Raw genomic sequence first — 72,089 nt, 5'->3', positions numbered from 1 at the left:
GGATGGTTCCTATGTAGAACATCTAACCAATCTAATTGGACTTTGAAGAGTAATTCTTTTATTTAAATTTTTTTAAAATTTATTTTTACAAGCATTTATTATCACTTCCTCCCAGTGGCACCCCCTTCCCCACAACAACAATGACAACGACAAAACCCTCACAATAAAAATGTATATTCTAGCAAAACCAATTCTCATCTTGACCAAGTCCAAATAGTCAGGTGTCATTCTGCATTTTCAGTGCATCACCCCTCTGGCGGGAGGTGAAGAGCATGATTCATCCACAGTCCTCTGGACTGCATCAATTTGAATTCTAAAAGCTTTTACATTTTTTTTTCTCTATATAATGTTTTGTCATTGTGTAAGTTGTTCTAGTCCCGCTTACTTCAGTCTGTATCAGATCTTAAAAGTTCTTCCCAGTTTCCCCTGAAACTGTCCATTTCTTATAGTACAATAAAATATTATGCTGCCATTACAATGATAGACCACAATTTATTTAGTTAATCACCATAGGTGGGAACCCCTTTACTTTCCAGCTTTTGGCTACTTTAAAAAGTGCTTCTATAAATATTTTTGTATGTATGGATCTTTTTCCTTTTTCTTTGCTCCCCATGTGATCTAAGCCCAGTGGTGGTACAGTTGGGCCACAATTTAGTAACTTTTGGGGCAGTTATAATTTGTTCCCAGTATGTCTGGATCAGGGTTGGGGAACCCGTGGCCTCCAGGCCACATATGGCCTTCTAGGTCCTTGGGTGTGGACTTTTGACTGAGTCCAAGTTTTACAGAACAAATCCTTTTATTAAGGGAATTTGTTCTGTGAACTTTGGTTTCAGTCAAGGGGAAGCACCCAAAGACCTAGAGGGCAGCATGTGGCCTAGAGGCTGAAGGTTCCCCACCTCTGGTCTGGGCCAATTTGCATCTCTGCTAGCAATGATTTCAGTGTACCTCTTTTCCTGCATCCTCTACAACATTTGTCATTTTTTTCATTAATAGTCAATAAACCTTTATTAGGTACCTACTATGTGCCAGCCACTGTGGTAAGCACTGGGGATATAAAGACCATCCCTGTCTCATAGACTTTGCAATCTACCAGAGGAAGATAACACAAAAAAGAAAGCTAAAAATTGTGTGTGTGTGTTTTCATTTTTCATCCTTGCCAACCAGTTTGATGGGTGGGAGAGAACCTCAAAGTTGCTTTAATTTGCATTTCTCTAATTATTAGTAACTTTGAGCATTTTATCATGTGATTGTTGATTGCTGGGATTTCTTCCTTTGAAGCCTACCTCTTCATAGTCTTTGACCATTTAGCTACTGGTGAATGGCTCTTAGTCTGATAAAGTTGAGTCAATTCCATATATATTATATAAAATCTTTAATAGAGAAATTTGCTCCAAATTCCCCCCCCATTAACCTGTTTCCCTTCTAATTTTAATGGCATTAGATTTGCGTGTGTAAGTTTTTTTCAATTTTATACAATCAAAATTGTTCATTTTATTTTTTGTGATCATCTATATAGCTTGTTTGCTCACAACCTCTTCTGTTATCTGTAGTTGTGAAAGGTAATTTTTCCCCCTTGTTTTTCTTTCTTTTTTTCCCCTAGTGAGGCAATCGAGGTTAAGTGACTTGCCCAGGGTCACACAGCCAGTAAGTGTTAAGTGTCTGAGGTTCAGATTTGAACTCAGATCCTGCTGACTCTAAGGCTGGAACTTTATCCACTGCACTACCTAGCTGCCCCTTCCCTTGCTTTTCTAATTTCTCCATAACTTATAATGTGTGCTCTTGGCCATAATGGATGACACTTCAGTTTCTTTTTTAAAGATGCTACACAATGTGAACAATGCTACCACATGGACAGGGCTGTATCTTTTTTTTTTTTTTTTTTTGGGTAGGCAATGGGGTTAAGTGACTTGCCCAGGGTCACACAGCTAGTAAGTGTTATGTGTTTAAGGCCGGATTTGAACTCAGGTCCTCCTGAATCCAGGGCCAGTGCTCTATCCACTGCACCACCTAGCTGCTCCCTGACAAGACTGTATCTTAATGGGACAAAATGTATAAATTTATTGATTGCCAAGAAAAAAGTACTGCCCATTAAGTTCCAGGATTAAAAATCTCAAGGTTTCTGTAATGAGAGGAGGACACTTACCTTGACCTCAGAATCTCTAGGGGGTTCCACATCATTAATTCATCCCATGATGGTATACTCATTATAGCATCAGATTTGTGCCTAGTGGACAGGGTGAAACTAGCATTCTGGTAGAAATTAGATGAAGTGAATGCTTCTCTACTGTATGTAATGAATCCCTGTATCACTTTTGGTTTTAAGAATGATGTAGTCCCCAAGAATACCCTCATCCTCTTGCATGGAACAGTTGAAAATAATGGTAAAGGATAGTTGTTACCTCGTTCCCTATACTGATTCCTATTTCTTTTTCTTCTCATATTGCTATTGCTAGGATTTCCAATACAATATCAAATAATATTGGTGACAGCAGAGATCTTTGTTTCACATCTGATCTTACTGGAAAGGCTTCTAGTTTATCCCCATTACAAATAAAGCCAGTTGATGTTTTTAGATAAGTGCTTTTTTATCAATTTAAGGAAAAATCCATTTATGTCAATACTTTCAAGTGTTTTTAATAAAAATGAGTGTTGAACTTTATCAACAACTTTTTCTGCTTCTATTGATATAATATGATTTTAAATTTTTTATTATTGATGTAATCAAGTATATTAATATTTCCCTTATATCAAACCATCCCTGTGTTCCTGGTATAAATCCCACTTGATCATAACGTATAATCTTTGTAATATATTGTTGTAGTCTTTGAGCTAGCATTTTATTTAGGATTTTTGCATCCATATTCATTAATGAAATTGGTCTATAATTTTCTGTTTTTACTCTTCCTGGTTTAAGTATCAGTATCATATTTGTTTCATAAAAGGAATTTGGTAGGATCCCTTCTTTACATATTATTCTAAATAATTTATTTAATATTGGAATTAGTTGATCTTTAAATGTTTGATAGCATTCACTTGTAAATCCATCTGGTCCTGGTGAGTTTCTCTTAGAAGCTCATTTATGGCCTGTTCATTTTCTTTTTCTAAAATAGGTCTATTTAGATATTTTATTTCATCAAATTTATATTTTTGTTAATATTCTTCTAATTTTTATAGATAGTTTATCAGATAAAGGTCTCATATCTAAAATATATAAAGAACTTTACCAAATCTGTAAGAATGAGTCATTCCCCAATTGATAAATGGTCAAAGGATAGCAACGGGTAGTTTTCCAAAGAAGAAATCAAAACAATTTAGTCATATAAAAAAATGCTCTAAATCATTATTGATGAGATAAATGCAAATTAAAACAACTTTGAGATATCACTTTATACCTACTAGATTGGCTAAACTTATAGAACGGAAAGTGTCAAATGTTGAAGGGGATGTGGAAAAATTGGGACATTAATTCATTGTTGATGGAATTGTGAACTGATCCAACTGTTTTGGAGAGCAATCTGGAATTAAACTGCCTATACCCTTTGACCCAGCAATACCACTACTTGTTCTGTTTTTTAATATATTTAGGGAAAAAGGACAAGAACCTATGATATATGTTCAAAAATATTTATAACAGCTCTTTTTGTAGAGACAAAGAACTGGAAATTGCAGGGATGCAAATAGGGAATGGCTGAGCAAGTTGTGGTGTATGATTGTGATGGAATACTACTGTGCTATAAGAAATGATGTGCTCAATAATTTAAGGAAAACATGGAAAGACTTGCAAGAAATAATGAAGAGTGAAATGAGTAGAACCAAGAAAACATTGTATACAATAACAGCAATATTGTTTTAAGAACAACTTTGAGTGAATAAGTTATTTTGACTATTATGAGTACTCATATTAACTATAAAGGACATATGAAGAAAGATCCAGAGAAAGAATTGATACATAGAAGTATATATCAAATAATTTTACACATGTATACCCATTTGTGTGTAACACTAGCCATCTTTGGGAGGGAGAAGAAATTTACACGATAATTTTGTTGTATATTTGAAAGGAATAGCAAGTTGTGCATAGTAGATTTACAGCTTCAAATGCAATCATCTTTTTTTATAATACTGTGTTATGGAAATGCTTGTTTTATTCTGTAAATTGAAAAAAAGATACTTGTAAATCCCTCAAAGAGCCAGCCCACCTGATGGATTATTGGTAATATACAGAAATGCTAAATATTTTTCTGGGTTTATTTTCACTACTTAAGTTGTTCGTTGTTTTGATTAGTTTTTCAGTTGATTTCTTAAATAAACCATCATATCATCCATGTAAAGTGATAACTTGTTTCTTTCTTTGCCAATGTTTATTTCTTCAAAATGTTTTTTTTTACTGTCTTATTTCTATGCTTTTAATTTGTAGTAAAATATCAAATAGCAATGGTAATAGTGGGCATCCTTGTTTCACACCTGATATATTAGAAAGTCTTTTAGCTAATCCCCATTAAAGATTTGCTTGCTCTTAGTTTTAGATATACTTTTTATCATTTTAAGGGAATATCAAATTATTCCTATGCGTTTTTTAGAACAGGAATCGGTATTGTGTTTTATAAAAACCTTTTCCTACATCTATAGAAGTAATCATATGATTTTGTGAGTTTTGTTATGAATATGGTCAATTATGTTTATAGTTTTGCTTATATTGAACTAGACCAATATTCCTGACATAAATGCAGCCTAATCATAGTATGTATTACTGTAGCCTCCTTGCTAATATTTTATTGAAAGTTTTGTTATCAATAATCATTATCAAAATTGGTCTATAGCGTTCTTTCTCTTTTTGACTCCCTATATTTAGTTACCAAGACCATATTTGTGTCATAGAAGGGATTTTGTAAGATCTCATCTTTGCTTCTTTTTTCAAACAGTTTATTAGTATTGGAATTAATTGTTGTTTAAATATTTGAAAGAATTCAGAGTTTTTTTTTTGCTGAATTTAAAAAATTAGCATTTACTTTTTATTTATTTTGAGTTCCAAATACTTTCGCTCCCTATGTCCCCTCCCCATTCATTGAGAAAGCAAATGATATGATATCCGTTATACGTAACATATTTCCATATTAGCCATGTCGCAAAATAAAAAGAAAGAAAATGAAAAAAATATGCTTTAATCTTCACTCAGTTGATTAGTTCTCTCTCTGGAAGTGATCAAGAGTGATTTAGAGCATTTTTTTTTCATATGCCTATTGTTAGCTTTGATTTCTTCTTCTGAATACTACTTGTTCATATCAATTGGGGAATGGTTTTCATTTTTATCAGTTTGGCCCAATTTCCTTATTCATAGATCTGACAGTTAAATTTTTCCATGCTCCTGTAATTTGTCTAAATCATTTATCCACTTTGATCTTATCTTGGTATATAGTGTGAAATGTTGGTCTCAGCCTAGTTTCTGTCAAACTGCTTTCCAGTTTTCCCAGTAATTTTTGTCAAATACTGAGTTTTTGTCCCCAAAGTTTATATTTTGGGGTTTATCAAACAAGATTACTGTGGTCATTTACTACTGTGTATTGTGTACCTAATCTACTCCACTGATCCACCACTCTATTTTTTAGCCATTACCAGATTATTTTGATGATTACTGCTTTGTAATACAGTTTGAAATCTGGCACTGCTCTGCAGCTTCCTTCACATTTTTTTTTCATTGTTTTCCTCAGTATTCTTGTCCTCTTCTTCCAGATGAATTTTGTTAATATTTTTTCTACATCTATAAAATAATTCTTTGGTAGTTTGATTGGTATGGCTGTGAATAAGTAAATTAATTTATGTAGAATTGCATTTTTATTATATTTGCTCAGCCTATCCATGAGCAATTAATATTTCTCCAGTTGTTTAGATCTGTTTTTATATATACGAAAAAAAGATTTTGTAGTTGTGTTCATATAGTTTCTGGGTTTGTCTCGCAGATAGACTCCCAAATATTTTATAATAAATTATTATTTTAAATGGAAGTTCTCTTTCTAGCCCTTCCTGCTGATTTTTTGGGATAAAATATAGAAATGCTGATGATTTAATGGGGTTTGTTCTAAAACCTTGCTAAAGTTGTTCATTATTTCAGCTAGTTTTTGAGTTGATTCTCTAGGGTTCTCTAAGTACACCATCATATCTTCTACAAAGAATGATAGTTTTGTTTTCTCATTGCCTACACCTATTCCATTTCTTTTTCCTGACTTAATGCTGTAGCTAGCATTTCTAGTACAGTATTGAATGATGGTGGTGATAATGGATATCCTTGCTTCATCCTTGATCTTATTAGGAAGGTCCTTCATTTTCCCCATTAGAGATAATGTTTGTTTTAAATTTTAGGTAAATAACTCATTTTAAGAAAGGTTGCACTTATTTTATACTTTCTAGTGTTTTTAATAAAAATGGTGTTGTATTTTGTCAAAAGCTTTTTTCTCTACCTATTGATATAATCATAGGATTTTTATTGTTTTTGTTATTGATATGGTCAATTATGTTTATAGTTTTCCCAATATTGAATCAGCCCTTCATTCCTGGTATAAATAATACTCGATCAAAGTGTGTGATCTTTGCAATATATTACTATAATCTCCTTGGTAATCTTTTGTTTAAAATTTTATGCATCAGTATTCATTACAGAAATTAGTCTATAGTTTTATTTCTCTACTTTTGCTCTCCCTGGTTTAGGTATCAACACCACATTTGTGTTATAGAAGGAATTTCATAGAACTCCTTTATCTGTTTTGTCAAATGGATAAATGTTTGGTAGAATTCACATGTAAATCCCTCTGGTCCTCAAGATTTTTCTTGGGGAGCTAATTTGTTGCTCGTTCCATTTCTTTTCTAAAATAGGATTATTCAAAGATTCAATTAACTCTTCTGTTAGTCTGGGCAATTTACATTTTTGTAAATTTTCAATGATTTTGCTTAGATTGTTGGTTTTGTTGGCATATTATTGGCAAAATAGCTCCTAATAATTGCTTTAATTTCATCTTCATTGGTAGTACATTCACCTTTTTCATTTTTGGTACTGGTAATTAGGTTTCTTTTCTTTTTAATCAAATTAACCAATGATTTATTTTTATAGGTTTTTTACATAAAACCAGCTTCTAGTTTTATTTATTAGTTCATTGTGTTTTCTTAGCTTCCATTTTTTTTTAAAATCTCTTCTTTGATTTTTAGGATTTTTATTTTTGTGTTTAATTGGAGATTGTTCAGTTTGGGGGATTTTTTTAGTTGCATGCCCAGTTCATTGATCTGCTTTTTCTCTTGTTTATGGATGTAAATTTTTAGAGAGAGAAAATTTCCCCTAAGAACTGCTTCGGCTATATCTCACAAATTATGATGTGTTGTCTTATTGTTGTCATTATCTTTTCTCCTCATGCCACACAATTTGCAACATTTATTGGGCCGGAGAAAGCCTGTTGTAAACTGCAAACCTTTACCCTTTATACTATTTGGATGCCAGCCTCTTATCTCTTTCACAATGGTGAGATTGCTGCAAAATAAAAAAAGAAAATAATGAGCATAACTGATCAATACCTTGAAAAAGTTTAAAAATATGTGCAGTATGCAACACCTCTGAACCTCCCACCTCTGGTAAAGGTTGGATTATGAACATATTCTAATACCTCTTCTTTCAACGCATTTCTTCTTTATTTTATATATGTAAAATCTTTGCATGTCTGGTTGCTCTTTCCATTTACATTGTTGAAATCTTTGGGTATATTGCTTTCCTGGCTCTCCTTACTTGACTCTGCTTCAATTCATATAGATCTTTCCATAGTTTTCTGCATTCATGTTCATCATTTCTTATAGTACATTAATATTCCATTATATTCATGCACCACAATTTGCTTAGGCCGTTCCCCAATTGGTGGAAATCTACTTTGTTTCTTTTTTTTTTTTTTTTGCTAACCCCACAGGAGATGCTATAAATATTTTTTTCTACATGGACTTCTTGCCATTGGCCTCCTTGAGGAATAAACCTAGTAATAGACTTTCTGGGTCAAAGGTTATAGACATTTTAGTCACTTTTCTTTGCATAATTCCAATTTTTTTCTTTTACAAAATGGTTGTACAAATTCACAGCTCTACCAGCAATTCATTAGTGTGTCTAACTTTCTACAACCTCTCCAACACTGATTATTCCCATCTTTTGTCATTTTGCCAATTCCTGAGGTGTGAGGTGGAACCTTAGGGTTGTTTTGATTTGCATTTCTCTTAGACGTGATTTGAAGCATTTTTTTCATGTGATTGTAAGTATTTTGTAATTTTTCCTTTCAGAATTGTCTGTTCATATTCTTTTGCTACTTATTTAAGGGTGAATCTCTTTTGTTCTCTTATGTATCTGTTAATTGTTTATACATTTTGGATACTAATACCTTGTAAGAGCAATTTGATACAAAGATTTTTTTTTTCATTTGACCACTTCCTTGCTTATCCAAAGTGCATTCATTTTGTCTATGTGGAAACTTTTCTGTTTTATATAATCTAAGATATTTATTTTATCTTTTTTAATTGCCGCTTTATACATTGTTTAGTTAAGAATACATCTCCTACCTGTAACTGTGAAAAGTATATCATCTGCGTCTCTTCTAATATTTTTATTGTATAATCTTTATTAATTAGGTCACATATCATTTAAAATATATTCTAGAATATGGTTTAGTCTTAGTCTAATTTCTACAAGACCATTTTCCAGTTTCCCAGTATTTTTTTTTAAATCAAATTGGGAGTTCTTTCCTAAGTAACATATGTTTGTGCAATGATCTTCTTTCCTTCCTTCCTTCTCTCCCTCTGTCCACAAGAGAATCATACCCTTACATATGAGTGCTCTGCCCAAAGGAATATAAATTGTGATCACTTAAACATTACAAGATATCTTGGGGTTTGGAGGCTAGATTTTTTTTTCTCTTCCCTACTTATTTTATCATTAAAAAAATAACTGGGACAGTTAACTCTTTTGTCCCATGTAGTTTCATTTATGATTTCTTGAAATAGGGCTCTGGACAACCAAGTTCTGATAAAGCCCATTGGGATTCAAATGGAACTACTTTACCATGCCATAAACCCAAATCACTTTGGCTCTGACTCATTGGCTAATAATAGGGCCCAAGCCTCACTTGGTCATTGTTTGAGTTTTGATGGCTCAGAGTGAGTGTAAATAGCAATTTTTTTTTCTGTTCTGGCCAGAAACTTCCCCTCCCAGTTTGATTTTTTTTTTAGTGGGCAAACTAGGCCATCTTTTGCCTCATTTCTTACCTAGCCTTGAGTTGTTGAGTGGGTGTTGTCTCAGACAAACTGAGACCTGGGAAAGACCTTAGCTAAAAAGCCCAATGTCTCCCATTGCATTCTGGGGTCATCTCTAGTCGTCCTGATTTATGTCTTGACACTGGACTCAGATGACCCTAGAGAAGAGAGTGAGGCTGATGAATTTGCACAGCTCTGAGTCACTTCAATTCAATTCATTTTCAAGTCAAGACATCAACCTCCTGATGTCATTGGTCCTCTTCAAGAACAAAGGACTAGCAACAAAAACAATACCATTTAAAAAATAGATACAGATGCAATTGAATTTATTCTGATTTTATTTTAAGTGAAATGTGACTCTCCTAGTAAGATGTTTATGATACATCAGAATTTATTATACTATTTGGCATTCAGACAAAAGGGGGAAAATGCATGGATCTTAAATTTTGTTAAATGGGTTACATTAAGCAAGTTACCTCACATCTATTTACCTCACTTTACTAATCTGTAAGGGGATAATAATAACCCCCACCTCCCAAGGTAATTGTGAGGATCACATGATTGTAAAGAACTTAATACAATGCCTGGCATAGGGCAAACACTATATGAATATTAACTGTTATTATTATTTATTTAATTAAATTTAATTGCTTCAGACATGATGACTTTATACAGGTTTTAGATGTGATCAGCATACAATTCCAGTGGTGATAAAAATAATTTTCTATGTAAAGTAATTTGGAAATGCATTCAGCTGAATTGAGGTTAACTAATTGTTAATGAGTTTGTTTCAAGTCTCAAATACATACTATTGTTTATGGCATTGTTATTTTTCTAAATTGTCTTATATTGTAAAATTTATAACACATTGTATCAATTACGTTATTAGAAGAACAACTTTTCATAACTTGAATATTATTATAGAGTATGAACTGAACAACTAAAATAAGGCAAAAAAAATTGTTTGAAACTGTTATATTATTTTATCAACCCTGGTAACCCTGTTTTATAATGTTTGGTAACTTCAAGTTAGGAAACTGGAAATTTCCATTTTTGCCTATAGTTAAGAGGAAGTTACAGCTAAAACTATTTGGCTATCACTTATGAAGGTTGTAAGATTGTTAACTAAGTTATTTGAGATTATTGTCATAATGTTAAAGCCTATCAAGTATTTACATGGGCATTTTGAAAGGGAAAATTGGTAATTGATTACTGTGTGAGGAAAGGTATAAAGAAAAAACTTGTAGACTCCCCTTATTTTTGTAAATTTGCCAGGTTCCTGGAAACCATCTGTGTGGGCAAGGCCATCAGCCCTGGGAAAAGAGCTTGTTATGGGGTATGATATTCCTAAACAATGAAATTAGCTTACTGAGAATTTACAAGTTTGTATTTAATATAGAAGTGATTTCTAATGATTGATACTTATACCAGGATGAGTCTTAGCTGAAGGAGAGGAAAAGAAAAACAAGTGAAGAATGTTAAGTGAAATATCTCACGTGTGTGAGTTTTGGTTTTTGCAACTCCATGAGAGTAAAAACTATCTAGCCCTAATCTGTGATTAGTGAAATTTGCCATTTGAGGTATAAATTCTTGGGACTGTAACTGATACTGTTTTGAGTTTTGCATTCAGGTATAATTGTCTGATGGATCATTAAATCAATAAGCCACCATTTGAGAGAAATGCCAGAAGCTACTCAGAGGAAATATGATCTTGAACTCTTACAGGTGGAGGCCTGTATCTGGGAAAAAGCCACGAGGATAAATTTGGCCTAAGGTAGGAGCCTTCTGGCTCAGTTTCCCATTGTGTTACTTCCATTTGAACAGGAATATTTCCCACTTGGCTATTCCTGAGTCTGGCTATGAGGTGGAATTGTTATTGCATGATCAGTTATCAACTATGACTCTTACCTGAAGTCAAACAGAGCTTAGAATGCTTTATCCTGTCATATATGTGTTGAGTCATTAAGGACCAGTTTTAATGCCATTAGACTCATGTCCCTGCTTTTTCCTTTTATAGCAAATTTCTAGAATCAGAGCAAGTGGTCAGTGGATGGTATGAGCACAATGCAAGTATGTAAGATCTTACTGTTTTCAGTCTAAATGTGTAGTCATTCCATATCTCAAACAATTAAGTAACTTAGTTTTTGGGCTTATCATCTGCCTGCTAATACTTACATAGTCTTGTATAAGATTAAGTCCCTGGAATAGCTCATACTTTTTGAATACTATGGGAATAATTAGACAAAGGGAAAAGAAACTTATGAAACAAAGTTACAAACACAATGTTAAATCATTATCCCATAGACAAGACTGGAACACATCTAAGCTACTATAAGAAAATGCATGTATATAAGATCTGAGTTTTCAGTCTAGAATTATAGTCCTTTTTATATCCTAAACAACTTATTAAGTGAGTATTTGGCCTAATCATCTGCCTGTTACTATCTATATCTATATTTATATCTATCTATATCAATATATAGATATATATCTAGATATATATGTATATATGAATATATAAAATAAGGTTCTTAAATGTTTTGAAATTATGTCAGAATAATTATGTGTTGATGCAACAGTTTATGGGACCAAGCTGTTATTCTATTAATAATTAAAATGGAATCAGAAACATCTTCAGTTTGGTTTGTAGAAATAAAATTTAGTGCAATCGGTTCTCTTAGAGGAGAGTAACATAGGATAATTTGTGTTACATCAATGGAAAAGTCAATTTTATTTAAGATTCTTATTTAATGTGGAAATAACACTTGATGTTTCCTGTGGTACAAACATATTTTATTATAAACAAAATTATTTGATATGCACTGTTTTGAAATTGATTACTTCAGTGTATCTCCATATCCCATTCCAAGTATTTGCTACAATTGAAGTTAACTTGGTAATTTTATGTAAATTCATTTGTGTATCATAGGTCATCTTCTTATAAGAAGTATTCTGTAATATATGTTTTTATGTGAGGAATATGTCTCTGTTTCTCCTAAGAGGGGAATTAAATAATTGAATTGAATTGAATTGTAATTAAATTAAGTGGTATTTAAATTTGGAGTTCTAAAATAATTAGCAGTTAAAAATTCTAAAGTAAAATAATTGAGTAAAAAATTTGAGAAAACAACAAGATCAAACAAGTGTGTGTGTGTGTGTGTGTGTGTGTGTGTGTGTGTAATTTGGAAGGTTTTAAGAGTTCTGCCTTCTGTGGTATTTAAACTATTTAATTTGTATTTGAATGTCTTACATATATTAATGTAACGGTAACCCTTTAGCTTGTTGTTAACAATGTTTATGTCAGGTACAGAGTTTAGATAAAATAGAAACAGCATGGGGTATTTATAACCTAAATTCTCTGAAGTTTCAGGTGAACTGTGGGCTTCTAATTTGATGTTCCCTTTATAGCTCTGTTATTGATTACATCAGAACCATGAGGTTCAAGCTGGTTTCTACCACACGTACTGGTTGTTAGAGAAGTACACTTTATGACTAGTATGGAAATCTTGTATTGAGATCTGTTTTGTGGTAGATTTTAGCAGAAATGTCTAAGGAGTCTTTACAAGTAACTTGGAGCCAGAAAGGAAGTCCACTGAAGTGGTCCCTTTGAGGACACAATATTTTGCAGACTGCCTCAAGAAGAGATATCCAAGGGATTGTACAACTATATGGGACATCTGAGATCCAAGATGAAATGTGTTGATTGAATGGATATTGGGAAGGGTTACTAAATTGCAAGGAGACTTAATGTTTGTTAATATTGATGTCCATTATTACACCCCTTTGGCTTTTATTTTCTATATCTATTTTCCTTCTCTTGGTTTTCTGGATGTTGTATGATTTTCCCATCTGCATGAACCCTAATTTTGAACATTCTTATTATATGCTTTGTTTATGGTTCGGTTCTGATCTCTCTTTGTAATGGGAACTATCCTCTATCAGCTGCAAGAAGTAAAAGTACCCAAGGTCTCTTGTTAGCTTTCTATCTGTTGACCTTTGTCTTTGTGAAGTATTTCTTTCTCTTGCCTTCAGAAACCCTTTCTGGGTAGTATCCATGAGAATGTTTTACAAAGTGCACTCTCTGTGGTCATCAGCATGCCCAGGGGTCGCTTTTGACCAATGGGGGTGCAGAGATGTTAAGGTGTCCCCTGAACTTCTCTTTTTGAGTTGCCATATTTTGCAGAAACACTGGACCTGTAGTATGCAAGAGGACCTGAATGTGTCAAGGATGAAGCCTCCTGAGCTGATGACACAATTTGTTTTCTGCACCCCAAGCTAGATTCCCTTTGTGTCCTTGGGGTCAAGACAGGAATCAGTCAGTCTGCACCAGACTGAGAAACTCTTTCTGCAGCTGGGACCCTTGTAGATGATCAGACCATCATATCTTCATAGTCTAGCAGTTTCCAAGGGAAAAGAATGCTGCTTTTGTCATTTTATTTATTCATGCTTTCTTCTCCCTGTTGGGAGGAGATTGGTACTTTTTCCTTCCCCTGTGACTTCTCCTTTTTCCCTATAACTTAAATACCAAGGCGTTCCCCACACTGCTGGGCTCCTTTGTATAGGGAGTTCCCACATGGTTGTAATAAATTCAGTTGCGACATGTCTCATGGATTTGTGATATTGTTTTTGGTTAACACTATACATAATATGCTGATTATTTTTTCTTCTGGTTCTGTTGATCATGTACTTTGCTCATTTGCTATTTCATTGATTTAATTTTCTCCTCTCTTCTTTTCAGTCAGATTAGCTAAAGGTTTATCAAGTTCATTATTCTTTTCAAGGAACCAGCCTTTAGTTTTAGATATCATTTCTTTGGAATATATTTGTTTTCAATTTATCTGTTTATCTTCTATTTTCTTTAATATTTTTGTCCTTATTTTAAGCTTGTTTATTTGTTGGCTTTCTAATTTTTCAATTAATATTCGGTTCATTCCTCTTATCTTCTTTGTTGTTAATATATGTTTGTAGGGATATGTTTTTTCCTCCTGAGGTCTGCTTTATCTGCATCCTGGAAATTGTTGGATATTGTTTCATCATCATCATCATCCTCATCATCCTCATCCTCATCATTTTTTTTCAAATACTTGCATTTTAAAAAATTTATTCTTTGAACTTGTCATTATTTAGCAGTTCATTGTTAAGTTGCCATTTGGTTTTCTGTCTTATGTTTGTGCTGTCTAAACCAATTACTATTTTTATTAAGTTATGGTCTGGGTAGTGAGGTGGGGGTTGGGAGCTGACAGCACGTTTTCGTTTCTCCTCTTTGCTCCTTAGTTTCCCCCTCCAGAGCCCAGTGAGCAAACGTTGCAGCCCCGGCTCTTTGACTCACGAGTCCCTACCCTGCCCTGATGGCCACTAGCAGCCTTGCCCACAGCCCGCTGTACCGGGTCCTGGTCCGGGTGTCTGAGAGCTGCTCTGGAATGGAAAGGAAGCTGCAAAAGTATTTCCAGAACCCATGGAGGTCCGGGGGAGGCAAGTGCAGGGTCAAAGTCGGTCCCCATGAAGGCACATTTTGGATAGAGTTTTATAAAAGACAAGCCAAGGAAGGTGTGATAGCAAAGAAAGATCACTCGTTGGTGGTCAGTGCTACATCACATGTGAACATCTTCATAGAAACAAATGAAAACCCAGGAGAGAACAACATTTTGGAGATAAGCCAGCTTTCCTCTCTGACACAGCCACTCTCAGAGGAATTTCCAGATGAAGAAGGTGCTCTTGGCTCCTCTAATTCCTCCATTCAAAAGATATTTCTCGATGTGGAGGTCCAGCTGAACTTCATGCTTTCCAAAGAGCAAAGGGAGAAAATTATTAACCTCTGGCCAAATCTCAAAATAGAGAGAGGCCATGATGGAACTGAGACAGTGATTGGTGACTATGAAGATATTGAAAAAATGTATGAATTCTTAAATGAGAGGATGCAGGGAAATGACCAAAAAGATGATTTTCCCCCCTCAGCCTCAGCAAGAGAAATTGAGCACAATGTATCAAATGACTGTGATAGTTCTAATCTTCACTCAAACCCAAAACGCAAAACAGAAGGGGAGTCAGACTTTATTTCGGTTCCTTCACATTTGTATGAATATTTCAAATATTTCTTTGCTGAAACTCTGGACAGAATAGAAAGTGAGCATCAAGTACATATCAGAAGTATTGTGTCACATCCTATGGGCAACGTGTGTTTAGACTTTGAGCCATCTAAGTCAGGGGACAGGAAAGCGGCTCAAGAAGCTTTTAACACAGCATTTCAGAGGGAAATACAGAATGTGACTCGCCAGGATATTCATTTCACTGATTATAAACTGGCCCTTGATGTTAAAAAAATACTGACTAACTCGTTTAAAAGTCTCCGTATTAAAGGTGAAGGAAAATTCTTAATCCTCTGGGGAAACCCACAGGATATCTTAGGAGCTCAACATTTCATTGAATCAAACTTCTCCCGCAAACAATCTATGGAAATGATGGTTACCCAAAACACAATGAAGAATGAAATTGAGGTCGATACTGTTTATTTGCGTCTTCTGTACCAAGAAATCAGAGAGATAGAGAAAAAATATGACACTGTAATGGAATTGGTGAAAAAACCCCGAACTCGGAAAACCCTTATTATGTTTAAACCAAAACACAAAGACTTAGACCTCTCTGAACTTGCTTATGAAGATTTCCTTGATGACTTTCAGATGCTCTTACCTCAGATTGCCAAAGAGGTAGTTATCCTGAAACCATTACACAAAGAGAGAAAGCGTTGGCCTGAAAAGACATTCTTGGAAGAGTTTGAAATAAAGTACCCCCATGTAAACTTGGAGTGGTGTGAACAAGAACTGACATTGACTGGTTTGCCCAAGTACCTTGCTGAAGCAGTGAAATATGTTAAGAGATATTTTAATATTAATCGTGCCCAGCAGAGACTTAGAGGGAATTGGAATAGAAACTCTAAATCCTCTTTGGACAAAAATGGTGCTCTCTCCAAGGGATTGCCTGGCTGTGGGGACTTAGGAAAAGAGGAGGAGGAAGAGGAGGAGGAGGAGGAGGAAGAGGAGTGTATCATCTGTCTGGAAATCATTCAACAGAAAGAAGTCCTCCCAAAGTGCAAGCATGAGTTCTGTGGCCCTTGTATCAGAGAAGCCATGAAACGTAAGCCAGTATGCCCTATATGCCAGACTTCCTATCATGTTGTGAAAGGGAATCAGCCAGATGGGACAATGACAACCTCTTACAGGACTTCTTCACTTCCCGGTTACAATTCATGTGGCACTATTGTGATTCATTATGACATGCGTGGAGGCATACAGACAGAAGGTCATCCCAACCCAGGAAAACGCTATGAAGGAACAAGACGGGTGGCATACTTACCAAATAATGAAGAAGGACAGCAGGTTTTGAATCTCCTCAGGAGAGCTTTTGACCAAAGGTTGATTTTCACAGTAGGACAGTCTCAGACAGTAGGAGTCAATGATGTGATCACTTGGAATGATATTCATCACAAAACTCTCCAATTCGGTGGGCCAGAAAACTTTGGTTACCCTGACCCCAACTATCTGCAACGAGTCAAACAGGAACTGAAGGCTAAAGGAATTGAGTAAGAGTGCTGACTTCAAGGATTCCTTGAGAGCTGGGCTTGCTGTAGCTGTGGCAAGGAATCAAAGCAATCATTAAAATATATATGTGTGTGTAGGCATCATTTAGAGAAAAATAAAAGAATTTGAGAAGAAATTAGTTTGTTTAGGGGTGAGTGGGATGAACTACTATCTGCTAACCTGTCTAATTTCTTGGAGTTTTTTTACTTCTTATTAGACAAACTGAGAGCCTTGAAGGAATAAAAAGTTGATCTAGTGAGAGCCCAAAGCATATCTCTCAGTGCTTTCCTGCCTGTCTCCATTTTTGCTGTCATCAAGGATGCTGGAGTTAAGGCATCTTACATTGTACCACTTGCACAAGGTGATGACTAAACCTCAGGTCCATTCACATTATTTGTTGTAAGCTATTGGTAGCCTCAAAACTCACCAGAGCTTGCTCCCTTCTAACTGGAATTGTAGCCAGGAACATTAAAAAGATTGGAAGACATCTTGAAGAATATTAGTCTCCAAGTACTTACATGAGTTCTTCACTTCAGAAAGCTATCCTTGGGGCTATGGCAAATTTAATGTAAACTGAGGAGTGGGGAAAGATATTTCTGTCTTCAATCAAGTCCAGTGACTTCCATTCACTTTCATGAACAAATAGAGAAGCCTCTGTTTGGCATTCAAAGCCCTTCATAACCTTGCCCCTGCCTTTACTCCACTGCTATGTACTCTGTGATCCAGTAATAATGGCCTCTTTGACATTTCCTGCACAAGAAACTCCATTTCTCTGGATTGTACAATTTCACTGGTATCCACCATACCTGGAATTCTTTACCTCCTTATTTCCACCTATTGGCTTCCCTGACTTCTTTCAAGTCCTACCTAAAATCTCACCTTCTAAATGAAGCGTTTCCCAAACCCCCTTAATACTAGTGCTTTTCCTGTGTGGGTTATCTCCAATTTGTCCTGTATGCAGCTTGTTTGTACATAGTTGTTTGCATATTGTCTTCCCCATTAGACTATGAGCTACTTAACAGCAGAGACTGTCTTTTGCTTTCTTTTGTATCCCCAAGCACTTAGCATAATGCCTAGAATATAGTAGGCACTTAATAATTACTTGTTGACTGACTGATCATGGGCAGGCTCATTGACCTGGGAATCAGAGTTTCCAGATTAATGGGCAACTGGTGTTCTCTTGTTTGCTGCCCTGGTTCTCTGCATCCTTAGCTCACCTTTTGGGGTATACCTTGTGGCAATTGCTCTGTTTGTCTAGTCTTAGTGAGACCACATTCATACCTAAATATTTTCTGACTTTTAACCTCCATAAAATTGTCTACTCAATTTGCCATTATTCAAGGTATGCCCTCAAAAGTGTAGTTGTCGGGCAACAGATGAAATGCCCCTTCATCTCTGAATGAGTCCACCTTTTGTGTTTGCTACAAAAACTAAGCAGAAATACTCATTAGGTGCTGAAATACTGGAACCCATTGCATTGCTTGGAGAATGAAAGAGAACCTGTCATACTGAGAGCTTCCTTTGCCGGTTACAAATAGCTTATTAGTGATAATGTCAAACCCTATTGCCCCAGTGCAGAAGGTTAAGTGTTGTAGCTCAAATGATATCTAGTTGGTTCTTCTCTAAATAATTAAATCATTGGGATCTGCCTCTATGCTTCTGTTAGAGGAGACATGATTTAATGTCTGTGTCAGATACTTCTAATAAAGCTGTGTAATAATCAGAAAAAAGTTATGGTCTGTAAAGAATTTATTAACTATTTCTATGTTTTGACATTTGTTTGCAATATCTCTGTGCCCTAAATTGACATGGTCGTATATTGTAGATGTTTCATGCGCTACCATGAAATGTGTATATTCTATTGCAGTCCCATTTAGAAGATGCCAGATGTCTTTCTGATCTTGTTTCTTCTGCAATTTGTTCAGTTCCTCTTTTTCCTTTTTGTTTGTATTTCTATTAAAATAATTCCAAACTGAGAGAGAGATATTGATGATTTAGTATGTAAACAAATTCATCTATACTCTTATCTTTTTATGAAGCACAAATCAGCAGTTTCCTCATGTGAACCAAGAGGGTGCCTGAGTCTCAAGTGTGGAGAATGCAGGAGCCAAAATTATTGGGTACCCAAGCACAGGCTGAAGGCTGGGAAGGCATAATGAATTAAGGTGGACCCTTTGGTGGAATAAACAACTTTAAATTTCCAGCAAATGTCTGTAAAAGTTAGTAGGTGAATCACAGGAATGCTTAAATTTGGAGAAAGCCAATACACAGCTTAACTTTAATTTTCCACTGCCTTTTTAAAAATTCTTTATTTCTCTAAATCTTAAATTACTAAAAGTATTCCTCTAATTTGAACTTTTGACAAAGGGAATTATATCCTTGGAATCACTGATTATAATGGGTTCAATTCTTTTTATAAAGTTAGAATTATTCCTAGACTGGGCCTATAATATAGACTAAGTTTCCTTCGTTTCAGAGTGCTTTTCCAGGCTGGGGTGAAACTACCATTTTCCTTTGTCCTCTTTCTGAACCTGAAGCCACATAGTACCTAAATCAGCTTTTTTCTTACTGAAGTTTGAAAAACACTCCCTCTGGGGTACTACAGAATATACAGGGTGTGTGTGTGTGTGTGTGTGTGTGTGTGTGTGTGTGTGTGTGTGTGTGTATAATATAAATTTGAATAGATGGTCTCTTCCCACCAGAGCAACAGGCAAATTAAGTGATAGCAAAAAAGCATGATTTTCAATTAAAGGTCCTATTTGAACAGAGGGTTTGGAGAGAGTGAGAGAGCTTTTAACTGTCTTACCTCTTCTTCCATTTTTTTTCTTTTGACTATCCAAATCCTTCTTAAGTTTACTGGAAGCATAATACCCACTTCAAAGATATCAGTAATCCATTTGCTTTGGATACAGTGTTTCTCAAAATCCCATTGGGTATGCTAACTTGTCTACTTCAAATGAACCTTCATCTAGGCACTGCAAATCTGACTTTTCATAAATAGAAAAATGACACACAAGATAGAACTATATTAACCTCTTGAGATAGAGACCTGCCAGCAATGAACAAAGCTTCCCATATTTCTCCACCATTTTAGCCAGTGGAGATCTAGACAGGATCTTTTCAGAGCATGCATTACCCATTTTCTTGTATGCAGTCTCTAGTTTCTTCACAGCTCTTTACTTCCCAAGGCATTGGTTGGTGGAGTCCTGGAATGGAGACTTATTAGAAGTCAGAATCACTTACCTGCTAGAAAGTGGTCATGAATACCCACAGGGAGTTCAATCACCACTCCTCCAGTGCCTGAGAATCCTGCCCTGTCAGCCAAATTTTCAGGTTGAAATGAACTTATGTGGATACAATCCTTGGAAGTAAATAAAATGTTTGAAAAAAGAAAAAAATATCCAAGGTATATACATATAGGCAGTATGCTATCAGTCAATCAACATTATGCACCTACTGTGTGCCAAGCACTGTGCTTCTGCACTGGAGATACAAGAAGACACAAAAGACAATCCTTGCCCTCAAGGAGCTTACAATTTAGTGGGGGAGACAACATGCAAAATAAATATAAACTAGTTATATACAGAATAAACAGTAAATAATTAAGACTTAGGGAACTAAAATCCAATGAGGCTGGGAAAGTCTTCTTTTAAAAGATGGGATTTTAGTTGAGAAGTAAAGGAAGTCAGGGAAGTCAGTTGGTGGAGGTGAGGAAGTCCTGGCATGAGGAGCAGTCAGAAAAAAATGCTCACATATGGTGTGGCCCATTTGTGGAACATTTAGGTGACCAGAGTCACTGGATTGAAGAGTGTAGTAGGGAGTGATGTGTGAGAAGACTGGAAAGGTAGAAGGTGGGTAGGATATGAAGAGTTTTGAATGCCAAACAGAGAATTTGTATTTGCTCTTGGAGGCAGTAGGGAGCCACTGGGAGTTATTGGTGCAGTTGGGGCTCAGGCAGTGACATAATAGGACTTGCTCTTTAGGAAAATCACTTGAATGGAGGATGGACTAGAGTGGGGAGAGACTTGAAATAGCAGACCCGTTAGCAGGCTACTGCAGTAGTCCAGGTAGGGGTTATGAGGGCCTTCACCAGAGTGGTGGCAGTGTCAGAGAAGAGGATTGGATATGAGGAGTGAGAGATAGTGAGTGGTCAAGAATGTCTCCTAGGTTGGAAGCCCAAGGGACTGGGAGGATGGTGTTGCCTCATATAGTAATAAGGAAGGAAGGAGGGAAGCAGGACAGTTTAAGAGGAAAGATAATGAGTTCTGTTTTGGATGTGTTAAATTTCAGATATCTACAGGATGTCCAGTTCAAGACGTCTGAAAGGCAGTTGGAGACACAAGATTAGAGGTCAGCAGAGTTTGGGGCAGGAAAGGTAGATTTTAAAATCATGAACATAGAGATGGTAATTATATCCATGGGAACTGATGAGATTATAGTATAGAGTGAGAAGAGAAGAGGGTCCAAGATAGAACCCTGAGGGACCCCTATGGTTAGAGGTTGTGATCTGGAGGAGGATCCAGGAAAGGATACTAAGAAGGAGTGGTCAAATTGATAGGAAGGGAATCAGGAGAGAATGGTGTCTGAAAAACCTAGAGACAAGAGAGTATCAAGAAGAGGGAGATCACCAGTGTCAAGGACTGCAGAGAAGAGAAGGGGAATAAGAATTGAGAAAAGGCCATTGAATCTTACATTAAGAGATCATTGGTAACTTTGGAGAGAGTAGTTTCAGTGGAATGATAAATTTGGAAGCCAGAATGTAAGAGGTTAAGAAGAGAATGAGAGGAGAGAAAACAGAAGCATTTATAGTAAAGGGCCTTTTTGAGGAGTTTAGCTACAAAATCCAGAAGAGATATAGACAATAATGTAGATGAAAAAGTCAATTAAGAGTTTTTGAGGATGGGGGAGACATGGGCCTATTTGTAGGCAGTAAACAGGGAGATATTGAAAATAAGATAGAGCAGGAATGTCAGGGCAGTCTATTGGAGGACATGGGATGAATGGCATTGCTAGAACACATAAAGGGTCATTAAACTTGGTAAGGAGTAAAGCCACCTAATCCTGTGAGAACAGTGAAGGAGGAGGTAGTGGCAGAAGGAATCTGAGTGATCACAGATGAAGAAGAGGGATCTCAGCTTAAGAGGCTGGTGGAAGGGGGTGCTGTGAGACGTATGAGGACAGATGAAAAGATTGGGAAGACCTGCCCTGGAGGGTGGGATAGCGAGTTGATAAGAGCCATGATGGGATTGCCTAGCAGCAGAGAAGGCCCAGTTGAGGTTAGGTAACTTCATGACTGAGTCAGAATAGTTGTATGATTTTTCTCCACCTTTATTCAGTAGCACATGTGGAGGAGGTAAGGCAATCCTTTGTGTGAGTATTCCAAGGCTGAGACTTGGATAGGACATATTCAGCAATATGAGAGGTCTAGGGATTCAAGAGTGGAAGACAGTATAGAGTTGAATTGTTTTAACAAGGGGTCAAGATGGGGGGGGAGAAAGTGTCTAGTTTAGAAGTAATGGCCTGAAAGATAACTGAGGGGTCAAAGGATTGGAGATAATGGCGTGGACAAAGAGTAGGAGTAAGCAAAGGCAGAGGGAGAGGTGAAAAACCAATAGATTGTGGTTGAACAAGGAATTTTTAATCATGGAAGTGGTACATTTATGAGTGATAAGAAGATGAAGGATATGACCATGTTTGTATGTGGCTGAGGTGTGGTAGAGTGGAAAATGAGTAGGTTGAGGAACTGAGTAGTTAGGGTGATAGAAGGAGAGTCAGTATGTGTGTTGAAGTCCCTTAGTATGAGGGGAGGAGTTGAAGAGGAAAAAATAATTGTGAGTCATGTACCAACCTGAATGAGGATGGAAAGAGAGTGACCTGGGAGTCTGTAGACAACAGCTACCAGGATTTTGATTAGGTGGCAGATATGAATAGCATGAACCTCAAGGGAAGAGAGGTTGCTGAGTGACAGAGGTAGGGGGAGAATCTAGAAGTGGCAATGGGGAGCAAGGGGCATTTTTAACTGTTCCTCAACCAGTGAGCTGAGGAGAATGGGAGAAGGTGCAGCCAGTACTAGAAAGGGTGACCAGGGAGGGTATCATTTAGGGGTAGCCAGGTTTCAGTAATACTTATATATTGAAGGAATGGAAAAAGTAATGATATAGGATAAAGGGAAATTTGTTGCCTAAGGAACAGGTATTCCACAAGGCACAGTGGAAGGGTTGGGTGTATGAGAGTTACTTAGGGGTGAGAGGGTTGAGGGGGATGGGTAAAAGTAATTGACTTGTAGGGGGTGTGGAATGTGGTTTGGATGATTATCTTCAGGGGTTCAGAATCACTGAGATTAAAAGGGTATGACCAGATATGAGAATATTCATCATTGAGGGGGGCTCCACTCCTCTTCCCAATGGAGGATGGAGATAAGGCTGGAAAAATTGCAGTGTGAGATGGGAAGCATACATTCAGATGGTCAGATGGGAAACCCTGCTTCCCTTTTGTCTCTGAAGGGTGGAGAGTAGGCAGGAAAAGGGTACAGCAGGAGAGGAAAGTCAAACCTATGCTATAAGAGATAGAGTCAGAAGTTGCATGACCCACCAACTTTCCTCTTCCCTCAAGAGACAGGCACAGCAGAAGATGGAAAGCCTGAGGTGAAAAGGTAGGTTGCTCCTCTTACACCAGAGATTCTCCAGATCTTAGTTGGGAGATCGGGCTGGCAACAGGAGATAGAAGTTGCCTTTTGCTTGTACAAACAGAAGTTGTTGGTTTGGGGCAGATGGAAGACTCCTGACCTGGCCCCTTGCCATCTTCCTGCAGGGACCATGCTGTGCCCAGAAGGGGATGGAAGGCACAAGGTATGGGGTTAGAGGAACATCAGGCTTCTCTTCTCAACTGAAGAAGCTGGTGAAGAGTGGGTAGCAGGAATGGTAGATTCCCATGGAGAGGGAAGTCCTTTGGGACAGATGGAAGATGCCTGGTATCTTGCCACCTTCCCTCAAAGTGTACTCTGTGCGTGGCAGGAGATGGAAGGCACAAGGTACAAGGTCAGTAAAACATTGGGCTCCTCAGGTGTAGATGCTAGTGAAGATGTGGTAGCAAGAAGTGGTAGAGACTACAAAGACTGCTTCTACCAGTTCTCCATTTGTACAGGCAATAGAGTAGCATCAGACAGCTCACAGAACAGTTTCCCATGTTTCCTTAATGACAGAATACTTTGGCAATCAAAGCTGATGTGGATTATTATTTCATGTCATTAGTTCAGATAGGGCAGTCTGAGGTTTGGAAAAATAATCCCTTTTGCCCTGTCTTGAATTTAATTACATTCATTATATCTTGTCAAGAACTTTGGAATGTTAAGCAACTATGGCCTCCGTGTATTTCATTTAACCTATTCACTTTCCATCCCCCTTTTTAACCATTTGTTCACTGGTTGAAGGGGTGGAGGGTGGCAGCTCATCATTTTATACCCTGTGGATCATGAGAATAAAAGTCCTATCTATGAACAGTACAATGCTATGGTCCTTTAGATCTTGCTCAGGGACCATCTGGGGCTGGTGTGAAACACTTCTGAGACTTTGCTGTGACTGAGTTCATCCAGAGGGTGAGTGCAAAGGATTGTTATGCCAAGCTCAAGGCACTGCTTGCTCGCTGGGCTCTGGAAAAAAAGGGTGTCTCCTAAAAGTAAAAATAGAGTAGTGAAAAGAGAAGAGTGGTCACAGCATCAGGATCCTGACAGCATATTATACTGACAGGGCCACCCCCCCCCATAATAATGTATCTAATCTGAGGGGCAATTATCCTTTTTTATCCAAAATCCTGTTTATATGTAAGCCTTCTCATTTTTCCCCTTCAGCTTGTTCCACAGGGACCAAATCATAATGATCTTCAATCTGATGTCCAATCTAAAAGAGTTTAGGGAAATCACCATAAGGGGTATGGCATGTTGTGCTACCTCCTTCATTTGTTTTAATGCATGTTTTTATTTTGGTCCCCATATGAAATTTTTAGATTGGCTTGTAACATTGGCCCAGTGGAGAACATTGTACCTAAATGTGGAATATGGTTTTTCCAGAAAGCAGAGTCTAACTAGTTTCTGTTCCTCCCTTTTTATCCTTTGGGGCTTTAAAGCTAAACTCTTTTCTACTACTGGTTGAGCAATGAATACTCCCTCCAATGTCCAGATTATCCCTAAGAATGCCATTGGACAACTAGCCATCTTCTGTTAGTTAATCTGATGGATTAAATTATGAGTCCTGTCTGCATAGATTATGGCACAATACTAAGCTATTAATATATCCCTGTGACATCCACACAATGTATACTGTACCCCCTGCCATATGAAGGCAAACTGTTCTTGGCTTTCTTTGGCAACTGGAAGGGCAAAGAACATATTACTTATGTAGATAACTGAAAACCACAATCCATGATATCCTTTCATTTCATCACTCATTTCTGAAATATTTGAGGGGGCAGCTAGGTGGCGTAGTGGATAGAGCACCAGCCCTGAAGTCAGGAGGACCTGAGTTCAAATTCGGCCTCAGACCAAGCACTTGACACTTACTATCCGCGTGACCCTGGGCAAGTCACTTAACCCCAATTGCCTAAAAATTAAAAAAATTTAAAAAATTTTAAAAAAAGAAATGTTTGGGAAGGCTTCCTTGACAGGTTTAGTCTTAGCATTAAGTTTACTTTAGTTTATTATAAATCTCCACTCACCACTTCCCTTTTTTACTGGCCAAACAGAAGAGTTATATAGGCTAATTCCAGGGTGGGGAACCTGTGGCCTTGAGGCCACCTGTGGCCCTCTTGGTCCTCAGTGCAACCCTTTGACTTCAGTCAAAGTCCAAGTTTTACAGAACAAATCCTTTTATTAAGGGGATTTGTTCTGTGAAGTTTGGGTTCAGTCAAAGGGCCGCACTTGACCTAGAGAGCCACATGTGGCCTCAAGGCTGCAGGTTCCCCACCCCTGGTATAAGAAGTACTATGACATGTTCTACAGTCTCTCTTCCTCCTAAGAGGTGTTGCCATTCTTTGGCCTTGTCCTAATTGATATCTGATTCGTTTGTTCAGTACGGTCTATTAATTAGTCCTAGTCTTTATCCTTATTCAAATTCCAAATATATCCATTCTACCATGGCCATTTTTAATGGCAACTGTGTTTCTTCAGATATAGATTTCCATGGCTTAAACTGTGCTTTTATATGTAAGGGGAGTAGGGCACTGCTTCCTTCAAGCATGAAAAATCCAATATAGAAGACTATCTTCTGTTATTGGAGGAATAATGATATAACATTAATAATTTTAATACTATTTAAACAAATATTTCATTAATTATTAATTAATTGTATATATATTAATATTACTAATAATAATGTGCTGCTATTGCCTTTCATGTGGGCTAACCTTTCATCTTTACAATTCATCCCCAGAATTTTAACCTCATCTCTGTCTCAACTAACAGATTCATTATCCATTTGGCAGACTCTTAACAACCAGGCCTCATCTGTTTCCTCTGGTTTTTTAATGAAGTCTTTGTGCTAAAAAAAGCATTGAGTATCAATGCTACCATTGAGAAGTGTTCATCTAATTATTGTTTCCGACCTAATATAAGCTTTGTTTTCTAAGCTGTTTAGCAACCCTTTCCTCTCCTTCACTTAAGATTTTATGGCTAGATATGGTACACAAGATTCACAAGGGTAATCCATGTCATTGCCTTGGCAATGAGTCACTTAACCTATCATCTAACAAGTCACTAGCCCTCCATTTCTCTTCCTTTTGCTTTCCTACTGTTATATTTCAGAACTTGGTTTAGAAGTTCTAGCAAAACCCCAGTCATCTGTTTCATTTTCTCAATCTGTTCTCTGTATCTATAGAGAGAGATACATTTTCTCCTTCAGTATCAATCCTTTTCCTTTCCCATAACTTCTTAAGCAACAATTTCTCTAAACCTTGCAAGAATGTATTTTTAATTTTGTACTGTGGTGGGTCTGGCTTCAAAAATGTCAGAAATCCTCTAATCATTGGCTTAGTATCCTTATCTTCACCACATATGGTTCTTGGAATATGTCCCATATCTGTATTAAAATACCAGCGCAGTGATTTCTGAAGTTCTTCCTTATGTCTATGGTTCCCAGGAAGATAAGTATCATGAGACATTTTTGTTTTGAACCAAAATTCCCCTTAACAATTGACCATATTATTTCAAGCTCAGTAAAAGAGTTGGTTTCCCCTCTGGGCATTCTTTTAACAGAATGCCATCTCTAGATGAGGTAGGGGGGAGGGAGGGGAGAGGAAAGGGGGAAGGGGAGAGGGGGAAGGAGGAGGAGAGGGGGATGAAGGGGGAGGGGGAGAGAGAGGGAGGGGGAGAGAGGGAGAGAGAGATGCCAAAAGGCAGACAAGACATCTCCCTTCTATTGCAGCATGGGGTTTAAATTTTGGTCCTTGCCCTCTTTGGTGGAGGCAGTAGGTGAACAGCCAGGTTGTATGACCTAACCCTACCAAAGAAGATGCAACTACCAAGAGTTCTAGATCCAGTCACAGTCAGCAGCTCATGAATCTAATAAAGGAAGTAGAATTTCCTGTTTCTTGTTCAGATTTTTCAGCCCTGGTCAGTGACTTGTGGACCTACGAGCAAAGACGTTCCCTACTGCTGAAATGTGAGGTTCAGTGACCTAGCTGTGACTTTCTCCAGAGCAGACAGAGCAGTGACAGCTGAGCTTTCTGTACCGTTCTGTCTGCAGAAGTAAAACAGCCAGGAGACTTAGTCTCAGTGTTTGCTATTGGCTTATGGAATACAGCAAGTTCCAGAGCTGATTCTCAGGCTTGTCTCTCTCTACTTCTTCCTGATCATATTCCAATGGGACATTTTTAACAGATATTCATAAGCATTGTCAGTTTGTAATGCATAATACATCCACGAAACCAATTTGCTGTTACATGTGCTAAGTAACACAACCAAAACACTAATTAGACTTATACTTCCCAATTATAGCAATAAAACTTGATTATTCAAGAGTGTGAAAACATTAGTTTCAACTTTCTATTACAATAGTAGCATTAATCCCAGTAGGAACAAACCACTAATCTAATTTCCTCTAGTTTCCCAATAAGTATGTCTTGCAGTGCTACTCAAAGACAAGGTTCCCTCTCTGCCCAGCCAGAGACCATGTATCTCCCTGCAAGGTGTTTGCCAGGTAAGTGAGCAAATTTCTGCTGTAAATTCACAGTGCTGTCATTGAATCCAGAGGATGCTTAAGTCTTAAGAACTGGGAATACAGGAATCAAACTGAGTGGGGATCCAAGGGTATGCTGAAGGGTGGGGGCATTGGTGGCCTTCTTAGAGTTGTAGCTATGGGCATTAGCTGGTTACACCAAAATCTGCTTGGTGGCCAGTGACCTAATTTGGCTACCAGTTAATTTGATTGATACCTGGCAAAATAAGCTCATGACAAGGTTATTTTAAAAATGTCCATTAATGGCCTGTCCTGCCGAGGGTGGGGGAGGAGAGGAGGATCCCATATTTTTAACTGTAGCTAATGAACACAGGCATGTTCTTTGCCAACTCATACCACATATATGTTTATATTACTATAATAAAAAACCCACTGAACACTCCATCATAAAATGATGGCCTAATACAAAATGAAATCATTTATGTCAAGGCAAAAAAAAATTTATTCTGACTATAGTCCCTGACTTCATCTCTATACAGTCCTTCAATGATAGATGTAGTTGGGGTTTCATGATGCATACAACTAAAGTTCCAAGAGTTTTTAGTATGAAATAAGTAGACAGGATCTGAGGTCTGAATGAGACCTCCAGGTCTGCTGAGAACAAAATCAGAGATGTGACCACTGTATTTAATTTTCCTCCAACTTGTTTTTCTTGTTCTTTGTGCCTTTTCATTTCCCTCATTCCTGCATGTGTTAAATGTAAGGAGGAAAAATAGACATTGCAAGTAGCAAAGGATATCCTAGGTCAGGGTTGGAGTCAAGGGTCAACCAGGGATCAATTTCTCTACTTATTTGTCTGTGAATCCCTTAAGGTTAACTTGATTTTTCCATTTATGGGTCTTAGGATTATTCCAGTGAAGAGTTCAACAATCTACCTCTTCTAGACACATTTCATTTTGAAAAGCTCACTGTTGTTTCAGAAAAGTGAGTTTCCAGAATTTCATTTGCTTAAGAAATTTATAGAGGTTGGGAGTAGGGGCATCAGTCAGGGCAACCCCGGTCTAGTGCCTCCTGATGGGCCAAAGAAATGGTTCCACTGCACTCCTGAGGCATCTTTCTTTGCAAGTGCTCCTATGCATCTGTATCAGTAAAAAGAATAACTTGCTTCTATAAAGAAAGCTGTACATTTTGGGTCACTTTGGAGATTCTGAACAAACTGTGAGATTAGTAATTTTCTTATCCCAGTGCTGCAGGAGAGAGACCAGAGGATAACACAGGATAAGTAACTTTGTTACCTTGACAGGTATGGTAAGTAGATGAGTTGGGAGGTAAAGTCCAGGCTTCCTGACCCTACAGGTCAGGTTGTGACCACCAAACTATTTGGAACACTGCCTGTCAAGCATCGTTTTCCCTCCCCTGCCACATATGCATTTATTCTTGCCTTGCTTGACTTACCTAAAAATTCAAGGTCCACATAGCCTAGAATTATAGGCCTTTTCAAAGCCTCTCTATTTGGAAGCCCCTTATCAGACAACTGAGAAAACTGAGGCCTTCAGGTTTTCCAAGGCCTAATCAAAAGAATGTGTCTGATGTATGCATTAGGTCCCCTGCTTAGCTGACTCCAGATGCTGGCCACTGGACACTGCCATAAGTATGTCTCTACCTCAGTCTGATTTGATTCTCCCTTGTCATTTCCCTTCTCTTGACTCCATCAAATGGAATCAGCAGGACAAAAAATTTCAAGTAGTTGGAATGCCAGACACCTGGAACAATGTATAGAGTGACTCATGCTGTCAGTCTTACTATTTCTTTTCCTCGAAGTCCCCGAGGCTTCACCTCATTTCAGCTTTTCTCATTCCTAGGATGGAGATACCCTGGAAGATTTTGGAAGTGGCCCTCTGGTTCACAGATGTCCTTATATAACCATTCCTCTTCCCTTCTAAATGTAAGTCTCTTCAATTCCTCTTTCTTTTGGGAAAAATGGATGATGGTTTCCCTTGGGGGAGGCATTTGGCCTTGCCTGTGAGGTCTGCCATAATGTGATGGACAGATTCCACTCTTGTGTTCTCTCCGTGTGCCAGGCCTTTTCCTTTCTGTTCAGGATTAATCACAATAAGAAGGGCAACAAAAACCACCCTAATAAGAATTTCAACTACCAAATCAAAAGCAAGCACAGCAAATATCATAGTGTGTGTAGACTCTCTCCTTTGACCCAGCAGTAGACCTCTGATTCCAATGCTTTTTGTAGTCCAATCGGCAGAGGAATTAAATGATGCTAAGACCTGAGAAGTTACTCAAGTCAGGGAGGACACACCTGATATGTGGCCGAGGTGGGATCACTAGTCAGGCCTTCCTAGCTGCAAATCCAAGGCTCTAAGATGTTTGGCCATCTGCCATCACTTTTGTTCCTGTGCTTAATTTCTTTTCACCATGCCATCATCCTTGACTTACTTGGGTGTTCATCTTCCCCAAGACCCTAGGTCTTGATCTGTTGATACCAAAGTGATGGACTTGTATGTGTGTGTGTGTGTGTGTGTGTATGGAGAGAGAGAGAGAGAGAATTTATTTATTTACTTATTTTCCCCTCCTTTTTGTATTTCTATGATACCATTTCATTTTCCTTCATCCAATGTGTATTAAAGGGTGGCAGAAATATGTGCACATTTCCAGGAGCAAAAGTTCTTGCACAAGGCCAGTTTCTTATTTTGGCCTATCAATGAATTAAGGTTAACCTGTTGATTGGTTGATTGATTGTTGGACTGTTTATTGGTTCAAGGATTATTCCCAGGAAGAGCTGAGCAATCTTCCCATTGTGGATAAATTTTGTTTTGACAATCTCATTGTTTCTTTTCAAAGGTGAGTTTCCAGATTTGCATTTGTTTCAGAAATTTGAATATGTTAGGTCTGGGGTCATAAGTCATGGAAAGCCAGGAAGTTTACCTCCCGATGGACATTTGAAATAGTTCCCCTGCACTCCTAACATATCTTCCCTTGGAAGTGCTCATGTACTTATTTCAATCTGCTTAACTAGACCTATTGGCCTTTTCAGGGACCCTTTCTTTGTAAGTCCTTTATCAGACAAGTGAGGGAAGTGAGCCCTATGGGGTTTTCAAAGGCCCAATTGATAGAATGTGTCTGGTGTATGTATTAGGTCCCCTGCTTGGGAGATCCTAGATTCAGGCCACAGGACACTGTCTTAAGTGTGCCTCTACCTCAGTCATATTTGGTTATTCTTTATAAATTCCATTATCTTGACTCCATCAAGTGGAGACAGCAGAAAAACAAATTGCAAATAGTTGGGATGGCAGCTAGAAGATGTGCAAGGCCACCCACACAGTCAGTCTTTCCAACTTTTTTTCTTTTAGTCCCAGTCAGTCTTGCCATATCTTTTCCTCTAACTCACAGTGGCATCACATCCTTCTGCACTTCTTATTCCTAGGATTGTAATGTTCTGGAAGACTTAAGGAGTCACCCTCTTGTTTACAAATTTCTTCATGTAACTATCCCTCTTCCTTTTGAAAGGTAATTCTCTTCATTTTCTTTATTTTTTTGGGGGGGGGAAGGATGAAGGTTGCTATTGGGGGTGTTGTTTGGCCTTGCCTAAGAGCTCTTCCATAATGTAATGGACAGATTCCATTCTTGTGCTCCAGGTGTGCCAGAACTTTTCCTTTCTGTTCAGGATTAATCACAAGAACAACAGCCACAAAACCACAATAATATCTTCAGCTACAAAAATAGAAACAACTACAGCAAATATCATTTATGGAGTACAGTGTGTGCATGTTATCTCCTTTGACCCAGCAGTAGACTTCTGATTTTGATGCTCTTTGTAGTCCAATTGGCAGAAGAATTAAGTGATACTAAGATATGAAATGGGACTTTGCCAGGGTAATACATCTTATAATGGCATAGGTGGGACTCCTGATTGGACTTTGATATTTCCACATCCAAATCTCTAAGACTTTTTACTGTTGACCATCATTTTTCTTCTTGTAATTCATGTCATTCTTGTTTTTCTTTTTTCATTTATTATTTATTTAATTTAGACTTTTTTTTAAAGTTTGAGTTCTGAATTCTCTCCTTGCCACTTTTACCCCATCCATTGTGATCTCAATAAATATGATGCCAATTATACAAGTGAAATCATACAAAACATATTTCTATATTAGTCATGTTGCAAAAATAAAATAATAAAAAATGTCAAAATATTATGATTCCATCTGCATTCAGATGGCCATCAATTCTTTTTCTGGAAGTGGATAACATTTTTCATCAAAAGTCCTTCAGAATTTCCTTGGATTATTGTATTAATCAAACTAGCTAAATCATTCACAGTTGATCATATTAGAGCATGTCTGTTACTCTGCAGAATATTCTTTTGGTTTTACATACTTCACTTTGTATCCATTCATTGAAATCTTTCAGGTTTTTCTGGAATCATTTTGCTCATCATTTCTCCTTTTTAAAAAATAATAATTTATTTGTTTTCCTAATTGCATGTAAAAATAATTTTTAAGATTAATTTTTTTAAAAAAATTGAATTCTTAATTCTCTTTCGGGCTCCCCCCCCACTTTCCTTTAGGTGGCAGGGAATTTGACATAAGTAATACACGTGCAATCATGCAAAACATTTCCATACCAGTCATTGTGAAAGAAAACACAGACCAAAAAAATAAAACCCAGGAAAAAAATAAAGTGAAAAATAGTATGCTTAGATTTGCAGTCAGACTCCATCAGTTCTTTCTCTGGAGGTGGATACCATTTTTCATCATGAGTCCTTTGGAATTGTCTTGCATCATTGTATTGCTCAGAATAGCTAAGTCATTCACAATTGATCACCATATGGTATTGCCATTACTATATACAAGGTTCTCTTGGTTTTGCTCATTTCACCACTTTGTATCAGTTTATGTAAGTCTTTCCAGGTTTTTTCTGAAAGCATCCTATTTTAGATTTCTTATAGCATAGTAGTATTCAATTGCAATCATGTACCACAACTTGTTTAGTCTTCCTCAGTTGATGAACATCCCCTTATTTTCCAACTTTTTGCCACCCCAAAAAGAGCTGCTATAAATACTTTTGTACAAATAGATCCTTTTCCCTTAAAAAAAATTTCTTTGAGATACAGACCTAGTAGTGGTATTGCTATGTCAAAGGGTATGCATGGTTTTATATCCCTTTGCTCATAGTTCCTAATTGTTTGCCAGAACGGACGGACCAGTTCATAACTCTGCCAGTAGTGCTTTAGTGTCCCTATTTTCCCACATCCCTTCCAACAGTTGTCATTTTCCTTTTCTGTCATATTAGCCAATCTGATAGGTGTGAGTTGGTACCTCAGAATTGCTTTAATTTGAATTTCCTTAATCAATAGTGATTTGGAGTATTTTTTTCACATGACTTATAGTCCTCCTTGTTAGTCACTGTTGGGGAGGCTCTGTTAAGGGAGACTGTGAGTCTGTAGGTTTTACATTTCCTGCTTTCCCTAAGTACTAGGTCACCTACTGCCTGCTAGCTAGCACCTACTGGCAATTGGGGAGGCACTGAGATGCAATGTCCCACTCTCTTTTGCTGATATGGATGTTTTGGAATTGTCTTTTGTTATGAAAGTTATCTATAAAACCTGGCTCCATCTCTAGTGATCAGCCTGTCAATGTGTTGCTACCTTGATGTACTTTTAATAAGATTCTTTTAATTGTTTTTCCCCTGAATTTTGCCTCCTTAACCAGGGCAAAAGTCTAAACAAAGAGTTTTCCTTTTAAGAAATGGAGAATCACCTGGAATTTTTGAGGTTTTTCACTCCTGGCTATTGCTGTGGGTGGGCCTACTCCACCCCTGGAATGAGCAATCAGGTACTGCCTGATAGCTGGCCCACCCCAGCAGTTAGTTAAGCTGTGAAGTAGCAGAGAGTTTAGCTCCCCAAAATTCAGGACAGAAAATGGAGACATATTTGATTCCCAAATCCAAATTCTGATTTTTTGTTTCATTTGTGCAACAAAAATGAAAGGAAGAAGGAAAGGTAAAAGGTTCACTAGGAAGAGGCAGGTGAGTAAATGGCCTTGCCTGCACTTGCAGGGTTATACCAGTATTCATAAAGGGAATGAGAGGAGTGAGCTTTCAGGGGATTCCAGGGTAGACAAGTTGGAATAGCTTGGGGAACATCCTGTCGGATATGTACACAACTGAGCAATGAGGATAGGTAGGGGCTGGGGAAACTATTGGGGGAAAAGGGAAAAAAAACATATTTTGGCCAGATAAAGGATGGGACCTTAGGTATTGAACTCAATCAGATGGGCATTCTAAACGTGATTAGAAGATCTCTAGGCTAGGCAGACCAGGGATTTTCAGTGCTGTTGAGAGAGGCCTTGAAAATTGGAGGAGGTGACTAGGTATTAGGTATACCTTTTGGGAATGTTAAAGTAGAACTTTCAAGGCTTTCAAACATAAACATACAACAGGACAATCTCTCTCTCCCTTTCTGACTATGGCCAAGTTGGAGGGGCAGACGAGATAAAGAGAAGAGAAAAACATTCAGCAAAGGGAAGATTACTTCTCTAGATAGTCTGGGATATGATTGGTAAGGAAAGTGTTTGGTCAGAATATGAAAGAAACAAGACAGGTGCGGTTGTGAAGGGCTTTAATCTCAGCTTGAAAGAAAGGAGGAGATGAATTTTAACCAAATTAGGGATAAGAGGAAATGGGTTAAGAAAAGTTGTAATCTATTCTGCAGTGATAGTATGAATAGAGGTCTTAAAAGTAAAGAGTTGTGGAAATTTGGAAAGAGAAGTGAGGAAGGCCGTGCACATGCGCACGAGTGTGCACATACACACACACAACAAACGTGCATACATGTACCTTGGACATACTATAATAATGGGTTCTAAAAATTAGATTCAGGACTTTACATATAAAATGCATTGATAATTGTAAAGAAGAAAGAAACAGCAACTGTTATATAATAACTGAACATTTTCTGAAGTTTCAAGTGAATTATGGGTTCCTAATTTGATGTTCTCATAGCTCTATTATTTATAATGCCAGAATCATAAGACTTGAGCAAATTTTTTCTCCACATGAACTAATTATTGCAAAAAGCATATTTAAGGGGAATCTAGGTGGTGCAGTGGATAGAGCAACAGCCCTGGAGTCAGGAGGACCTGAGTTCATAATCCAGACTCAGACACTTCACACTTACTAGCTGTGTGACCCTGGCCAAGTCACTTAACCCCAATTGCCTTGCATAAAAAAAGTTTTTTTAAAAAAAGCATATTTAAGAGGTTATGCTAAATTGTATCGAGCCTGGTTACTGACAAATTTGAGTTAAATTCCCTAGGAATCTCTGCAAGTGCCTTGGAACCACAGAAGCAAATCCGCTGGAAAGAGGCCTCTTCAGAGCTGCCCTGGGAATGAGGCCTATTCCTGAATGTCCAAGGGAAGATGTTGCCAGGGACCAGACAACTACATGGGACATCTGGGACTCAAGATGAAATGTGCTGATTAACTGAACGTTGGGAGTGGGTTATAAGGAGAACTGATGTTATTTAATATTGATGATCATTATTTATTACTTCGGTCTTTTGTTTCATGGTATTTATGTTTACTGAGTTTTCTTTTGCTTATATGTAAATCTCCCCTCTAAAATTAGTGCATGGTTAATCTCTAAATGGCTTGATGTATAACCTGACTTAGTTTACATATACAGCTTATTTAACAAGATTTGTCTCCTTGGGGAATATATGAAATTATGATTGTGTACCTAAGTTTATTTGACTTTATAACATTGATGGAAACATGGGATTGTGATTTGTGATGATCATGGCCCAGTACACTTGTTTCCAGTTGTAAGTTTAAGTACCCTAGCTTATAGCCACTGATACTTGCTCAGATTGATTTGGCATGACCAGCAGAGTGTAGGATGATGTAGTTAAGGATAAAACAGTGAGATGGAACCAGTTGGGGTTCTGTGCTAGATAAATAGATAGATAGATAGATAAATGCACACACACACACACACACACACACACACACACGTAGAGAGAGAGAGAGAAAGTTAGCTAGCACCAAATGAAGGAATTATTGGAAGTTTTGCTGACTAAGTGATCCATTGTTCCTAGTCCTCCTTGTCAATCACTGTTGGGGGAAGCATCACCCAATCTGTAGCTTTTGTATTGTCTTCTATTCCTCATGTACCAGGTCACCTACTACCTGTTAGCCTGCATGTACTGGCGACTGGGGAGGAATTGAGATCCAATGTCCCATCTCCTTTTGTTGATATGGACCCATCCAAATTGTCTTTGCCTAATCATGAATGATATCAATAATACCTGGCTTCATCTTTAATCCCTGGCTGATCTCTAGTGATCATGTTGCTACCTCTATGTACTTTTAATAAACTACTTTTCATTGTCTTTTTCCTGAATTTTTGCTTGTTAATTCAAAGCAAAAGCCCAAACAAAGAATTTTCCTTTTGATAGGACACTGTCTTTTCTGTCACCTGCAGGAATTGGTATTTTTCTAAAAGTGAGTCAAAATGGAAAAGGAGAATCCTCAGGGCAAGCTCTACAAGGCAGTGACAGAAACTTCCTAGGGGGAGAACCCTGAATGGATGCCTCAGAAGTTTTCATTCCATGAGGAATACAGAGAATAGAGAGAGACTAGATAGTTATAGGTTTCATGAAGCAGAGAATGAAAGACTAGAGTAGAGAATAGGTAAGAGAGTGAGAGAGATCCTCTTTGGAAATGGATGCAAAATAATGAAATTTTTTAAAAAAATTATGAAAAAGACTAGTTGAAGGAGAAAAGAGGAAAGGGAAATTGACTTGACTGATAGAGAGGAAAGATTGAAGAATTAGATAATTAGATAAAATGGGAAAGAAAATGGAATTTATAAGCAAAAAAAAAAAAGGAAAACTATAGCAAATGAGAGAGGGAAGGAGGGGAAGATTGCCAGTGGGGACAGAGCCACCTTAAAAAAGATTAAGCTAAAGTAACTGAAGAGACATAGAATTGTATTTACAGCAGAAGTTGGGGGGGAAAGCTTAACTTGAAAATAGAAGAAAATATAAATCTGACTTTCATAGCTTAGATGTGAGTGGATTAAACAATCAACCCCCCCCCAAAACAAAAAAGAATAGATTGGATAAGAAAACAAAACCCTTTCATATGTGGCTTACAAGAATCATGTTAAAAAGCAAAGACATACACAAAATGAAACTGAAGGGATGGGAAAAAATTTATTATGCATCAAGTGCAGAAGTTGCAATCATGCTATCTGAGGAAAATAAAACATTCAAAATTAAAAAGAGATAAAGAAGCACACTTTATTATGTTGAAAGGAGCCATACACAACAAATTTATATCAGTAATAAAATTGTATATTTTAGATACCTTAGCATATAAATTCATAAAGCAAATAATAACTGAGCTGCAAGAACACATAGATGGTAATACAGTAGTGACAGGAGACTTCAATATCCCTCTCTCAATTATGGATAACTCTTAACAGAATGACAAAGAAAATGGAAAATACAGAAGTGAAAAAATTACTACAAATTTTAGAGTTAAAAGACTTATGATCTTTTTTAAAATGAAAATATAAAGATTATACATATTTTCCAGCACCTCATAGTACTTTTAGAAAAACTGACCATGTATTAGGCCACAGAAATATTGGAAAGAAATGGAAAAAGGAGAAATAGTAAATATCCTTAATAGAATTTACATAATGCAATAAAAACAATCAATTGATCAGGGACTACACAAAAAAGGCAGAGACTGAAATGAAAAGTTGACAGTGAAACCCTAAATAATGAGTGGGTCAAAGAAGAAATCATAGAAATAATTAACTATATGAAAGAAAACATTCTGAGTTAGCATCTGCTTGAGCCTCCCATCTACATAGCAATATTGTAAGAATAGGAAATCTAGGAAGAATACTTTGATGATGGCCTTCCTTCTCAAGTTAATAACTGAGGGATAAATTAGGCATTGAAAACAGTAACTGTTTCAATTATTTTTACTGACACCCTTTAGAATAATTTTCTCTGTGTGTGTGTGTGTGTGTGTGTGTATCTGTGTCTCTTTCTTTCTCTGTCAAAGCAAAACAAAAAAACAAAAACAGCTACTGCTCTTAAGGAGCTTAAAATCTAATAGTAGAGACATGTAACAATAAGTATATGTATGATAACATAGGGAAGAGAAGAAAGGAGAAGGCTCAGTTAGATGGAAATAGAAGGGATCTGTAGAAGGTGAAATTGATCTGAGGCTTGAAGAAAGCCAGGGAAGTAAAGATGCAGAATTGATAAGGACATTCCAGGCACATTGATAGCATATGTGCTATTTGCCATAATATTAAAAACAAGCATCTTTCCTATCTCTTTCTATGATACAAAAATGTGTTGCAAAAACATTTATCGCCAAGCTAGGGGAAGACAATCTAGAGAAAAAAAACAATAGAACAATATTCCTAATAAACATGGACATGGAATTTTAAAATAAAATATTAGTAAGTAGGTTACAACAACATATTAAAAAGATTATGATGACAAGGTTGGGTTTATGCCAGGAATGTAGGGTTAGTTCAATATCAGGAAAACTATAAGTATAATAAATCGCGCTAATAATATGAATAATGAAAGTCATATGACTGTGTCAATAGATGACAAAAAGTTTTTTTTTTAAGCCAATTGAGGTTAAGTGACTTGCCCAGGGTCACACAGCTAGTAAGTGTCAATGTTTGGTCTGAGGCCAGATTTGAACTCAGGTCCTCCTAACCAGGGCCAGTGCTCTATTCACTGTGCCACCTAGCTGCCCCAACAAAAAGCTTTTGACAAGATTCAATGTTCATTTTTATTAAATACTCTAGAAAACATAATAATTGACTTTTCTTCAACGTAGTCAACAATATCCACCTGAATCCAAAAGCAAAAATTATATACAGTAAAAAGTGTTATAGACCTTTCCAAAAAATTATGTATAAACTAAGGATGCTCATTATCATCATTTCTATTTAACATAGTGCTTAAAAAGTTAGCTGTTGCAACAAGATAAGAAAGAAAAAGAAAGAAAATAAGCATCGGCAAAGAGGAAATAAAAGAATAAAAAGAATTTTTTGTAGATATTATGATGATTTACTTAGAAAACTCTAAAGAATCAAACAAAAAATTAATTGAAACAATTAACAAATTTAGCAGACTTGTGAGATATAAAATAAATTCACCTAAGTCATCAGCATCCCTATATGTCACCAACAAAACCTAGTAGGAAGAGCTAGAAAGAGAAATTGCATTCAAAATAATTTCAGAAGATATAAAATATTTGGGAATGTAGCTTCCAAGATACAATCAGGAACTCTATGAATCTAAGTATAAGACCCTCTTTGCAGAAATAAGCAGAAATATTAATTGCTATGGGGTAGGTCGATCCAATAGAATAAAAAAGGCAATATTACCTAAATTAATGTATTTCTTCAGTGCTAAACCAAACTACCAAAAATATTGTATAGAGCAAGAAAAATAACAACCAATTTCATATGAAAGAACAAAAGGTCAAAAATATCAAGGATAATAATGAAAGAATGTGCCAAGGAAGGGGGTCTATTATTACTGTACTACAAAGTAGGAATCATTAAAATGACTTGGTATTGGTTAAGCAATTGAGAGATTGGTCAATGAAACAGATCAGATATTTATTATACAGCAGAAGGCAATCACAGTAGTAAAGTGATTGATGAACCTAAAGCCCCTAGTTACTGGAGAAAGGACACATTTAAAAATTTTTTTTTAATTTTATTTTTAATTTATGGAATAAAACAAGCATTTCCATAACATAGTACAATAAAACAGATGATTGTATGTGAAATTGTAAATCTACTATGTACAACTTGCTATTCCTTTCAACAAAATTGTCATGTAAATTTTTTTTCTTCCCTCCCCACCTGTCTGCCCTAGATATGGCTGCCATTAGACACAAATAGATATACATATATATATATATAATTATTATTATAATAGTATATATGTAATATATAATATATATATATAATTCTATACATACTTCTATTTATCAGTTCCTTTATCAAAATGACTCAGTATTTGACAAAATCTTCTGGGAAAACTTAACACTAATCTATCAGAAATTACGTTTAGACCAGTGCCTCACACTAAATACCATGATAAACTCCAAATGGATACATGACCTAGATGTAAAAGATCACATCATAACCAAATTAGAGAAGCTAGGAATCAAAAAATTTAATTTATTTTTTAACATTGATTTTTTTTTACTTTCAGTTCCAAATTATCTCCCTTCCTCAGGTCCCTTCCCCAGTCACTTAGAAGGCAAGCAATGTGATACCAATTATACATGTGAACTGAATTAAGACATATTTCCATATGAGGCATGTTGTAAAAAAAAATTATCAAGAAAAAGTGAAAAAAAACTTCAATATGCACTCAGAATTCATCAATTTTCTCTCTGAAAGTGGATAGAATTTTTCCTCATAAATCCTTTGGAATTGTGGACTATCACATCCATCAGAGTAGTTAAGTCTTTCACAGTTGATCATTGTTACAATATTGCTGTTACTGTGTACAATGTTCACATTGCATCAGTTCATTTAAGTCTTCACAGGTCTTTCTGAAAGCATCCTGTTTATCATTTCTTACAGCACTATAGTATTGCATCACACAACTTGTTCAGTCATTTTTCAATCGATGGGCATCCCTTTAATTTCCAATGTTCTGCCTCCACAAAAAAGAGCTGCTATAAATATTTTTGTGCATAGAAGTCCTTTTCCATTTTCTTTGATCTCTTTGGGATACAGACGTAGTAGTGGTATTGCTGGGTCAAAGGGTATGCACAGTTTTATATCCCTTTGCTCATAGTTCCTAATTGTTCTCCAGAATGGATGGACTAATTCACAACTCCACCAGCAATGCATGAGTATACCTATTTTTCCACATCCTCTCCAGCATTTTTCATATTATTGCTAACCTTCCCTTCCATTTTGCTGATAGTAGGGTAACTGAGGATTAAGTAGGGGAAGAAAAGTGAGGGGGGGAGGGGAAGAGTCTGACATTAGAATCCACATCCAAGCATTTCCATTACACTCTATTAATGAATCAGCCATGACTTGGAGCCAAATCTTGCCCTACTTGCCATCCAAGCAGCCCTGCCTGCCATCCAGCCAACCCGGGGCTGCCCAGTTCTCCAACCAGAGACCAGAGAAGGACGTGCCCCAGGTGCTTCTGGCTGACCAACAGTCTGTGTCGAGCACCTATGTAAGCTGGTCACAACCTGACACTGTCCAAGGAGGGGAGCCAGTGCTGACCTTCCATGGGCCCAAGATGTGAAAGGGCCTGCGTGTCCAGGTGGTGGTGCAATAGAAACAAATCAAGTTGGAGGTATGTTACCAAGGAGGGAGAGAGAACAGCACAGCCCCGACTGTGCTGTGGTCAACCCGATTACATCTCCCTGGGAGCCCCTCCTCCCCTTAGCCCCAGGGCCTGCCCCTGCCCCAAGTGACCTGAGGGCAAAGTCCAGCCGTGACAACAGTAGCCCCAGGAGCATCCTTGGCAGCCCTAATAGTAGCTTGAAGAGCCCCAATAATCCCAACAGCAGTCTCAGCCTACCCACCCCCAACATACCCAAACTCTGCCACCTCTTCTGCTGACTAAGCAGGCCCAGCTGACCCAGCAGTCCCAGCAGCAGCCTCAGTCACAGTATTTTATTCATAACACTAAAGGGTTAATTGGAGAGGATTTGAAAGGGCCTCCATTTATTTGTCTTTGTAAACCTCTGCATTGTTAAACCACATAAGCAGGTAATTATCATTAAAATACATCTACTCAAAAGACACCAAAGCCTAACATGTCACAAGAGGGTGAGGCCTTAGAACATGGAATGTCAGGGCTTGTGGAGACCTGAGACCACACAGAGAGTGTCTGGGATAGGAGTTGCCATGGAGAAGAGAATGTCAGAGGTGGGAGAGCACCTCACTGGAGGGCTATCAGAGGTAGAAGAGCCCTTACAAAAGAGAAAACCTCTTACACCCCAGATAAGCTCTTTCCAATATTAGCTCATGTTATTCTCATTAGAAAGCAGTCAGCTAGCTGCCAATTTATTTTAGAGGAGAGGACAGTGAGGATCACAAAGCTCCAGGGAATGTCTGAGGGTCACAAACCTAGTCTGAGGGTGGATGTAAAGGCAGTCCTTTCTGAACCTAGGGCCAGGGCTTGGAGTCCTGAGCCACTGATGTCTCAGTGCTTGGCAGGGGTCCTAGAAAATCAGAAAATGGGGCATTCTGATTTTTCACAAATTTACTTTTTTCTGTTAATTACCACAATGTATAGGCAAGGATAGCACAATAAAAGAATCATGTAAACTCATTTCTTCTGAAACCTCCATTTTATATATGAAGAAACTGGGACAAAGAAAGGTTAAGTGTATAGCCCAGGTTCACAAATCTTTTTGTTTCTGAGGCTGGTTTTTAATTCATGTCCTTTGGAATTCTTTTCTGGAAATCTAAACTCTATTTATTTTAACTGCATATTTTGTGAGCTGAGAGTGGTCATCCAACACACACTCAAAAACATAGAAGGAAAGTGGTTTTTAAGAAAAAATTAAATTTGCTGTGTTCAGTGACTTAATTTAAAGAGACATGATTATTTTAAGAAAAATAAATATGAAATGTACTTACTATATGGTACACAACTCTTATTTCAACAATACTGAAGTTAACACATTGGTGAAGTTCTTTAACCATGAAGCCCAGGAAAAAAGATGAAAAGATATTGCATGAAAAGATTATTTTAAAAATGAGATGAATAAAGTCACTTAACCCCAATTGCATCACTAAAAAAATGAGATGAATAAAATATTTCCATATGGTGAAGTGATCAAGTAAGTCCAATAATGCTATCACCATTTGCTGAAATAAATGGAATGAATTTATTTTTAAAAAAATATTATAACTTTGACAGGGTTTGAAAGGGACCAACTTTCTGCTTTTAAATTACTTTATTGCCAGGACTCATATACAGTGAATTTAAAGAAAAGGACTAAAAGAATCAAAATCCTATTCATTTAAAGGCCAGTGGGACCTTAGAACACAGCATGACAAAACTCTTGAAGATCTTCAACCATGGCATGGCTGGAAGGGGAGTTGCCATAGTGAAGAGAATGTTAGAGCTGGGAGGGCACTGATAAGAAGAGATAAGAGACATAGGAGAGCCCTTCCTGCAGGGAATGAGAGAACTAGGAGTGTTCTTAAGACCCCAGAATGTCAGAAACAGAAGGACCCTCAGATTCTAAATAATAGCTGACATTTATAAAGCACCTTAAGATTGTCAGTGGCTAGGTGGCCCAGTGGATAGAATGTCTGGCCTGGAGTCAGGAAGACCTTTGTTCAAATCCAGCCTTAGACACTAGCTGTGTGACCCTGGTCAAGTCACTTAACCTCTTTGCCTCAGTTTCCTCATCTGTCAAATGAGCTGGAGAAGGAAATGGCAAACCTGTCCAGTATCTTTGCCTAGAAAGTACCAAATGGGGTCACAAAGTATTGGACATGACATAAAGGACTCAACAACATTCTCAAAATCCTTGACAAACAGAATCCCATTTTAACCTTAAAATAGCTCAGCATCACAAACCTAATTATTGTCTGTGGCTGAATTTGAATTCAGTTCTTTCTGATCCCCTTTCCAGGGTTCTAACCATATGCCACTTGCCCATCTGAGGGGGTTCCACATAGTGACTATTACAATATATGAAAAGCATGCTCTATTTTCCCCTGCACCCCTTATAGTGATGGAGGGTCCCAGCAGCCAAGATTCCTTGATTTAGTACTTTCCTATGAAAAGGCAGAAAGGGGTGTCACTGAGCTCCTTCTCAGTGATGGCCCAGGCCAAGAGAAAACTGAAATAAATCGGTAGACAAAGGCATTCAGCACTGGACAGGTCCCTCAGGAAGGAGGAGGAAGACGGAATCAAATGAACACAGAACCCATTATTTTGGATGCTCCCTCAGGCATTTGTAACTGAGACTACAGATGTAACATCAAGCAGGGAAGCCAATAATAAGAAATGTTTCAATGATAGAGTGTACAATCTTAGCAATCCACAGTTATCCAATTTCCAAAGGAAACAAGTTACAAAATGTAAGATCTCTAGAACCAGACTGGACTTTCAGGGAATATCAAATTTAGTTTTTAAAAGAAAGTGGAGGATTTTCACTGTCATTGTTCTTGGAAGAATTTTAAGAGTGAAGCCTCAAATCTGAGGAAAAAGCAGTCTGGTTACCGGGCTGTATGGGACCAGTGGCCCTCATGCTTTTCAGGAAATGACTAACGAAGCTTCACCATTGTTTCAGATCCCAACATCAATTTGATATCAGTGTTTAAAAGAAGTATTTAGATCTAGCACCACTTTTCCCACAATTCTGTATCAACTGGCATACAACACTCCAGCTGGTGTATGAAATCCATTTTTTGATCCATATACTCATATCACCTGAGGCATTGCAATAAATAATATAGCTCCTGAACCAGACAGCATTGGGGACTGGATAGGGAAAATGGTTGATTGAGGAAGGCATATTTTAAAGACTGTTTTTGAAAAACAAAAGACTATTTTTGACACTTCCCATAAATGTAACTATATCCCAAAGAAAGGGAAGCACTCTAGTGCCATTTTTATCTATAAGAAATGGAATAAAAATTTGCCATCCAACTGGAGATTCACATCTCCACATATTCATTTAGAGGTTATTATGAGACCCATGTAAGCTGTTGTTCTAACCCAAATTTCTACCAGACTTTTTTCTAATTATCCCAACAGTTTTCCTCAAATAAGTATTTAATTTTTAAATAACTCATGTTTTCAGGTTATCAAACATGGGATATGAAAATCCATTGTTGCTGGTTCTTCCTTGTGTGGTCAGTTACATTGTTCTACTTCTCTATTTTTAAAATTAACTTATTTTTATTTGTCAACAATCACTTACATATACTTTTGAGTTTAAAAATGTTCTCCCCCTTCCTCCCCACCACCCTCCCCAAGACAGTGAGCAATCTAATATAGGCTATACATATACATTCCTATTAAACATATTTTCACATCAGTGATGTTGTAAGTAAGAATTAGAACCAATAGGAGGAACCACCAGAAAGAGGAAACAAAACTCAACAGAAGAGAAAAAAAATAGCAAATAGTATGCTTCGATCTGCATTCAAATTCCATAGTTCTTTCTTTGGATGTGAATAGCATTTTCCATTACCAGGCCTTTGGAGATCTTTGATACTGCTGGGAAGGTTTAAGTTTATCAATATTAGTCATCACACAATGTGGCTGTTATTGTGTACAACATTCTCTTGGTTCTGCTCACTTCACTCAGCATCAGACCATACAAGCCTTCCCAGGTTTTTCTGAAGTCAGCCTGTTCATCATTGCTTATAATACAATAGTATTCCATTACATTCATATACCACAACTTGTTCAGCCATTCCCCAGTTGATGGGCATCCTCTCAATTTCCAATTCTTTGCCACCAGGAAAAGAGCTGCTATGAATATTTTTGTACATGTGGGTCCTTTTCCCATTTGTATAATCTCTTTGGGATATAGCCCTAGAAGTGCTATTGTTGGGTCAAAGGGTATGCATATTTTTATAGCCCTTTGGGTATAGTTCCAAATTGCTTTCCAAAATGGTTTGATCACTTCACAAGTCCGCCAACAATGCATTAGTGTTCCAATTTTCCCACATCTTCTCCAGGATTTATCATGTTCCTTTTTTGTCATGTTGGCCAATCTGATAGGTGTGATGTGGCACCTCAGAATTGTTTTGATTTGCATTTCTTTAATCAATAGTGATTTAGAGGATTTTTTCATATGACTATAGTTGGCTTTAATTTCTTTATCTGAGAACTTCCTGTTCATATCCTTTGACCATTTCTCAATTGGAGAATGACTTGTATTCTTATAAATTGGACTTAATTCTCTATATTTTAGAAATGAAGCCCTTATCAGAGAGACTGGTTGTAAAAATTCTTTCCCAATTTTCTACTTTCTTTTTTATAAAAAAATTTTTTATTAATTTATTTTGATTTATCAATAATCACTTCCATATGCTTTTGAGTTTAAAATGTTTCTCCCCCTTCCTCCCCACCACCCTCCCCAAGACTGCACACACTCTGATATAGGCTACACATTTACATTCATATTAAACATATTTTCACATTAGTGATGTTGTAAGTAGAAATTAAAACCAATAGGAGGAACCATCAGAAAGAGGAAACAAAACTCAACAGAAGAGAAAAAAAATAACAATTCGGCTTCCATAGTTCTTTGTTTGAGCATGGATAGCATTTTCCATCACAAGGCCTCTGGAGATGTCTTAGATCCTTGTATTGCCAGGAAGGGTTAAGTTTATCAATATTAGTCATCACGCAACATGGCTGTTATTGTGTACAACATTCTCTTGGTTCTGCTTACTTCACTCAGCATCAGACCATACAAGTCTTTCCAGGTTTTTCTGAAGTCAGCCTGCTCATCATTTCTTATAGCACAATAATATTCCATCACATTCATACACCACAACTTGCTCAGCCATTCCCCAATTGATGGGCATCCTCTCAGTTTCCAATTCTTTGCCACCACGAAAAGAGCTGCTATGAATATTTTTGTACGTGTAGGTCCTTTTCCCATTTGTTTGATCTCTTTGGGATATAGCCCTAGAAGTGCTATTGCTGGGTCAAAAGGTATGCACATTTTTATAGCCCTTTGGGCATAGTTCCAAATTGCTCTCCAAAATGGTTGGATCATTTCACAAGTCCACCAACAATGCATTAGTGTTCCAATTTTCCCACATCTTCTCCAAGATTTATCATTTTCCTTTTTTGTCATGTTGGCCAATCTGATAGGTGTGATGTGACACCTCAGAATTGTTTTGATTTGCATTTCTCTAATCAATAGTGATTTAGAGGATTTTTTCATATGACTATAGACGGCTTTAATTTCTTCATCTGAGAACTTCCTGTTCATATCCTTTGACCATTTCTCAATTGGAGAATGACTTATATTCTTATAAATTGAACTTAATTCTCTACATATTTTAGAAATAAGACCCTTATCAGAGAGACTGGTTGTAAAAATTCTTTCCCAATTTTCTGCTTTCCTTCTAATCTTGGTTGCGTTGGCTTTGTGCAAAAACTTTTCAATTTAATGAAATCAAAGTTATCCATTTTGCTTTTCATAATGTTCTCTATCTCCTGTTTGGTCATGAATTCTTCTGTTCTCCATAAATCTGATAGGTAAAATATTCCTTGCTCTCCCAGTTTGCTCACAGTATCAGCCTTTATATCTAAATCATGCACCCATTTTGACTTCATTTTGGTATGTGGTGTGAGATTTTGATCTATGCCTAGTTTCTGCCACACTCTTTTCCAGTTTTCCCAGCAGTTTTTGTCAAAGAGTGGGTTCTTATCCCAGAATCTGGGGTCTTTGGGTTTATCAAATAATAGATTACTATAGTCATTGACTACTGTGTCTTGCATAATTAACCTATTCCACTGATCCGCCACTCTATTTCTTAGCCAGTACCAAGCAGTTCTGATGATTGCTGCTTTATAATACAATTTAAGATCTGGAATGGCTAGGCCACCTTCCCCTGCATTTCTTTTCATTAGTTCCCTTGATATTCTGGACCTTTTGTTCTTCCAAATGAATCTTGTTATTATTTTGTCTAACTCTATAAAATATTTTTGGTATTTTAATTGGTATAGCACTGAATAAGTAAATTAGCTTAGGTAGAATTATCATTTTTATTCTATTAGCTCGGCCTACCCATGAGCAACTGATGTTTTTCCAATTATTTAGATCTGATTTTATTTGTGTGAAAAGTGTTTTGTAATTGTGTTCATATAGTTCCTGGACTTCATTATGTAGACTCTTAAATATTTTATAATGTCTATAGTAAGTTTAAATGGAATTTATCTTTCTATCTCTTGCTGTTGGGCTTTGTTGGTAATATATAGAAATGCTGACATTTTATGTGGGTTTATTTTATAGCCTGCAACTTTGCTAAAGTTGTTTATTATTTCAAGTAGTTTTTTTACTTGATTCTCTAGGATTCTCTAAGTATATCATCATATCATCTGCAAAGAGTGATAGCTTTGTTTCTTCTTTGCCTATTCTAATACCTTAATTTATTTTTTTTCTCTTATTGCTAAAGCTAATGTTTCCAGTATGATATTGAACAACAGTGGTGATAATGGACATCCTTGTTTCACCCCTGATCTTATTGGAAATGCTTCTAGCTCATCCCCATTATACTCCTCTGTTTTTTAACTAATGCAAAATATTTGGTGACTGCTGCTTTATAATAAAATTTGAGTTCCAAACATACAATTCCCTCTTCATTCCTAATTTTTTTCATTATTTCCCTTGATATTCTTGATTTTTTGTGACTCTAAATTTGTTTAGTTATTTTTTTAGAGTTCTGTAAAGTAGCCCATTAATCACATATCATTGTTATAGTTTTCAATATGTTAATTAACTATGGGAGTATCATTTTTTAATTGTATTGGCATGGTCTAGTCATTAGCACCGAATAACCTTCCCATTATTATAGTCATGTTTTATTTCTTTAAAGGTGATTTTGTAATTGATCTTTACAGTTATGTTGCGGTCTGACAGACTGATCCCCATATATTTAGGCACCTTTTTGTTATTCTGAATGGGGTGAGGGCTATCAGCTCTAAACTATATTTTCCACACCTCTTCCAGCTCCAATTTATGTGATCTCTCCCCCCCCCCCCCCACTAGAATGTTTGTTCATTGAAGGCAGGAACTATCTTGCTTCTTGCAGCTTCTGGTACTTAGTAAGCAATTTACAAATCTCTCTCTCCCTCCCTCCCTCCCTCTCTCTCCCTCTCTCCATAGACTCTTTCACCCAGTAAAATGTCCTTGGACTAGACATTTCATCTCCCAACTCCGGGCATTTTTGCTTGCTGTCCCTTATGCCTGGAACTCTCTTCCTCCTCATCTCCACCTCCCAGCTTCCCTGGCCTCCTTCAAGTTTCAGTTAAAATATCATTTTCTACAAGGAACCATTCCTGTTCTTCCTCCATGTTATTGTCTTTTACTCCCTTAATTGTCACTAAGTTTTCTTTTAAATATCTTGTTTGTGCATAATTTTTATGTTGTCTCTGAAAACAGATAGTAAGATACTTGAGAGCAGGGACTGTCTTTTACCTTTCTTTGTATCCAAAGCACTTAACCAGTGTTTGGCAAATAGTTGGTGCTTAATGAATACTTGTTGAATCTTGACTGTCTTTCTGTTTGTCTATTTAATATTCCTCAGTATCTCACAGCCCCTATATATAAAGTAGTAGGTTGCCCAGTCTTCTTTTCACTCTGGACTTCATGCTTCATTCAGATCTTCATCTTGAATTCCTACCTTGGAAGTACCTTCCCCCTCTGCTTGAATAGGTCCTTCCAGAAACTACATTGAAGATTGGATTCATACTAGCCATGGACCATTCCTCTCCAGATTTTCTTTCCTATGACAATCTATCCCTGCCTCTCTCCCCCACCTCTATAGCTATTCAATTTCCTTTTATGTGCTGTCTTCTCACATTAGAAGGGACTGTTTTTTCTTTCTACTTGTATTTATATTCCCCGTGCTCAGCACAGCTTCTGGAACAATAGGAAGTACTTAATAAGTGCTTGTTGCCTGACTGACTGACTCATATACCCTCCTCTTTTCTCACCTGGGCAATTACAATAGACTTCCAACTGGTCTCCCTGTCTAAGATGTCTCTCCTCTGCAATCCATCCTCCACTCAGCTCTACAAAGCATCCTAGAGTCCATGTCTTGTCATGTCAATCCCAGTCCAATAATTTCCAGCCCAAATGCCCCTCCCACCTTGAATTTTTGGGATAAATTACAAACTCCTCTTTTTGTTCTCAAATGACAGTCATAACCCAACTATAATCCACCTTTCTAACTTTCTCATGTATGATTCCCCTTCAGGGAGTCTATGGTCCAAACAAATTAATCTTCTTGTTGTTCTTCACCCATGATACTTTATTTCCCACTTCCATGCCTTTGCAAAAGCTGTTCCCTATGCCTAGAATGAATTACCCCCTCAGCTCTGGAGCTTAGAACCCTTACTTTCCTTCAAAGTTGAGTTGTACTTGAGCCCTTCCCAGCTCTCTCCCTCTTTATTAGAAATCCTCCCCCTACACACACACACACACACACACACACACACACACACACGTAGATAGATAGATATAGCTAAATAGATAGATAGATAGATAGAAAGTTCCATGAGGACAGGGCTGTTTCATTTTTGTCTTTGTATCCCTAGCACCTAGGATAGCTCTTGGTGCCATTAGATGCTTAAGGAATATTTATTCAGTAGTAAATTGGTTTTGAGAAAAATTATATTTTTAGTGACATCTGGGGTCTAATATGGATATTGCAGGTCACTTAAAATTTTGAGGCTTTCTTGAGGTCCATTCAATGATTACTGTTTTGTTGTTGTTGTAGTTTATCCTTTGTTCTTGAAGAGGACCATGACATCAGGGAGGTGATGCCATGACATACAAGTGAATTGGATTTAAGTGAGGGAGAGCTGTGTAAAGACACCATGTTGAGATCAGATTGGGGAGAGTGGTTCGGGTGTGAAAGAATTCACTTAAACCTTCTCTGTGGCCATTGGTGATGAGTTCAGTGTAGACCCCAGGAATGGTGAGGTGCTACCTGAAATGATGAAGAATAGACATGTGGGTGCTGGTGTCCTGAAAGAATTCACTCAGACAGTCTCCAAGTTAAAGAAAGGCATTTATTGGGGTGATGCACCAAAGTGGGACTGCTCCCTGTGAGGCAGAGCCCCAATGGGCTCTGCTCCATGTGGGAGGCAGAGCATAGGCCACAGGCCCTGCTTCCCTAAGGGAGCAGAGTGGGTCCTGCTTCCTGTAGGAGGCAAAGGTGGTTAGCCAGGTCAAAGATATGGTTTAAATACAATTCTATGAAACAGGGGGAAGGGGACAAGAGAATTGGAGGAGCAAGTCTGGCTCCAAAATACCTGGGATATCAGGTAGTCCGGAGGTGATAAGCAAACAGAACAGGAAAGGGGAGGGGAAGAGTTGTTCTGGAATTGAGGGTGCTTTGTGAAAGCATTCAGATAAGTCCATTGTAGGGAATTAAACGCATAATCTTCTTTGATCACTTTTCTGGCTGGTCACATCCTACATCTTATCTCCCATCTCAGGGCCTGCTTGCTCCATCTGCCTCAAGTACTCTTTTCTATCTCATCAACCAGCCTCACTTTCTCTTCTGGAGCCATCTGGGTCCAGTGGTAAGATATACGTCGGATGACTGAAGATGTCCCTGGATGCAACTTGCTGTTTTGGTTGACCTCTATGTGTCCAAATCCTTTTATTCTGTTCTGGCCTTTTCCAAACCCTATTTGTATTGTATTTTAGCATATGTGAGAACTCACCTGTTTTTAATGGAAGCAGAAGAAATGAAGCAAGTAATGAATCCTGTAGCATAAATAGGAATTTAGACTAAATTGTCACTATTAAAATGGCCTCTTACATTCTTAATCCTAACAGTGGAGATATGATACAGATTAAGACTTAACAGTAGTGGAAATATCACTGAGCAGTCTATACCCTATGGTGCACATGGTCCCTGGGTGAAGTGTTAATATTGTCCATTCAAAAGAGAAAATCAAAGAGAAAAGAAATACGAGAAAATGGCTGATCTTATTATGGAAGGCAATTTGTGTAATAAACATCAAAGTTTGACTGTGATAGTGGTGTACTAAAGCTGGCTTAGACAGGCAGGCTCAGACTTCCAAAAGCTGATTGCTAAATTTTCAGGAATTTCTGAGATCTGGTTAGTCAACAAAGCCAGTGCACAATTCAATCAGCTCCTGCAGAGATGTCATTTGTTCCTGTAAAAGAATTGGTGTCAATTGCAGCTCTTTCTACTAATACGATTAAAGGTCTTTCAGGGCAGGAACTTTTAAATTTTATCTTTATATCCCCAACACCCAGTGCAATGCTTGGCCTTTCATTGGTGCTTAAGAAGAGCTTATTGAACCATGAATTTTCTTTGAGGAAAATAACACCCTCTTTCTTGGCATCTTGTGTCCAGAAAGGATATTGCAGATCGTTGAAAATTTTAACTCAATCTTATCCTCTTGTGACCAACTCAGACATAGCTGTCTTAGTCACCATCACCTGTTCATTTTCATTGACTTTCCTCATGTCTGAAATTCTCTTCCTCATCCCTGACTCTCAGCTTTCTTGGTTTCCTTCAAGACCCACCTGAAATCCTAGTTTCTATTGGAAGAGTATCTAATTTCTCCTTAATTCTAGTGCCTTCCCACAATTGATTATTTGTTTTATCCTTTATAGATCTTGTTAGAACATAATTATTTGCATGTTGTCTCTTCCACTAAATTGAGAACTCTTGAAGGGCAAGGATTGTTTTTTGCCTTTCATTGTATTCCCAGAGCCTAACACAGTGCCTAGGACATTGTAGGCACTTAATAAATGCTTATTGATTGACTGGAGGTAGAGGAGCAAGATTTGAATCCCAGCTCCATTACTTACAGTAGCAACTATAGGAGGAGACTCACTTACTTTTTGATTGTTTATAATCCAAGCTTATTTTTTTTTTGCTAGCTCTTAAATTAACTGTTAACTGCTCGGTCCTTAGCTGTGCTGGTAAATATTTAACAACCAACTTTCTGAAAAAAAAAACACACTCATATATGTGTGTGTATAAATATATATATATATATATATATATACACATAAGTATGTACATAAGTTTCATTATTTGCAAATAACAATAAAAATACAGTACTCTTTATTGTAAATTCCATAAGCCAATTTATTCTCACAAACTTCTTTCCTTGATTTTCATATAACTCTTCTATCTATCAACCTATAGTTACACTTCCACCATGATTTGACAATGGAATCACAGCCCAGTCCCCTAAATCAAGTCCCAATAAATTTATTGTCATTAAATCTGACGGAAATTATCTTCCCTAAACATAAACCTCTTTTACCTTCAGCTTGACAAAATGGCTCTCTTTTTAGCCTTTTGCAGGGATTCCAAGGGATTGGAATATTGTATATTTGTACATTATTATCTACAAATTCCAGAAAATTATTTCAATCAATTTCATATTTGAACATTTATTTTGCATGATACAATTATTTCCACCATCTATTTGGGATGACGTTAGTTCTTCATAAAGCCAAATGCATGGTTCTAATAAAGCAGAATAATTGGAAATGCTTTCATTGTTGTTTCTGACCAATAAAAGCCATAAGTTTATGTGTTCTATCATAATTTTCTGTCAACATGTTCTCAGAAAGAATGTTAAATTTATTATTTTAATTAAATGTGCTATCTTTAAATTCATCCAATTTAACCAAATCATCAGTATTAGATTCATGCTTTCCAAAAACAATCCTTAAATTTTCCAAAGCGCTTATGATGCATTTGATTAATTTTTGTGCTTTTTGAATGTTATTTGATCTTTACTATGATGTTGAAAGTGACAAAAAATTTTTTAAGAATGACAATCATTAAAGCAAGAGATTTCAAGGAATTAATGTTAGGTAATCACTTTGCCAAATTAGAATTAGGAAAATGAGTAAAATGCATATATAATCCAGGATAAGCATGATATTCAGCAGTAGCAGCTTCTAAACAGCACATGCTGCCCTTCTCTGTCCTTGTACTGGACCAACTAAGATAATTTCAATTTCCTATTCTTTAGCACCAGTTTCTAACTCAGTTTGACTTTCATTAGGTTGCTGATAAATAAAATACCTTTTATTCAGAAATATTTTAATATTATTAAATTATTTTATCTTAGATATCACATTGTCAAATAATATTTGCAATCATTTTTTAAAATTAATGATTTTAGAAATATTTTCTAACAATTCTGTCTCTATTCTGGACAATTTTCTCAGCATGAGGGGAAGAAAGAAACTGAAAAATAGTAAGCCTCAGGCTGTATTCAAACAGTATCAGTTATTTCTTTGGAGGTGGATAGCATTTTTCTTTTCTTTTTTTTTTTTTTAGTCATAGCAGCTTTATTGGGGACAGACATAAAGTACCAGGGGATTAGGAGTTGGCATTGGGGCCCTTCTTCTTTCCCAAGGTGGGCATTACGTTGACAAAGCATTGGTTGTACTGCACCCTCTTCTTCTTCTCCTTCTCCTCCTCCTCCTTCTTCTTCAAAGAGCCATGGACTTTACCTCCTAGCAGCCAAGCGGTCACTTCTGGAGTGGACAGAGGCTCCACCCCACACTGGCCCAAGATGGCTTCATCCTCCAGAGGGGAGCCACCTAGAAGCAGGACCTGCTCCTCGGGAGCGATGTCCTCCATGGATGCTGCATAGGCCTTGATCTGGCCGATGGTCTCCTGCCCAGTCACCTTGAGGGTGTGCACAGCCTGCACACAGACAAATAGCTGCATAGTGGTGACTGCAGGGACACAGAAATGGTGGCTGAGGCCCCAGGGGCCAGGGCCAGGGTGGGGAAAGGCTGACCCAGGTGATGTCCTCGTGCCTCAGCCTCCCCTTGCATAGCATTTTTCATGAATCCTTTGGGATTGTCTTGGATCATTGTATTGCTGAGAAAAGCTGAGTCATTCACAGGTCTTCATCATACAATATTGCTGTTTCTGTACAATGTTCTCCTGGTCTTGCTCACTTCACTGTGCATCAGTTCATGTAAGTCCAGGTTTTTTTTTTTCTGAAATAATCCTGCTTGTCATTTCTTATAGCACAAAATAGTCTATCACAATCTTATATCACACTTTGTTCAGTCATTCCCCAAAATGATAGGCATTTCCTCAATTTCCAATACTTAGCCACCACAAAAAGAGCTGCTATAAATATGTGTGGGGTGTTTGTGACCCCCAAAATAATCAAATCAGAAACTTTTTCTTAAGACAGACAAAAAGGAGTTTTATTGCTTTCTCATGAGAAAGGATACACCTAGAATTGCTCAAGATGGCTCCAGCCAGCGTGTGCAAGGGAGTGCAACTCAAAGCCAGTTTATATAGACCCTAACGTGGAACCCCCACCCACCCACTAGCTCTTCTTCCCATTGCCTGGGCTTCAGAGCTCACAGTCTAAGTAAGAAAATTTTCCCCAGCAACAAGGTTGCAAAAAAAAAGAAATAAAAAGGCCCAAAACAAGGAACTGTTGGTTCAGCAGGAAAGCAAGACAAAAGGAGGGAAGAGCTGGAAAGCCTGGACAAACAAGATACTTTTGGGGACATCACCTGATGTACTCCCTTATCTTGAGTAACATTCTGCTTCTTTTAGCAAGGCAGTTTCTGGGAACTCTAGGAGGAGTGCTGTTTCAGCAAGGCCAAATGCAACAGGAGAAACCCGTTCCTATCCTTCCCTGAGGGGACTTCACTATTTCAGCATCCCACTCAAATATTTTTATACAGGTAGGTCATTTTCCCTTTTTTTGGATTTCTTTAGAATGCAGACCTAGCAGTGGCATTTCTGGATCAAAGGGTATATACAGTTTTATAAACCTTTGGGTATAATCCCAAATTGCTCTCTGGAATGGTTAGATCAGTTCACAATTCCACCAGCAGTGCATTAATGTCCCAGTTTTCCCATATCCCCTCCAACAGTTATCATTTTCCTTTTTTAGTCATATTAGTTAATCTGATAGGTGTGAGGTGGTACCTCAAAGTTGCTGTTCTAATTTGCATTTCTATAATCAATAGTGATTTAGAGCATTTTTCTTATGGCTAGAGATAACTTTGATTTCTTTGTCTGAAAACTGCCTGTTCATGTCCTTTGGCCATTTATCAATTGGGGAATGACTTGAACTCTTGTAAATTTTACTCAGTTCTCTATATATTTGAGAAATGAGGCCTTTATCAGAAATACTTGTAGCAAAATTCTTTCCCCAGTTTTCTGTTTTCCTTCTAATTTTGATTGCATTTGTTTGGTTTGTGCAAAATTTTTTAAATTTTACACGATCAAAATTATTTATTTTATATTTTGTAATGCTCTCTATATTTTGTTTGGTCCTAAATTCTTCCCTTATCCTTATGTCTGACAGGTAAACTATTCCATGCTCTCCCAATTTATTTATGGCATCACCCTTTACGTGTAAATCATGTACCCATTTTGACCTTATCTTGGTATACAGTGTGAGATGTTGGTTAATTTTCAGGTTGATTCAACTTTACAGAACAAATCCCCTTAATAAAAGGATATGTTCTGTAAAACTTGGACTCAGTCAAAAGGCCAAACCAAAGACCTAGAAGGTCACCTGTGACCTCAAGGCTACAGGTTCCCCACCCCTGGACTCTATACCTAGTTTCTGCCATACTGTTTTCCAGTTTTCCTAGTAGTTTTTGTCAAATAGTGAAGTTTTTGTTCCAAAAGCTTGGATCTTTGGGTTTATCAAACACTAAATTACTCTGGTCATTTACTATAATGTATTGTGTACCTAATCTATTCCACTGATCCACCATTCTATTTCTTAGCCAGTATCAGATTGTTTCGATAATTGCTGCTGCATAATACAGTTTGAGAGCTAGTAGGGCTAAACCAACATTTTTCACATTTTCTCCATTGATTCCCTTGATATCTTTGACATTTTATTCTTCCAGATGAATTTTATTATTATTTCTTCTAGGTCTATAAAACAATTTTTGGTAGATTGGTATAGCACTGAATAAGTAAATTAATTTAGGCAGAATTGTCATTTTTATTATCTTGGTTCAGCCTACCCAAGAACAATGAATATTTTTCCATTTGTTTAGATCTGACTTTATTTGTGTGAATAGTGGTTTGTAATTGTGCTCATATAGTTTCTGGGTTTGTAATATATAGAAATGGTGATGATTTATGTTGGTTTATTTTATATCCTGCAACTTTGCTAAAGTTGTTAATTGTTCAAGTAGTTTTTTTCAGCTGATTCTCTAGAATTCTCTAAGTATAACATCATATTATCTGCAAAGAGTGATAGTTTTGTTCTTTCATTGCCTATTCTAATTCCTTCACTTTCTTTTTCTTCTCTTATTGCTATTGCTAGCATTTCCAGTACAATATTGAATAATAGAGGTGATAATAATCACCCTTGCTTCACTTCTGATCTTATTGGGAAGGCTTTAAACTTATTCCCATTACAGATAATGCTTGCTGATGATTTTAGATAGATACTACTTAACATTTTAAGGAATGCTCCCTTTATTCCTATGTTCTCCAATGTTTTTAATAGGAATGGGTGCTGCATTTTGTCAAAGGATTTTTCTGCATCTATTGAGATAATCATATGATTTCTGTTGGTTTTGTTATTGATATGGTCAATTATGTTGATGGTTTTTCTAATATTGAATCAGCACTTCATTCCTGGTATAAATCCCACCGGGTCATAGTGTATTTTCCTGGTGATAAATTGCTGTTATCTCTTTGCTAATGTTTTATTTTAAATTTTTTGCATCAATATTGCATCAATATTTCAGAGACCCTTACCAATGAATCAGAGACTCAGAGATAGTAGCAAAAAGAATAGTTCGTTTATTGGCTTTCTCATGAGAAAGGACACACCCAGCATCACTCAAGATGGCTCCAGCCAGAGTGTGCAAGGGAGTGCAGCTCAAAGCCAGTTTATATAGATCCTAACGAAGAACCCCCACCCACCCACTAGCTCCTCTTCCCATTGACTAAGCTTCAGAGCTCACAGTCTAAGTAAGAAAATTTTCCCCAGCAACAAGGTTGCAAAAAGGCTCAAAACAAGGAACTGTTGGTTCAGCAGGAAAGTAAGATAAAAGAAGGGGACAGCTGGAAAGCCTGGACAAACAAGATACTTTTGGGGATATTGCCTGATGTACTCCCTTATCTTGAGTAGCATTCTGTTTCTTTTAGCAAGGCAGTTTCTGGGAACTCTAGGAGGAGTGTTGTCTCAGCAAGGCCAAGTCCTATCCTTCCCTGAGGGGGCTGCACTATTTCAGCATCCCACTCAATATTCATTAGGGAAATTGGTCTATAATTTTCTTTCTCTGTTTTGTCTTTTCCTGGTTTAGGTATTAGGTTTAGGTTTAAGACACCATATTTGTGGGGCAGCTAGGTAGTGCAGTGAATAGAGCACCACCATTCAGGAGGACCTGAGTTCAGACACATAACACTTTACTAGCTGTGTGACCCTGGGCAAGTCACTTAATCCCATTGCCTAGCCAAAAAAAAAAGACCCCATATTTGTGTCTTAAAAGGAGTTTGGTAGGACTTATTCTTTACCTATTTTCCCAAATAGTTTATATAGTATTGGTATTAATTGTTCTTTAAATGTTTGACAGAATTTGCTTGTGAATCCATCTGGCCCTGGGGAATTTTGTCTTAGAAAGTTCATTGATGGTTTGTTCAATTTCTTTTTCTAAGATTAGGTTATTTAAATATTCTATTTCTTCTTCTGCTAATCTACATAATTTATATTTTTGTAAGTATTCATTCATTTCATCTAGAATATCAAATTTATTGTCATACAATTGGGCAAAATTGCTCCTAATGATTGTTTTATTTTGCTCTTCATTGGTGGTGAATTTGCCTCTTAATTTTTGACACTGGTATTTTGGTTTTCTTCTTTCCTTTTTAAAATCAAATTAACCAATAGTTTATCTATTTTGTTGCTTTTTTCCATAAAACCATCTTCTAGTTTTTTTTTTATTGCTTCAATGGTTTTCTTACTTTCAAATTTATTAATCTCTCCTATGATTTTCAGAATTTCCAATTTGGTGTTTAATTGAAGGCAAAAGAAAAATTGAAAGAATTCATTGATCACCACTTAAAAGATATCCCAAAATAAAAACTCCTAGAAACATCATAGCCAAATTTAAGAGTTCCCAGGTCAAAGAAAAAGTACCGCAGGCAGCTAAAAAGAAACAACTCAAATATCATTGAGCTACAGTCAAGATTACAAAGGATTTGGCAGCTTCCACATGAAAGAACTGGAGGGCTTAGAATATGATATTCCTGAAGGCAAAACAGTTAGGATTACAACCAAGAATCACATATGCAGCAAAACTGAATATAATAGTTCAGGAGGAGAAATTTACACTTAAGCAAATAGAAGACTTTCAAGCATTCCTAATCAAAACATCAGAGTTGAATAAAAATTTTGATTTTCCAAAACAAGACTCAAGGGAAACATAAAAAGGTAAAAAAAGAAACAAGAAAGAGAAAGCATAAGAGATTCAATAAGGTCAAACTGTTTATATTCCTGTATGGCAATATAATACTTGTAACTCTTAAGAACTTTATTATTATAAGGGCAATTAGAAGGAGTATACATAGAGAGAGGGTGTGGACATAAGGTGACTTTGATGGGATGATATCCTAAAAACAAAATGAGGGAGTGAAAAAGAAGATTGTCCTAGGAGAAGTAGGAGGGAGGAGATAGAATGGGTAAATGAGTTCACATAAAAGAGGCATGAAAGAGCTATTATATGGAGGTGTGGTGGCCAAAGCTTGAACTTTACTTTCCTCAGAATTGGCTCAAATTGGGAATAACAAAGATTCAGTTGGATACAGAAATCTGTCTTACCCCATAAGGAAATAAAAAAGGTATGGGGATAAGAGAAGGGGGTAGAGACTGATAGAAGTGAGGATTCTTTGGAAAAGGTGGTAATCAGAAGTAAAATACTTCTGAGGAGGGACAGGTTGAAGGGAAGAGAGAGAAGGATAAACAAGTGAAAATAATATGGAGGGAAATACACAGTTAGTGATATGAATAAAAACAATATTAAGAATTACTTTCCCAGGCCCCTGAGGGGGTTTGAGACTCATTCTGTAGCCTATCCTGTAACCTCAGATCCTGGAACTTGAGAGCTTCTTGAGTCCTTTTTCCCTTATCTTGAAACACCACATAACTTGTACCAAAAGATTTGCCTTTGTCTCCCTTATCCTGTGTTCCTTATCCTGTCATTTATCTTCCTCATCCTGTGTCATGACAATTTTTCCTTATCTTATAAGCAACCATCTTCCTCATCTTGTTTGTTCTTATCCTGTCCCTAATCTCCAACCCCCATAAGAAACCCCAAAAATACATTATCATCCTACAGACTGTATAGCTTTCTGTCTATATAGGCCTAGGTCTTTTCCTATATGGGACCTTTGTTTAGCTCCCTGCAAATCTCAGGGGCATGTACTTCACATAATAAAGCTCCCATTGGTTGAGAGAAAATCATCTAAGTGAATTCTTTCACACCTGAACCAGCTCTCCGAACTTTAAACCTCAACAGTTAGCATAACTATAAATGTGAATGGGATGAACTCACTCATAAAATGGAAGCAGATAGCAGAATGGATTAAAAACCAGAATTCTACAATATGTTGTATACAAGAAACACATTTGAAGCACAGAGACACACATAGAGTAAAAATAAGGAGCTGGAGCACAATCGATTATGCTTCAGCTGAAACAAAGAAAGCAGGAATAGCAATCATGATCTCTGAGAAAAGGAAAAGCAAAATTAGATATAATTAAAAGAAATGAGGAAGGAAACTATATCTTACTGAAAGGTACCATAGACACTGAAGTAATATCAATACTAAACATGTATGCATCAAATGGTATAGCATCTAAATTTTTGTAGAAATTGAGTTACAGGAGGAAACAAATAATAAAACTTTATTAGTGGGGGACCTCTACTTTTTTCCTCTATAAATCTAACCACAAGATAAACAAGAAATAAGTTAAAGAGGTAAGTAGAATTCTAGAAAAGTTAGAAATGATAGATCTCTTGAAAAAATACATTGGGAATAGAAAAGAATGTACTTTTTCTTAGTAGAACATGGCACCTGTGCAAAAATTGACCATATATTAGGACATACAGAACTCACAGCCAAATGCAGAAAAGCAGAAATAGTAAATGCACTAAGAGAAATGATTATTTCTCTCTCATATTCATAGCCAATTATTAAAATTGTGGAGACCCCAGCATCTTTCCCCTGCCCTATTTCCTTGTCCAATTTCTCAAGTATAGAACTGATAGAAGATAGAATTAACATTCTCCTCATTCTGGGTATTGCTACTCCACTCAACTAGCTCAGGCTTGGGTGGGAGATATAGATTCTTTGTCTAGGTTGCCCAAGGCTGGGGATGGTCTGGGTATAGGGACAGTCTTTCTGGCCAAAAGTGACATGATGCCACTCTCAGCCCCTCATTGGGCTGAGAAACTACCTTCTTGAACAGGTACTTGAACACTCCTCATTGGAGTGAGCTCACTTCTCTTTGTAAAGTCCACCTCTCATTAATTGTTAACTACTTAGAGTTGATTGCCATGCTCAGGAACGCCCCTTTTCCAAGGGCATATAAGCTATAAGCCTGCTGCCATAATTGCCTTTAATATTAGAGAGTGACACTGACCATTTATTAAAAATTCAGGCATTATTAATAAAATGATTAAATTACCCCAAAATTATGTCTTGTAAACTTTTTAAACACTACAGTTTTGGTGAACCATGAAGGAATTAGAGCCTCACACCCTAGATTTTTATCAAAAAACTTTCCTAGGGCCCATGTGCAATTTTTCCACATTGGGAGTTCTCTGTTAAGACTCTGGCTGAGATCTGACTCTCCTTTTTACCAGTAATTAAATTTTATCTGGATAAGTTTATATGTTCTGTGCCTATCTGTTTTAAATGCTCTCTAATTTTCATTCTCATCCAGCATAGGGTCCTCTCAGGCTACAGGGACAGATTTTACAAGCATATGAAATTGCTGAAGAGGGCTTTGAAAAGAAGTCATATTTTTGAGATTTCAGAGTAATCCAGCAGAAATGAGATGCCTGCCACCTGAGGAATTTTTGGGGCACATTTTCAGGCCAGAGTCTGACCATTTCAGTCTTCTTTTTAATTTTAAAGAGTTAATAAGTAGATGTGGTCCAAAATTTTAAGCAAGTAGTTTCTTTTTTAAATTTTTTTTATTAATTTATTTTTAGTTTTCAACATTCACTTCCATAAACTTTTGAGTTTTAAATTTTCTCCTCCTCCCTCCCCAGCTCCCTCACCAAGAAGGCATGAAATCTGATATAGCCTCCTATTAAACATATTTTCACATTAGTCATGTTGTAAAGAAGAATTAGAACCAATAGGAAGAAACATAAGAAAGAAGAAACAAAACAAAACAGAAGAAAAAAAGAGCAAATAGTATGCTTCGATCTACATTCCAACTCCATAGTTCTTTTTTTGGTTGTGGATAGCATTTTCCATCATGACACTTTTGGAGATGTCTTAGATCCTTGCATTGCTGAGAAGAACGAAGTCTATCAGTTAGTCATCGCACAACATGGCTGTTACTGTGTACAAAGTTCTCCTGGTTTTGCTCACTTCACTCAGCATCAGTCCATACAAGTCCTTGCAGGTTTTTCTAAAGTCAGCTTACTCATCATTTCTTATATCACAATAGTATTTCATTACATTCATATACCACAACTTGTTCAGTCATTCCTTAATTGATGGGCATCCCCTCAATTTCCAATTCTTTGCCACCACATAAAGAGCTGCTATAAATATTTTTGTACCTATGGGTCTTTTTCCCTATTTTATGATATCTTTGGGATACAGCCCTAGAAGTGGTATTGCTGGGCCAAAGGGTATGCATATTTTATAGCCCTTTGGGTATAGGTCCAAATTGCTCTCCAGAATGGTTGGATCATTTCACAACTTCACCAACAATGCGTTAATGTTCCAGTTTTCCCATGTCTTCTCCAACATTTATCATTTTCCTGTTTTGTCATGTTAGCCAATCTGATAGGTGTGATGTGGTACCTTAGAGTTGTTTTGATTTGCATTTCTCTAGTCAATAGTGATTTAGAGCATTTTTTCAAATGACTATAGATAGCTTTAATGTCTTCATCTGAAAATTGCCTGTTCATATTCTTTGACCATTTCTCAATTGGGGAATGACTTGTATTCTTGTAAATTGGACTTAATTATCTATATATTTTAGAAATGAGGCCCTTATCAAAGGCACTGGTTGTAAAATTCTTTCCCAGTTTTCTGCTTCCCTCCTAATCTTGGTTGCATTGACTTTGTGCAAAAACTTTTCAATTTAATATAATCAAAATTATTCATTTTGCATTTAATAATGTTTTCTAGCTCTTGTTTGGTCATAAATTCTTTTGCTCTCCATAAATCTGACAGGTAAACTATTCCTTGCTCTCTCAGTTTACTTATAGTATCAGCCTTTATATCTAAATCATGTACCCATTTTGACTTTATTTTGGTATATGGTATAAATGTTGGTCTATGCCTAGTTTATGCCATATTCTCTTCCAGTTTTCTTAGCAGTTTTTGTCAAGTAGTGAGTTCTTATCCCAGAAGCCAGGGTCTTTGAGTTTATCAAACAGTTAAGCAGGTAGATTCATTAAGATCCTTGGTTTCAGAGGGCTCAATGAAACCAAGCCAAGCTGTGAAGTTACCAACTCTTGTAAAAACTGCAGATCTTGGGGCAAGAGTCAGGACTGAGTGTGGTTAAAACTCTGCCCATGAGGGCTTTGAGAAAAGTCCTTTAAGGTTTTCAGGCAGAAGGAATTAGGCTAAATATAGGACTGGGTATGGTACTGACAAAAAATCTGCTCTGAGAAGAGCAGGAAGTAAACAGGTAAGTAGAAAAAGCAGGGTCCAAGCTCTCCCAAGCAAGTAGTTTTTATCTCAACTTTGCCTTCTGTCTGTCTTTGTGTCTTGTCTTTGTCTTTAGGATACGGCCTATATTTTCTGGGAGGGGGACTGAAAAAGCAGGTTATAATGTTTATCATGTTTAAAAAGGGACAATTTAAAAAAGTTTCTTTCTGCCTTTTGATTGTGAATTTAGTCTTGGAGGTGAAATCAGAAGAGGGCTTTTTCCTCTCAAAAATCCCACAAAACTGGTTTAAGTAAGTGAGGCTAATTAAATTAAGTACCTACTTAAAGCCACTTGGCAAAAATAATTTTTGGTTACTCCAAAGTTAGATGAATTCAGATGTAATTGGATCCCAAAGCCAACATTTGTAGATTATGTTTAAATTAGATCTAGATTATGTTTAAACTAAATCTAGGGGACTATCTTTGTCCCCTCTCCCCCAATATATCTAACATCAGTGCAATGTATTTAAAACTGGAAAAAATAAGTTGTTTTTGTCTTTTAAAACATTTGATCAGAGCTTTTGTATAATAGCCTTAAACATGTTAACAGGATTTTCACTGAGCCAGTCTCTAACCTGAGAATGTTTGGAGCTGCATAAAGCAGGCATAGAGATGGGAGTGCTGTAATCAAGTAGCTTAATTATTCAGTTTCAGAGTGAGAAATGTTCTCTCAGCTGAAGTAAAAGTGATGGGGTGCTTGGGTGCTTGTGTTTGGGTGCTTGTGCTTGTACTTGGACCCCAATTTCTCCCTAGTCTCAGAAACACTGTCTCTGACAATTTCTCCCCAGCCCAAGAACACTGTGCCTAGCAATTACTCATGTGTGGGCCCCAGCAAGATCCTTATCTCTCTCCCTGGTGCAGCTACACAAAGCTGGGTTGAGAGGGTGCTGGGCTGCTCAGGCCTCAGCCCTAAGATCATGTCTCTGGAAGTATCCCAATTCCTTAGTAAGCTGCTGTCTTGTGAGAAAACTTGTTGCAGGGCATTCTCTAATCAGGACAGAGAGAGAGAGATAGGGGTGTCTTGTCTGGCCCAAGGAGTTTTGTCCTTGACTGGCTCAAGGACTCTTCCTCCTGCCAGACTCTCAAGATACATGCCTCTGATATCTCCCACCGTGTCTGGTATACTCCCTACACTTTCCCATCCATAGCTCCCAAAGACACCTGGACCTTTAGATTACCTAATCAGTATCCCTGGCATTCTTTTCCCATGCCTTTTTCCATATAAACCCTAGCTCCATCCTCAGTCTCTTGCAGGTTCCTTAAGGATCCTTGCCTGCTGAAAAGCATAACAATAAACTTTTTGCCAACTTGACTTAAAGAATGCTTGAGTCTGTGAATTCATTCCAGACAATTCTGTCCTGTACTCCAGTCTTTGAGGGGTCTCAACCTCTCAGACCGTAACAGTTATGGATTTAATTGTTAAAGGACTGAAGTAAATATATTATTAAGAAAATAAATTAGTAGCATTATGTGGTTGCTTTTGTGACAGATCAGCTACCAAGGGTGTCAGTTTTTTAAGATTTCAGGATCTAGTCCCATACTTGGATTAAAGTACAGTGATTTGACTTCAGTTAAGAATGAGAAATTGCAAAGGAAAAGATTTTTAGAAACCAGTCTTTAACCAGTTTTGGTCTACAAGTAAGGTGAGATAAATATCTGGATAATCTTGTCTACCCACCTATCAGGATGAGTGTGTAGGAACTCTACATTAAATCTAACACTACACAAATATTGGCTATGATAAAAAAATATTGGTTACTCTGATCTGTGACTATATAAATAGGATCTTAAATGCTTCCCTTGTACTGTATAAAATTGAGAATTATTTAATTACTTCTTGTGAAAGCTCTTGGGAAACTGGCCATGCCCCACTAGCATTAAATCAAATAACTTAGGTCTCAGAATCTTATAATATTTTAGCCCAGCACACTTTAAGCTCACCTAGTGATAACAGGTGCAGTTTCAAACTGTATATAAAACTTTATATGTATTTCTTAGTATATGCAGCTTGAAATTTTGGGAGGGTGGGAATTGGAAGCTGAATGTTTAAGGCAACTCCTTATCTGTAAAGTCTCAAAGATTGGTAAAGGAAGCAGGGGATTGAAAATTATCCAGCTCTTTAAGGAAGTAGAGGAAAAGATTATAAGGAGCTGGGAATTGTCATTATGTGTCTGTCTATCTGTCTGTCTGTCTGTCTATATATATTTGTATATATTTATTTATGGATAATAATATTTTTTTTCTTTTGAACTGCTAAGAGTATTGGGCCTTGGAAATTAAAATGTTACGATTAATGATTATAAATTCAGGTTTGATTTAAACCAAAATCTGTCCTGAAGGACATCAGAATATTGTCTGAGTGTGTTCTCCTATCAGAATAATTATGGTAAATTAGAACCTAACACAAGAGACATTGGCATTAAGAAATTTATTAGCTATGTCACCCCAAGCAAGTTACTTTTTATTTACCTCAGTTTACTGTTCTGTAAGGAGACAATAATAGCACCACCTCCCAGGATTGTTATAGGGATTAGATGATTATAAAGTACTTAGCATAGTGCTTGGCATAGGGCAAAGGCTATATAAATGTTTTTAATTGTCTCTTTAATTAGAAGTAATTGTTTCATACTTGATAACTTTATATGGAGTATTAGATGTAATTAGCATACAATGCCATAGGTGATAAGATGAATGATTTTCCACATAAAGTAATTTGGAAATGCATTCAACTGCATTGAGGCTATTAGATTGGTAATAGGTTTTGTTTCAAGTTTTAAATATATAATATTGTTTATGATATTGTTATGCTTCTAAATTTTCTTATATTGTGAAATTTGGTAAACTATCTGCTATGTTGTTAGAAAATCAACTTCTCTTATAATCTAGATATTGCTAGATTAAGAACTGTATTGTTAAAAAAAAGGGTTGGAAAACTGTCAGGTCATTCTATCAGCCCTGCAGACATATACTGTAATATTCTGATGTACTATATTATAAGAACTTAAACTTTCAGTTTTGTCTATATTTAAAAGGAAGTTTCTCCTAAAATTATTTGGCTATCACCTATGAAAATTATGAGATTGCTAAATTATTTGGAGTTATTGTCATAATGTTAAAACCTATCAAGTATTTACATAGGTAATTTAAAAGGAAACTTGATCATTGATGCATGGTAAAAGGTACAAAGAAAAGATTTTGTAAAATCTCTTTTGTAAACATACAAGGATTCTTGGAACCATCTAGTCATACATTTTTATCAAGCCTGTGCAAGAACTACTGTGTTGTGGAATTCCTACTGACTAAATAGGATACAAATAATCCTTGCACAAAATGAGGGTGTAATTTTCAACCTTGCTTATGATGTAGAGTGAGTTTCATCTGAGGGGTGTGTGTGTGTGTGTGTGTGTGTGTGTGTGAAATTTGTAACAAATTATAAATTTCTTAATTTGTAATTTAGATCTATTTGTTAATCTGGAGTTTTACAGTAACTGGCCTGTGTTGATTTTCTAGTGGTTTAAGTGAATTATCAAATTTTCACTATCTATGTGGGATTCCAGAATGTAATTGCTTTCTTAATTTCTAGTGATGTATTTTTTTAAATTTATTTATTTTTAGTTTTCAACAAACACTTCCATAAGCTTTTGATTTTTAAATTTTTTCCCCCTCTTTCCTCACCTCTCTCCCTAAGAAGGCATGCAATCTGATATAGGCTCTACCTACACATTCCGATTAAACATACTTTAACATTAGTCATGTTGTAGAGAAGAATTAGAATCAATAGGAGTAACCACAAGAAAGAAGAAACAAAACAAAACAGAAGAAAAAAAAAAGAGCAAATAGTATGCTTCTATCTGCATTCAAACTGCATAGTTCTTTCTTCTTTGTGGATAGCATTTTCCATCACAAGGCCTTTGGAGATGGTTTAGATCCTTGTATTGCTGAGAACGGTTAAGTTTATCAATATTAGTCATCGCACAACATGGCTGTTACTGTGTACAATGTTCTCTTGGTTCTGCTCACTTCACTCAGCATCAGATCATACAAGTCTTTCCAGGTTTTTCTGAAGTCAGCCTGATCATCATTTCTTATAGCACAATAGTATTGCATTACATTCATATACCACAATTTGTTCAGCCTTTCCCCAATTGATGGGCATCCTCTCAATTTCCAATTCTTTGCCATCACAAAAAAAGCTGCTATAAATATTTTTGTACATGTGGATCCTTTTCCCATTTGTTTGATCTCTTTGGAATATAGCTCTAGAAGTACTATTGCTGGGTCAAAGGATATGCATATTTTTATAGCCTTTTGGGCATAGTTCCAAATTGCTCTCCAAAATGGTTGGATCATTTCACAAGTCCACCAACAATGCATTAATGTTCCAATTTTCCCACATCTTCTCCAACATTTATCATTTTCTTGTTTTGTCATGTTGACCAGTCTGATAGGTGTGATGTGGTACCTCAGAGTTGTTTTGATTTGCATTTCTCTAATCAATAGTGATTTAGAGGATTTTTTCATATGACTATAGACGGCTTTAATTTCTTCATCTGAGAACTTCTTGTTCATATCCTTTGACCATTTCTCAATTGGAGAATGACTTATATTCTTATAAGTTGAACTTAATTCTCTATATATTTTAAAAATAAGACCCTTATCAGAGAGACTGGTTGTAAAAATTCTTTCCCAATTTTCTACTTTCTTTCTAATCTTGGTTGCATTGGCTTTGTGCAAAAACTTTTCAATTTAATGAAATCAAAGTTATCCATTTTGCTTTTCATAATGTTCTCTATCTCCTGTTTGGTCATGAATTCTTCTGTTCTCCATAAATCTGATAGGTAAAATATTCCTTGCTCTCCCAGTTTGCTCACAGTATCAGCCTTTATATCTAAATCATGCACCCATTTTGACTTCATTTTGGTATGTGGTGTGAGATTTTGATCTATGCCTAGTTTCTGCCATACTCTTTCCCAGTTTTCCCAGCAGTTTTTGTCAGAGTGGGTTCTTATCCCAGAATCTGGGGTCTTTGGGTTTATCAAATAATAGATTACTATAGTCATTGACTACTGTGTCTTGCATAATTAACCTATTCCACTGATCCGCCACTCTATTTCTTAGCCAGTACCAAGCAGTTCTGATGATTGCTGCTTTATAATACAATTTAAGATCTAGAATGGCTAGGCCACCTTTCCCTGCATTTCTTTTCATTAGTTCTCTTGATATTTTGGACCTTTTGTTCTTCCAAATGAATCTTGTTATTATTTTTTCTAGCTCTATAAAATAATTTTTGGTAGCTTGATTGGTAAGGCACTGAATAAGTAAATTAACTTAGGTAGAATTGTCATTGTTATTCTATTAGCTCGGCCTACCCATGAGCAACTGATGTTTTTCCAGTTATTTAGATCTGTCTTTATTTGTGTGAAAAGTGATAGCTATGTTTCTTCTTTGCCCATTCTAATACCTTCAATTTCTTTTTCTTCTCTTATTGCTAAAGCTAATGTTTCCAGTATGATATTGAACAACAGTGGTGATAATGGACATCTTTGTTTCACCCTTGATCTTTTTCTTTTTTAAAGGGAATTGGTGTTAAGTGACTTGCCCAGGGTCACACAGCTGGTAAGTGACTGAAGCTTGATTTGAATTCAGGTCCTCCTGACTCCAGGGCCGTTGCTATGTGCACTGCACCACCTAGCTGCCCCCTTTACCCCTGATCTTATTGGAAATGCTTTCAGTTTGTCCGATGCTTGCTGAAGGTTTTAGGTAGATGCTATTTATTATTTTAAGGAAGACTCCATTTATTCCTATGCTCTCTAGTGTTTTTAATAGGAATGGGTGTTGTATTTTGTCAAAAGTTTTTTCTGCATCTGTTGAGATGATCATGTCATTTCTGTTAGTTTTGGTGTTGATGTGATCAATTATGCTGATAGTTTTCCTAATATTGAACCAGCCCTGCATTCCTGGTATAAATCCTACCTGGTCATAGTGTATTATTTTTGTGATAAGTTGCTGTAATCTATTTGCTAATATTTTATTTAAAATTTTTGCATCTATATTCATTAGAGAAGTTGGTCTATCATTTTCTTTCTTTGTTTTGACTCTTCTCAGTTTAGGTATCAGCACCATATTTGTGTCATAAAAAGAATTTGGTAAGACTCTTTCTTCATCTATTTTCCCAAACAGTCTATAGCATTGGAATTAGTTGTTCTTTAACTGTTTGATGGAATTCATTTGTAAATCCATCTGACCCTGGAGATTTTTTCCTAGGGAGTTCATCAATGGCTTATTCAATTTCTTTTTCTGAGATGGGGTTATTTAAGTATTTTACTTCCTCTTCTGTTAATCTGGGGAATTTATATTTTTGTATTTATCCATTTCAATAAGATTGTCCAATTTATTGGCATACAGTTGGGCAAAATAGTTATTGTTTTAATTTTCTCTTCCTTGGTGGTGGATTCACCCTTTTCATTCTTGATACTGGTAATTTGGTTTTCTTCTTTCTTTTTTTTTAATTAAATTAACTAAAGGTTTATCTATTTTATTTTTTTCATAAAACCAGCTCTTAGTTTTACTTATCAGTTCAATAGTTTTCTTAATTTCAATTTTATGAATTTTTCCTTTGGTTTTCAATATTTCTAATTTGGTGCTTAATTGAAGATTTTTAATTTGTTCTTTTTCTAGTTTTTTTAGTCATATGCCCAATTCATTGATCTCCTCTTTTTCTATTTTATTAATGTAAGTATTTAGAAATACAAAACCTCCCCTAAGAACTGCTTTTACTGGGGCAGCTAGGTGGTGCAGTGGATAGAGTGCTGGCCCTGGAGTCAGGAGGACCTGAGTTCAAATCTGACCTCAGACACATAACACTTACTATCTGTGTGACTCTGGGCAAGTCACTTAATCCCAATTGCCTTGCCAAAAAAAAGAACTGCTTTTGCTGCATCCCATAAGTTTTGGCATGTTGTCTCATTTTTGTCCTTCTCTTGAATGAAGTTGTTGATTTTTTCTATGATTTGTTGTTTGACCCAATCATTTTTTTAGGATTAGATTATTTAGTTTCCAAATATTTTTAGTCTATCTTTCCATGGCCCTTTATTACATATAATTTTTATTGCATCATGATCTGAAAAGGATGCATTCAATATTTCTGCCTTTCTGCGTTGGATTGTGAGGTTTTTATGTCCTAGTACATGGTCAATTTTTGTGTATGTGTCATGTACTACCAAGAAAAAAGTATATTCCTTTCTATCCCCATTCAATTTTCTCCAGAGGTCTATGATACCTAAATTTTCTAATATTCTATTCACCTCCTTAACTTCTTTTTTGTTTATTTTGTGGTTAGATTTATCTAGTTCAGAAAGGGAGAGGTTGAAGTCCCCCACTAGTATACTTTTGCTGTCTATTTCTTCCTGTAACTCCTTGAACTTCTCCTCTAAGAATTTGGATGCTATACCACTTGGTGCATATATGTTTAGTAATGATAATACTTCATTTTCTATGATGCCTTTCAGCAGGATGTAGTTTTCTTCCTTATCTCTTTTAGTAAGATCTGTTTTTACTTTTGCTTTGTCTGAGATCAGGATTGCTACCCCTACTTTTTTTTTTTTTACTTCAGCTGAAGCATAATATATTTGACTCCAGCCTTTTACCTTTACCCTGTGTGTATCCCTCTGTTTCAAATGTGTTTCTTGTAAAGAACATATTGTAGGATTATGGTTTCTAATCCATTCTGCTATTTGTTTCTGTTTTATGGGAGAGTTCATCCCATTCACATTCACAGTTATGATTACTATCTGTGTCTTTCTCTCCATCCTATTCCCCTTTCCCTTGTTTATGCTTTTCTTTCTCCTTTTCTCCCTTTCCCTCTTCACTAGAGTTTTGCTTTTGACCACTGCCTCCCTCAATCTGCCCTCCCTTCTATCAGCTTCCTCCCTTTTCTTTCCCTTTTCCCTTATAACTGCTTCCCTCTGTTTTATCCCCCTTCCCTTTTCTTTTCCCTCCTACTGCCTGTATGGCAAGTTAAAATTCTGTACCTGAGTATGTTATTCCTTCCTTGAACCAAATCTGATGAGAGTAAAGTTCAAACAATGCTCATCTCCCTCCCTTCTTTCCCTCTACTGTAATATGCCTTTGTGCCTCTTCATGTGATGTAATTTACCCTTTTCTGCTTCCTCCTTTCTTCTTCTCCCATTACAATTCCTTTTCATCACTTCATTAGGTTTTTAATCATCACATCAAAGTCAACTTTAGTCCCACTCCTTCTGTCTATGTATATCCCTTCTAAGTGTCATGATAAAGATACAGTTCTCAAGAGTTACAAGTATCATCCCATGTGGGGATTGAAACAGTTTAACCTTATTGAAAAAACATGTTTTTTCCCTTTCTTAT

At 36.8% G+C, this 72,089-nt stretch overlaps 2 pseudogenes; one reads left to right on the top strand and one right to left on the bottom strand.

Moving 5' to 3' along the window:
* The first annotated feature begins 14,615 nt into the window (after window positions 1-14,615).
* On the top strand, window positions 14,616-16,847 carry LOC114032223 (annotated as a pseudogene).
* Window positions 16,848-54,167: 37,320 nt separating this feature from the next.
* Window positions 54,168-54,521, bottom strand: LOC114032227 (annotated as a pseudogene).
* Between the last annotated feature and the right edge of the window lie 17,568 nt (window positions 54,522-72,089).

This window comes from Vombatus ursinus, unplaced genomic scaffold, assembly GCF_900497805.2.
Source record: "Vombatus ursinus unplaced genomic scaffold, bare-nosed wombat genome assembly UNPS02015410.1, whole genome shotgun sequence".
In the NCBI taxonomy this organism is placed as follows: Eukaryota; Metazoa; Chordata; class Mammalia; order Diprotodontia; family Vombatidae; genus Vombatus; species Vombatus ursinus.
The sequence above is the reverse complement of the archived record's forward strand: the minus strand, read 5'-3'. Positions and strand labels throughout refer to the sequence as shown.